We start from the raw sequence: 70782 nt of genomic DNA, 5'->3' as shown, positions 1-70782 counted from the left end.
GTATAATGGTCCCCAGTGCAATGCTCTATGAGCCCAATAATGAAAAGTATCTTCCATGATAAAAAAAATAAGAATATGAAGAAACATTTTTGAAAGATTAGGAAATGGTGTAGCAATAGACATTCCAAAATACTGAGTAAGTGGATGAAAAAGCCAAATTTGCGGAAGTTCAACAGTGAAATGTGAAATAAGAACCAACTTTGTACAACTCCACTGTTCTCTAAATGTTGGTACTTTTCCCTAGAAAAAATGTAAGATTGTATATTTTTCCAAAGCTTAAATTTACAGCTTGTAACTTCCATCGTCTGAAATAGGGAATAGCATCAATAATAACCCATGGAAGACATCGTCCAAAATATACGATTTCGTGAATCATAAATGACATAATACCTATTATAATAAGTATTTTTCTGCTATTTATATCACAAAATAGTCACTATTTACCTGTGGCAAGTGTATCATTTTGTATATAGGTATACCACGTTGACCATAGACGTTCTATCAAAGAAAGTTGAGGATATATGTTTCCAATATTATTCCAAGCATTAGAAAAAGATTCGAATAATGTTTTATTTTCAAAACTAGGCAGTTATATATTTGTATGTATAAATAGTATCCCTAAAACTTACACAATAGATGACATAGTATTAAGATGGTTTTTTACAATAAGCTAAGTTTTATTTTTTCTTTTCAGAAAAATTATTTTTATGTTTCCTTACGTTTCTTTTTTATTTTTTGTGAATTATTAATATTTTGTTTTAAATAAATTGACTTTTTTAATTTTTTTAATTGACATTGGATGTAGAGTTATTTGTACGATTTTCGGTTTTTATGGATTTTTTGGGTTGATAATATTTTTTGAAAAAAAAAAAAACTATAAATATCTTTTTCTTCTGTAATTTTTTAGTAATAGAACATAAAAATATTTAGAATAAATAAAAAAAATGAACTTATATATTTTTTTAGTTGATAGACATTATAAATGATTATAAGTAAAAGCTTTATTTAAAAAGATATTTATATTACACATTATATTGTTTTATGATTCTTCATTTACGTCATTAAATTAATAATTTTTTATTTATTTTATTTTATGATTTTTATATATTATACTTAGTCGAAGTTTTTTAGTTATCGACAAATCTATTTTTTACGGGTTTGGATAAGTTAACAAAAGTTTTAGCCTTAATGCTTGCTTTTCTATTTGGTAAAGCATATATTTGTTTCTAGAGGATGTAAGTACTACTGATTAGATATATTTAATTGATTTTATTAATTTGAAATTTTTTTAGTTGTATGATAATAGTGAGATAAAACTTACTGTTATTGAATACGGATAGATAATATGAACTCATTAGAGAGTCGCCAGGTGTTTAGTAAAGGTTTTTCTGAGTGTTTTTAGATTATATAGTTGATAGAAGTAGAGGAAAATCATGGGCAGAGAATGTGGGATCGTATAGTAAGTGCTACAGGTGCTATTTCTAAGGCAGTAGCGGATAAATATGTTGCAATTGTAAAAGAGGATGAGGACCACAATATAGATAATGAAGACCAGTCAAAAGTTTCTAGAGTATTAAGGGAATATTATATTCGTAAGACTGGATGTCTTCCTGATTGGTTGATGGACTCCAAGACACCTAAAGTTTCAAGTGTAAAAAGTTTTGAAAGCGCTTCAGGTCATCATTCTTCTTCAAATTTTAATGCTATAGAAAGTACAAAGTCTATGCCTGTGTCATTTCGTGACATTTATGATTCAACTCCAAAACATTTTGAATCTATAGTAAAATCAACTACTTTTAGTGTTGATGAAAGTCGACATCGAAATTTATCTGCTAGTGAACGTTTGCGTGAAAAATTATCAACAAGACGGAATACGGATTATAATTAAGGTTATAATAATGATGGTATAATGTTTAGTTTGAATTAGTTATTTGAGTTGTCATTTTTAAATATCATTCTATGACATATATTTATTTGAAATGACAAAAAAATTTAGCAATAATGGAAATATGTTTCTGTATTATATAACTTCTATATTAATTATAATTTTAAATGATACTAAATATGTATTTAATGTATGCAATATTGGCAATTAGGTAAATATGAATTGATTTTTTAAATAAATATAAATATTTAGTTTTATAATATTTTTATATAATTTTCCGATAGATACAAATTATGTTTTTTCATCTACTAATTGGTTTTCTTGCTCATATTCCAATTCAATATATGATTTGCCTACTATTAGTTTAATGATTTTTCATTTTATTATATTAAGCTTACTTTTTTTGGATTCTAATTTTTTATTTCCGTGTTTTCTTTTTTTTTGGAAAATATTTTCTATCTCTTGTTCGTTGATATCCCTTCTATCGATATCGCTTTCACTTTCGTGATTACTTGATACATCAGATTTGTTAATAATACTATTTTTTTTAAATTTATATTTTTCAGACCATTCTTCTAAGTCACTTTCTTCGCTGGTATCACTAAGAAATTCTATTTGTTCTTCACTATTTTCATATTCGGATTGACTTTCATTTTTTTTTTGGTTTTTATGTGATTCTGAGACTTTTTTCCAGACTTCGGGTTCAACATTGAGTGGCTTTTTTCCATATATCCCGTTTTTAAGTCTTTCTAATAGCTCTTTTTGTATAGATTTTTCTAGTTTTGCTATTTGTAATGCTTTTTTTTCACGGGTTGCTTCACGTTGGGTCTGTTTTGGTTTGATTCCAACAAGTTTTGTTTGTTTCTTAAGAGAAAGTCTTTTGCTTTTGATTAGATATTGCGTAAGTTTTGTTAATCGTGCTTTGTTTTTGTATATAAGAAAATTTGACCAGTATAAAAGTTTTTCGTCAATCTAAATTATTAATTAAAAAATATAGATAAATACTATGTGTTTATGCTTGTTTTAATGCTTTTATATAGTTTTTTGACAATTTCACTTTTTCCCATGTTTTTGATGGCATATGTGATCTTTCTATTGTCTTTATATATAAATAAAGAATGCCATTCTTTTCTTTAATAGTGGCATATTGTGAATTTGCAAGAGGACAGGATTGGCGATTACACATTCCAGTTACATTGTACTTTTGGATATTAGTCAAGTATTTTAAAAAAAAATAATTTTACTTCATTTCTACAAAAGTTTTGTGTGTTTGTTCTATTGATGGATTAGTTATTTGTTTTTATAAGAAAAAAATTTGAGAACTTTATTTTATAAGAGCAAAAATTTTGGTTAATTACTTGCCAAACAACATCATCCATTTTTTGTTTTTTTTTTTTTTTGAGTAGCTAGATTTAGTGTGCTATCGAGTTTTCGTCTAAAAATGTTATCTTTAAAGAATAATGTTTAAATTTGTTTAGATAGAATATAGAATATAATCTTATAAAGAGGTTTTTTGTTTTCTATGCATAGACAAGTACTTTATTGGTCTCTGAAAAATACTTTGTTTTATCGTGCTTTATACACATCTAAAACGATTTACGCTTTATCAACTCCTTTAGGTAAATCAGCTATTGCTGTAATAAGAATCTCAGGACCTGAATCATTTCGTGTAATTATATTTTGACTGTTGGATCTTGAATGTTTAAAATGTTTTTAGGTAGTTGAGGCCCTTTGTCCTTCAAGAAAGCTTCCAAAGTCAAGATATTTGAGTCTCCGAGAGATTAAACATCCAAAAACTGGTGAACTTTTAGATAGGGCATGTTTGCTTTTATTTGATGGTCCTTGTTCTTTTACAGGTGAAGATATGGCTGAGCTTCATGTTCATGGAGGAGCAGCGATCATTCGATCTATTTTAGATGCTATTGCTAATAGTCATTGTGATGTTGAATATGCAGAACCTGGGGAGTTTTCTAGAAGGTCTTTTGAGAATGGGAAATTAGATCTTACTCAAGCTGAAGGAATATATGATATGATTAATGCGGAAACTGAAGAACAAAGAAAGTTGGCCATTCGGCAAATTGACGTATGATTATTATGGTTAATTTGTAAAGCTGATTATTTGAGGGATCTTTAAAGCGTATTTATGAGAGATGGAAAGAAGAATTAGTTGACTATAGATGTCATCTTGAAGCTATTATAGATTTTGGCGAAGATGATGATATCAATGATGATATTTATTTTCAAAGTTTGTGAAAAAATCTAACTATATAATTATTTAGAAGTTTAGTATATAAAAAGGTTGAGGGCTTTGTAGTTAGACTTCAGGATCATTTAAAAATGTCTGTTTGTGGTGAATTATTAAGACATGGTATAAAAGTGTCCATTTTTGGGTTACCAAATGCTGGAAAATCTTCTCTTTTAAATGTAATTACTAGAAGATCTGCAAGTATTGTATCTTCAGAACCAGGGACAACACGTGATGTTATTGATGTTATTGTTGATATAGGAGGATTTCCTGTAATATTTAGTGATACTGCTGGTTTAAGGCAAGGAAACAATATTGATTTTATTGAAAAAGAAGGGATAAGAAGGGCTTATGAAAATATTGAAAAGGCATCTATACGTATATGTGTTTTAGATATCACTGATATTGAAGCTAATATATCTGCTCTTCGATATTTATTTATGCGTCAAAATATGATTAATTATCAGTTAACTATTTTGGTTTTAAATAAAATTGATTTAGTAAAGCCAGAAAAATATAAAGATTTAAAAAAAATTGAATTGTTGACAGGAGTTGCTTCTAATTTGATTTTTCCCGTTTCCTGTCAAACTAATATAGGTATTTATGATTTAATGCTTTCTCTTAATAATCAATTAAAAAAAATTGTTTGGTCTGAAAGTAATCAGGAAATTGTTGGAATAAATTCTAGGCATAAGGGACACATTGAAAAGTGTTTAGATTATCTGAATGTCTTTTTAGGTGGGTTTTTGAATGAGAAATATATAAGATTAATATTTAAAGAATGCGGTGACAAAGATATAGTTATTAGTGCTGAAAATTTAAGATATGCAAGTGATGAATTGGGTAAAATTTATGGGCACATTAATGCAGAAGAAGTCCTTGATGCTATTTTCTCAAAATTTTGTATTGGGAAATAAAATACATTATATTTTTGTTATAATTTTTAATATATATATATATATATTAGTATTGTTTGTATAAAATTTCTAATATTATTTTTTATATTTTTATTGAGCTGTTTCAGCTGTTTAAAGTTATTAAGAATACTCTGAAATGTTTATAATTATTAATATTTGTAAGAATTTTATGGTTGAGTTTTTGTTTTTTTATAAATGAGTGTTGAATTTTCGTCATTATCGCTATCATTAAATGCATAGTTAATGACATCTTCATCATTTAATCTTATTCTTTCATTGTGAGAAAATAGTCGAAGCGGTATTTTCATGCTATTGAAATTAGAAATAAAATTAAAAATAAAAGTTGGTCCATTCCCGTTTGGAATGAGTTTAATGGCCCGTTTATAACTAAGTATAAGTATAATAGCAGCAATAATTGTTAGAAAAATTGTAAAGAGAAATGAATAAAAAAATGGTACTTTTTCACTATATGTAGTTCCTGTTGACGTATTAATTTTTATGGATTGTTTATTATTTATTATATACTTTTATACAATAATAGATTTATCATTACATAAATATTAATAAAAAAGTTTTTCATTAAATTTGAATTTTTGATGACGTTAAATACTTTGAATTTTTAAAAAAATAAATTCAATATTAAATTAAATGTATATATAAAGGATATTTTTGATCTTTTTAAATTGTTTAAATATTAGTTGTAAATAATTGGTTTTTAGTTTTAAATGTGTGATATTTGAAAAAAATTTTATTAATTTTAGTTTTTTGACGTTTTAAGGCCTTGCTTTTGTTTATTCTCGAGTTTTTATGTACTTATATATGTAGAAAATTGTTTGAAATCTTATATAGGTATAAATACTAAAATAATGTTGTATTAGAATTATGTTTTATTTTTGATGAATACCTAGTTATATATTATTTTAACGGTTTATAAAAATTGAAGTATTTGCTTTAAAAAGTAAAATCATTAAATAATTTTAATATGTATAATTTTTTTTATAAATATAGAAATTATAAATTGTTACAAAAGTCTAAAATTATAAATTATAAAATAAAAAATAAATTTTTATGATATAGAATTTAAATCGATATGTTAGTTGGATATAAATATATTTTAAAATTAAATACATAGGTTTGTTTTTTTATTAAATTGCTTATAATTATAGTGGTAATTAAAATTATTAATTTTAAAATTATTTATATTTAATTTTTATATAATTATAATATGTTTTAAATATTTTTTTATTTTTTATTATTTGAAATGATTTACAGAATTGTACATTTTATTATAAAGATTTTATAAATTAAGGGGTCATGATGTTTAACATAAATTATAATATATTTAAGTTTTAAAAAATATAAAAATAAAATATAAAAATATTAAAAATTGTTTATGAAATATTCTTGCTGTAATTTTTATATTTATGATGTATTTTTATATTTAACGCGCTTATATAATAAATATTTAATAAAGTAATTGATTTTTAAATGTTAAATCTTTTTAAATAATAAATTTATTAAATAATAAATTTATTGATTTTGTAACAAAAATTATTATAAATTATATATTTCAAGAAATTTAGTTTATTTTTAAAAATCTATATTTTTAAAATATATTTATTTAAAACATTAATATATTTTTTTAATTTTAATTTAAAAATTAAAATATTGCTTACGATAAAATATTTAATGGACGAAAGTACAATGAAAAATATAATTATAGTTATATTTTTAGAAGTTTTTTAAAAGTAAAAAATAGAACTTTGAATTTGATAACAATTATTGATAATAAATATTTTTTTTAAATGACTAATAGTTTTTTAAATTTTTCGTATATTTATTTAAAATATTGTTTTTAGTTTTTTTTGAAAAATCAAAATAAATAAATTAATAAAATATAATAATTTTTTTGTTTTTTTTTTTGATGTAATTTTTTTTAATAGTATAAACTTGAAAACTTTTAGTTTATTGCTTATTTTTTTACGTTTCGAAAATCTTTACAATGCTGATTTAAAATTATAGTTATTAAGTTTAGTAAATTATTTTTAAATATTAAATATTATAAAAGAAAGAATCAATATTAGTAATATAAGATAGATGGTTGATATGAAATAGCAAAAATATATAAAGAATTGGATAAATGAGATATGCAAGAAAAGATACCAAGAAAGAAAACATCTGTAGAATCATCTCAACAACAGTGTTTTGGAAAACGCATTAGAGGGATTTTGAACAAGGATAGGAAGTGTGATGATAATCTATCTTCTGTTCCTTATGGTGAAACTATGGTATCTGGAATGCGTCCTATAATACTTGGACATACATCTTCGAAGAGTGCATTAGAAATTACTGATGGATGTAGCTTTGTTTCTTCCGAAAATTCTGGTGTTCTTCTCTTTTTGTTACTTGGAATATTGCTGATGTTATTTAAGTAGGCTCAATTAAAAGTTGTGGTTATCCTAGTATATCTGCTTCTAGTGGTTCGAAAACAGCTGTATTCCATCAAAATGCTCCATATAGAAAATCAAATGTCTCTATTGGTTCATCCAATGGGTTTGGAAGACGCAATTTTAGCGATGATCAACGTAGTGCTTCAAGTTCTCGTAGTTCATATTCTGAGGATATTCAGCGATTGGGGTTTTTTTCCTACAATGCGATAGGAACAAATGGTGAATTTTCTTTTGAAAAACCAAAAGACGATTCTGTTATTGAGCATATGTTTGTTGAGCTTCTTGTATGTTTTTTTAATTATGTAATAATAATTTATTTATTTATTTAGAATATGAAGAATGTTCCCCTTGATGCTCGTGGAAAAATGATGGGTTGGTCAGCTTTTAAGAAATGGCAGATGATATATCAAGATGCTCTTCAAGAATATCAAAACAAAGTGTGCTTTATATGGTCTTTATATTTTATTAATTTCTTTATAGAAAAAATGGATTACTTCTCATGGTTATGAGGGAGATAAAGGTTCTCCTCAATGGTTTGTTAGGAAAATTGTTGACAATTCTATTAAAATTAAACAATTATCAACGTTAAGTCTTTCTTTACGGACTCAACCTATTAGGTATAAACTATTTTTTATTTAATATGTTAATGGTATGATTAGTTGGGTAAAATCATTTATTAAGTGTCAAGGGCAAGTCGCTTTAACTAATGTTTTAAGTCATATAACTCAGCGTGTTAATAAGTATTATATTTTTATTTTTTTGTCTTGTTAATAATTCATTAGGCGTGATGATGATATACTTAAAGAGTTGGAGATTTTGAAATGTCTTAAGTCGCTTTTAAACAATACTGTTTGTTTTTATTTGCATATATATATATATATATTAATTAATTAATTAGTATGGAGCTGATGATGCTATTGAGCATCAGTCTTGCGTAAATTCAGTAGCGAGTTCTTTACTTTCACCGCATCTTCCCTCTCGGAAACTTGCTGCTGAGGTTTTAACTTTTATATGTCATTGGGATAAACCAAATGGGCATTCTGTTGTATTACTTGCTATGGAGCATTTGCGGTCTTATTTGGGCGAGCTTGGTCGTTTTGATGCATGGATGAGAGTTCTTGAGCTTACTGTGGATGGAAGAGGAAAAATGGGAAGTCTTGTTGGTGCCAGTGATGAAATACGTCGTGGTGGAATAGGTGTTGAAAATATTCTTATGGAATATGCTCTTGCAAATCTTTTTTTGATTAATTCTTTATGTAATGGTGCTGACGATGTTCGAGAGAGATTACATATTCGCAGTCAGTTTAAAACATGTGGTTATCAAAGAATGGCTTTAAAAATGCAGCAGTTTCATCATGATGTAATAGATCGTCAACTTGAAAAATTTGAAAATGATGAAGCACTTGATTATGAAGATTTGTTTGAAAAGGATGCTCGGGATGAGATTAGGAATTTAGATAATCCATTGGAGTTGATGGGTATAATATGGAAGCGAATTGAGGGTACTAGGGCTCAAGATTTTTTTCTTTCTACATTACAACATCTTTTATTGATACGTGATGACGGAGAGGATCGTTCTAAAGTTTTTCAGCTTATTGATGCTATTCTTACTTACGTTGTTATGGATCATCGTATGACTGGAATGGATCCTACTCATGCTCTGAATTTTTCTATACAAGGTGTTGTTAGTAAACTTCTTACTGATGAGGAAGCTCGAAAGGCCGTAGAGGAAGCTAAGGAAGCTCGTATGATTGCAGAAAGGGTTACTATAGAAAGAGATACTATGGCTGCTGAGATTGCTGCTGGTGCTGATGGTTTGGTTGGGAGATTAAAAAAAGAGTTAATGGAGCAAGCTGAAGCGCTTGAAACTCAAAGAAGACAAAATGCTGTTTTGAGAAGTGAAGTAGAGGAATTACAGAGAGTTCATATGTTGCAACTTCAGAAAAGTGAGATTGAAACAAGAGAACTTTATATGATAATACGTGACGCAAGTCCTGAAATTTGGAAAAATAGGAAAGGTGTTCTTGATAGGAAAGCATTAATGGATAAATTGGAGAAACAGCTTGAACGTAAAAAAACAGAATTTAAATTAGAAGGGAAGGCTTGGCAAAATGCTTCTTCAAGTAAGCGTTTAAAAGTATTATATTATTTTATTTAAAAAAATATATTTATAGTGTATAGGAACTTCATGATCATATGGAGAAGCTTCAATTAGATACAAATGATATTAATTCTCAGATTATTAATGATACAAATCAAGTATTACAAACTCAAGATGCACAAGAAAATTTGTCGTTTTTTGGTTCAACTAGAATTAAATCTAATAAATACTCACCACATACCATTACACATCATTCAAGATCAACTGTACGGTCTATTTCTGCGAATTATATTCATGATACAAAAAGTGTATGTGGTATTCAACAAATAGTACAATATAAAAAGGAACATGTGGAAGAAAATACTAACTACGTTTTTATGGATGAACTTTCTTCTAAAATAAGACATTTTAATGATAACGACAATATGGATGATATTATTGGGCATGTTATATTTTCTGAAAGTCAGACCGAAAGTACTGATTTTGATCATTTTGGATGGAATGATGAAAATTTATCAAGTCATCCTCAAACTCAAGGCTCCCAAGTTTCTTTTTCTGATGAAAATACTATTCATAGAGCTTATTCTGAAGCTAGTACTGAAGATATTTCTATTCCTTCTTCACTGCCTCCTCCTCCTCCCCCTCCCCCTCCTCCTCCTCCTCCTCCTCCTCCTCCTCCCCTCCTCCTCCTCCTCCTCCTCCTCCTCCCCTCCTCCTCCCCTCCTCCTCCTCCCCCTCCTCCTCCTCCTCCCCCTCCTCCTTCTTTTAATATGGTTGTTACCGAACTTGTAGTTCCTGAGGATCCATCGGATGCATCTTCTCTTTTTTCACCTCCACTTACTCATTTGACGAATAAAACATCAATAATTACATGCAGTGATGCTGGTGCTCCTACATCTAATACTATTTCTTTACAATCTCAGGTTTTTGTAGAAAAATCTGGTACAGCTGTTAAAGAAATTCCTTTACATAGTGGAGAGGTTGGCAGAACAGGGCTTCCATTTATTAACCCGGAAATTAAAACACATATTATGATGATGAGACCAAAGAAGAAACTTAAGCCAATGCATTGGGATAAACTCGATACTGATGTAGAATATACTCTTTGGTCTCAAATGAAATTAGATCCTAATGCTCTCGCTGGAGTTCTTTCTAAAAAAGGTATATTGGATGAAATTGAAAAAGCGTTTGCTATGAAAGAGACGAAAATTATCAATACTAGGACTTCAAAGAAAAAAGAGTTTTTATCACCTGATCTTCAGCAACGTTTTGGTATAAATTTTCATAAATTTTCGAATTTATCTGTGACTGAAATTATGACTAAAATTCTTCATTGTGATTCTGACACTATGGATCTTGTTGATTTTCTTAGTGATGATAAATTATTGAGTATTGAACATTTAAAAGCAGGTTTGGAGCCTTATAGAACAGATTGGGTTGCTGGTGGAACAAGAATAAATCCTGAGAAGAATATAGAAGAACTTAGTCGGTGGGATCAAGTATATTTACATTTATTTATTGATTTGGGGCATTATTGGCAAAGAAGGATGATGGCATTAAAAATGAAAATTAATTTGGAACGTTCTTATACAGATCTAATTAGAGATATTAAGTGTATAGAGACAGCTGCGTTAGCTATAAAAGGTTCTCAGAATTTTAGGGAATTATTGGATGTAATTTTGCATGTTGGAAATTATATGAATGATTCTGGGAAACAGGCTCATGGGTTTAAAATGACAACACTTCAGAGACTTCCTATGACAAAAGATGATAGAAATTGTTTAACATTCTTACATTTAGTAGAAAAAGTAATTCGTACTAATTTTCCACGGCTGGAGGAATTTTTGGATGATTTTAAAGAGGTTAGTGCTGCTGCAAAGATTAATCTTGATCATATTACTTCAGAATGTAAAACATTGGTTGATACTGTTTTTAGCATTGAAAGAGCGCTTAATACAGGAAGTCTTAGTGATGCTTCTGTATTTCATCCTGAAGATAAAATACTGAATATTGTACTTCCGTTTTTACCTGAAGCAAAAAAAAAAGTTGGGTATATACAAGATCATCTTAGTAGTATGGAAACAACATTTGAGAATGTTTTAAGGTATTTTGGTGAAGAACCTTCAGATTTGCAAGCTAAATCAACATTTTTTCGTAAATTTGAGATGTTTTCTAAAGATTATAAGGTATTGATGTTTAATTATGTAATTTATAGTTAATAGATTTTTAGAAAGCACAAAAAGAAAATTTAGAGTATGAAGAAGAATCCCATCGTCAACTTCTTAGAAGAAGGGCGTTAAATGCTGCATCAAAAAGTAATATTTTGGATGCAGCAATGGATGAAAATGCTAAATCTGATACTTTCATTATGGATAATTTACTTGAAAAGCTTAGGGTAGCGCCTGCTGAAAACAGAAAAGCAAGGAGAAGACTAGTTGCTAAAAATCTACAACTTAACGGTTCTCATTCAGAAATTTCTAATACTCCAAAGAATAGTTCTATATGTTCTTCATCTCCTGTAGATGAATTGTCTATTAAAATGAGGGAGGTAGAAACAGAATATAATTCGTCCATTTCAAAATTATCTGTAGTAGAATCATCTACTTCTGTGATTCCAGCTGTTTCTGTATCATCAAGAACAATGTCAAACAAAGATGTTGCTGCAAAAGCACAAAGTATGCTTGAAGGTTTAAGATGTGGAAAAATATCAAAAGCCTCTGTATTAAAACTAAGTGATAATTCGCCAATGAATGACTCAGATTGTTTAGGGAATAATGCTCAGGATAAAATAAACAATATAGATTAAAATTCTTATTAGAAATTAGGAAATACTTTTGAAATTTAGAAGTTATAAAAATTAATAAGGGAATATTGTTAAAACTATGCGATTTTCAAAAAGTGGAATAATATTAGGATTTTTAAAAAAATTATAGTATGTTTTTTATGAAATATATTTTTTAATGCACTTTATCGAATGAGTTGATAAAAATTTATGTCTAAAATGTAACTTTATTGTCGATATATGATGGGTACTATATATGCATTTGTTTTAAGGAAATTGGTGTTATTGTTATTTAACGATACTATTTTATTAAATAATTTATGTATATTTTAGCATTTTTTGTTTTATGAAATTGTGTTTTTTGTTTTTAATTTTATAAATTTTTTTGTTCAGTTCTAGTATTTTTTTAATATTTAGATTCTTTTCTATAATTGATATTAATTTTTTTATATTTAAAAATATTTATTTTATTTTTGAAATTAAATAAAAATATTATAGATGTTTTAGATTTTTTTTATAATATCAATGTAATATAGTTCTTTAATACATATATTAATATATATACATTTAAAATACATTATTTGAAATTAATATAATATTAAATAAATTTGTATTTAAAAATATATTTTTAATTTTATAAGGTATATTGAAAAAATATTATTAATATTTGAGTTTGATCTTATGAGTACATTATTATTTATATTTGAAAATAGTAATATTTGTATTATGTATTATTAAGTATATTTATTAATATAAAAATCTAATTGATATTTTGATAAAAATTATTTTAATTGTTTTAATAAAAGATTATAAGATTTTATTTTTAGTTTAAATAGTTAAATATTATAGAATTTTTATGTTAGTTTTTAAGATATTATAATGAAGAATTCTGTTTAATATTTATTCTTTCTGTTTAAAAAATATTGTAAATTAGAAAAAAATTATGAAAATAAAAAATTATCAAGTTTAAAAGTAAATTTTTAGAGTTTTTTCACTTAAGAAATAAGTTTTAAAATCGCAATTTTGAGTAATAATATAGATCTTATTATAAATTTATAAAACTTAGAGAATTTTGTTTTAAAGTGGGTATGTTGCTTATGGTAGAAGTTTGTAGTTGTATGAAGATAGAATGGATTTAGAAATTGTTTTGTTTTTCATTTTTTAATTTGTTGACCAAATTTAAGAAATATGTTAATTTTTTTGGGCAATTTTTTATATAATCTAAAATTATGATTTTTATACTTGAAAACATAGAATAGCGGAAAAATATATTGGTTAAATCTAAAAAATATTTTTTAGGGAAAATTTAAAGAAAAAATAAAAAAGAATACTGATAATATATAAAAAATAATGATATTTTAGGAATAGAAATGTTTTTTTGCTTCACTATATATACATTATTTATACTTGTAATTTAGCATAGTTTGGAGGTTTGATTTTTCTTCTTAAAGTTTTTACTATCCATGGTGGTATCAGTGAAACTGATATAATTACTATTGTTTTCCAGATGAAATCAGTAGTTTTTATATAATTTAGATCTATTTATGAAATAAGATGAAATAAATGAATTAGGATGTTTTTACCAAAATAATCACTAAGAAATGGTATAGATACAATATAGGCTGCTAAAGTAACTATTTCTGCTATAATCATGATTTTATGCCTAAACGTTATTAGTTAGGATTTAATATAAAGATTTTAAAAAACCATGTACACATTTCTATAATGACCATGATTAATTCGTTTAAAATTAATGCTGTAAATATTACTGTTACTATTGTTTTTATTTTATTTAATCCGATAAAAATACTAGATAATAACATAATAGAAATTCCTATTAAATTTAAATTTTGGAAAAAAAATATAATTTTAACCTTGGTATAAAGAAACAAAAACCCATATAAAAAAAGTTTTGTAATTGAGTGTTTTTCCTTTAGTAAGTTCTTTATATAGCTCTGGATATAGGAATGTTAGACATTCGTTAACGTCTCGATCAAGAACAAGGCTAAATACTGGAGCCATCGTATAAAGAGTTGCATATCCAACCATTAACCATCCCTATTAATAATTTAATTTTTTGGTATATATAAATATGTAATACTTTAAAAAGAACAATAGGAGTAAACCCTGATAGAATTGAATAATAAGCTTGACAGACACTAATTAGAAGACCACGGTGAATTACAAAACGAGTCAGTTTTGCTGAGCGTTTATAACTATTACGTCCATGCCAAACTAAGAAAAATATTAATATTTATAATAAAAATATTATATTGTAACCTAATAATTTAGTTAAATGATAGAATTGAGTAATTGAAAAATCTGCTGCTAAACTGGCTTGATGACCTTCTTTTCCTACAATTCCTATTCCTACATTTGCAGCTTGAATCATACTAACATCGTTTCCCCCATCACCTATACAACATACTCTACGATGTGTATAACTTTGAATAAGTTTAGCAATATCTGCTTTCTGTGTAGGTGTACATCGACAAGCTATTACTGATGGTAATTTTGTTGCTATAGATATAAACTCTATTTTATAAAAATCCATATATAGCTAAATTATATTAAATATGTAAAAAAAAATAAAAATGGTACTTGAAGAGATTCTCCATCTATAAGAAGGCATAAATCTTGTTTGTTTTTTAGGAACTCTAGTTGTTCTATAATATATTCTTTTGATTTAGCTAATACCTAATGAGTATTGATATACACTAATATTGGAATTACCTTTTATTATTGTGTGGATATATTGTCCTCTAGCTACAAATTTAGAATTGACTGCTACACATTTCGCGGTTTCTGCTTTATCTCCTGTAAGCATCCAAATTTTGATTCCTGCATTTCTTAAGAATTCTAATGAAGGTTTAACATCTTTCTGTAATCTATCTTCCACACCCGTTAAGCCCAAAAGCTCAAGATCACATTCCAAAGATTTTGAAATTACATCTGCAATAGCTTTGTCTCTATTATATAAGTCTAATATTGCTTGATTGTAGCTAAGTCTTTTAGAACTATGAAATTATAAAAATTAAGCAATTACTTTCTTACAAAAGCATCATATGATTCTTTGGTTAATTTTTTTCTTCCAATAACAAGTGTTCTTAGTCCTTCTCTAGCCATATTATTACACTCCTCATCCAACCAATCATTAGATGTAACAATTTTCTGCATAACTGTATCTGCACCTTTTTGAAAAAACCAAATATCTCCATTTTTATCTGAATTTTTTATTATTTGTACTATAATTCCCATTCTTTTAGATTTTGAAGTAAATGGAAAAATATGAAGAATTTTCATTTTTATAAGTTCATCAGTATGTTGATGACATAATTGAATAGTATGTCTGTCTCGTTGATGGAGAGTTAAACCCATACTGCTAGTCCACTCTACAATTGCTATTTCATCAGGAGACGATGACTGATATGAGACAGTATTCGTACTTAAGTCTGTAGTTGGTGTAACCTAAATGAATTTATATTTGCTAATTTTGTTTTTTTATATTTATTACATTATGGCATACAGATAATGCAAAAACTATGTCTCTAATTTTATTTCCTATTTCTTTTTTAACTTTTTGAGTTATATATTGCGTATTTGAATAGCTATTTTTATATTCTCCTCGAACATATGCTGCTACTTCTGACATTGCTTCGCTTGTATATCCTAATGTGCCAATATGAAGTTTTTTCATTTTCATGTCTAAGATTATTTAACTTTTCAGAAAATAGTTATTTAATGTAATAGCACCATTTTGGGTAAGAGTTCCTGTTTTGTCTGTTAAAAGATATTCTATTCGACCCAAGTCTTCAGGAATTGTACTAGTTCTTACAATAGTTCCTTTTAACTCGGAATCATGTTCTATTTGATAAGCATAAACTGATTTTCCCAAATCTAAGTTAACTCTTAAACTGATAAGATTTAATTACTTGTAGAAGTAAATTGTATTTATTTACCTAATTGGTATGATACTGGAAAAAAGAATAAGAAATTTAAATAACGATATATACCATTCTTCTTCAGAGTCATTAAGTAAAACTAAGATGAAACTTAGCATAAATGTTAAAGTACAAAGAATCTTTTGTGAATTAATTAGAATAAAAAAAGAAATAATATACTTTTGTAAGACTATTAATTTCTGATTCTAGTAAGCCTGTTTTAGTTCCTGCTCTTGATGTATTCATAGCTTGCCTCGTTTCTGGACCTGTATAAACTACTAAACCTATTATAGGACCATCCGATGCTAAGACTGTATTTGCCCATAACATGTTATCTACAGTTAATGGATAATTGTGTATATTTTTTGATAATTCTATTGATAATGTTCCAAAAAACATATGAATAGATTTTATAGGAGGGCCAGCATAAACAGTAGCATTCAAAGAAAATAAAGATTCGCTTGATGAAAAGGGTTGTGTAGCTGCTGGTGCAATTCTAATGCTTGTTAAATATGTTAAATATAAAAGGATTTTTTAGTAGGACCTTAATTTCCAATCCGTTTCACCATCTAATTGATCTGTTTTAATAAAACATTCACCATTTGGATTATTTGTGTGAAGTAATAAAATGTCTGAAGGAATACGTTTATTTTTTTGTATTATAATTAAATTTCCTACTTTTAAATCACGACTTTTCTTAGGAGAATCATTATCTAGAACTGTGTATGATTCTGAATTTGCTTCATTATCCCTTTTTCTCCTAGCTAAATCATCAAATAGTTCTTTCCCCATGGTTATAGAAATAACAAAAATTAATGGAGCAATATATGTAGATAAGTATCCTATACGTAATGGTATAATAAATTGAGAAAGTGCTACAAGAAGAAAATATAAATTTAAAAAATGTTTAAACTTGAAAATTAATAGGATATTGGTTATAAATTAGGGTACCTGTTCATATAAAAATACCGGAATAAATGTGAAAATATTGTATTTTGCATTAGAAATAACATTAGATGGGTAATTATGTGATGTTTTAGATGCATTTAAATCTGATTACAATTTAGTTTTTTTGAAAAAAAAAATAATAATAATTTATACTAGAAATAATGGGTATTCTTCTGCAAGGCTCATTAGTAAAATTTTGTTGTCCAGATTTTGTAAGATCAATAGAAAATGGTGTATGAGTTAAAACATCAAAAGACTGAATGTCCTAAAAAACATGAAATTAATAGAGAAACTAAATTAAAAATTATACTTTGTTTTCTATAAGAGGTATTTCATCATTGTTGTCTTCTGTTATTTCAAGCTGAGAATATATACTATAAGATTCACTATCTACTGAAGTTTGATTTTGTTCTGTTGTATTAATTTTCATTGATTGTAATGGGATAGAAAAGTTGTTTTTGGGTATATGTGTATGCATATATATTAAAATATTTTATTTTTATTATTTTTTTTTTTGATAATTTCATTAGAATTTTATAATTTTATAAAGTTTGTAAAAATTTTAAAATGAGTTTTGTAGATGAGAGAAAAATTAATGCGGAATAATAGAAAATTCTGCATAGATATTATTAAAGAAAATGCTTAGTATTTTGAAATTTTTTTTATTGTTTTTTCTTTTTTAAAGGGATAGTAAAAATTTTAGATTATAAAATTAGAGAAATATTATTTAATAAATTTCCAAAATATAGAATTTAATTTATTTTGATCCCTATTTACTGTGTTTATGTTAATATCGTGTGTATAAAAATTAAATATAATGACTTTGTTTTTTGACTGTTAACAAAGATGACAAGACATTTGATATACATGTATATTCACGGTAAGACTTTCAATGTTTGTTAATGTTAGACATAAATGCTTGAATTTGTATTTAACATGTATACAGCATTTATGGTGTTAGATTCATTATATTAACGTATTTATCTTTAGTATTCTTGGTTTTTGTTTTTCTACTAAATAACTTCCCTTGTGCATTCCCAATAGTCGAAGAATGTTTTGATGCCATTTCAAGTAAATCATCAAGTGTATTTCCATCTAATACTATTGGCTTATTTGTTGATTTAACTGAAAGTTGATTTTTTGTCGAATCGATTTGAGATATAGAAATAGAAGATAATTTATTAGGCATTTCTTCATAGTATTGTGATTCTTTAATCACTGGTTCTTTAGAATGAGATGATTCTGTTTTTTTTGGTGGAGGTGGCAATATATTTTGTTCGAAAGTTGATAGGTTATCCTATATCTTTTATTATCAAAAATATTAAGATTTTTATTTACTTTTTTGTTGATCCATTTTTTAAGTTTTACATCGTAAACAAATGAATTATCTTCTCCTAATTTTGCTTTATATACTTTTTTTTCTTTAGATTGCTCTTTCTTTCCCCACCATTTACTAAACCAACTAGAATTTATATTTTTGTTTTCTGTAATTTTAAATATATTTTTATAAATTAATAGTTTTTGTACCTTCATCTTTTTTTGAAGATTGTGATTCAACTTTAAGGCTATCTAAATTTTGTGGTTTATGATTAGATCTGGAGGAATCTTGTGACTCAAATTTAGTATCAAAAAAGTCTTGAGATACGGATTTAGCATTATAAGATTGATTAGTCAACGTATCCATAGATTCTATGTAATCAGAATTATCACCTTTTTGCTGTTTTAATTCGTTATTTTCTTTAATAATGCTTTGTCTTTCTAGAATAACTTCTGAATCGTTTTCTAGTGTAATGGCTTTTTTATAATATTGATCGCTATCGGAGCTATTGTCTTGAGAAGTTCTATCAAATGCTTGTATTGATTGATGATAAGTCAAATTATTGTAATTTTTATTTTTTAGTATGATATCATGATCTTGAGAATTAGTTGTAAATAAATTAGGAGAAATTTTATAGTTATTTTGGTCTGTTTTTATTAGTTTTTCTTGATGATTTTGTTGATGAATATTTTCATCTTGCATAAGAAAAGGAGTGGCTATATATGTATTTAGTACTTTAAAATTTGCTTGTGAGTGAATTCTAGAAAGTGATGCTTTTTCAGCAAGACGTACAAAAGGTTTTGAATCATTATTTGAATTTTTTTGAGATTCAATAGAACCTGTTTCACCTGCAACAAATTTACTTAATTTATTTTCAATTGATCCCCAAAAACTGTCTAATTTAGGTTTTGTCATTTTTTTTCCAAACCATGATGATAATGAATCAAGAGATTCACATGTTAAAAATCGAGATGAAAATTCTTGAAATTGCTGAATAAAAAATGGATGAAAGAATGCTGAGCTTTTAGAATATTTTTTTATAATATCATTAATTGATTCGCAATATCTATACAAATTAATAAAGCTATAAAAAAATATTATATTAACTTTTGTGCTTCTGATATATATCCGAAATCTGTTAATACAGCTGTATAATAAAATTTGTATGCTTGTAGATGAACATATCCATAAAAAGGTGATTGAGATCTAAGAGCTGTACAAAGTTCTAAAATTTCGTTTAAAATTATATTATCTAAATCACAATAAAAGGATGAATTTTTCATATGGTCTTCTCCAATCAAAATAAGATCTGAATTAGGTATATCTGAGATAAAAAATGCATTATCTTTTCTTGCTAGTAAAAAACTATTTTTATATTAAAAATGAAATATTTAATATATATTCTATACCATATGTGTCCGGCAATTATGTTATTGTTCTTTATAAGTGATTTACCTAGGTTATATATAATAGTAAAATCTTTATCATTTGGGTTAGAAAGAATTATAGCTAATTTTTCTTTCCAATCATTTAAGTGATCTTGACAAGATTTATCTATTTTATTGATTTGAGTATTAATAATTTTATCAAAAAAAATAGAATTTTCTAATTAAGTTTTAACTATTTTTAATTTCAATATAATTGTAAGACTAACCTGTCTCTGAGTCACTTTCATATAATGTTTCGTAAAAGAATTTAAGACTTTGTAAATTTTTATTGTTAATATCAATTTCAGAATATATAAACTTTTTTACTACATATTTCCATGCTTCTCTATTCATAGAGCTAGATATTAAAAGAGCATGAGACCAGAGTTTTTTATCTAAACAAAATTGGAGAGCATTATCCTTAGCACCTTTTAAAAGATAGAGCTTGATTTGCTCTAAAGACTCTTGAGTAACGATATATGATGATATTTCCCGAACATTTTCATTTATATTAGAACTGTGATTTGCAAAGTCTGCTGTAATTGTAAATTCGTGTTCTTTTTTGTTGAGAAGTTGTAATTCTGGATACAATAAGTTTAATATTAAATGAATAGTTTCCCTAAATTTTTTTTAGACGGAAATATGAAAACTTAATGCTTACATTTGATTTGGAGAATTACTATTGTCTAGCAATACATATATTATTTTCCATAAAAGTATTTTTTCATTTAAAAAACTTTGTTCGTAATTTTCAATATGTTCTAACAATTGAATTTTTTCTTTCATCCACTTAATAGCTTCTTTTTTATAGGTCTTATTAGTACTTTTGGAAGTTGAAAACAATGGCCCTGGTGGCATTAGTTGTAATAATTCAGACTTTTCGACATATGATCTAATATTTGAAATTTTTAATGTTCCAAAGGTATTTGATGAATTAAAATGCATATACTCTGTATTGTTAGAAACATTTATTTTGTTTGGAAATATTGTTATAATTTTCCCGCCAAATCCCCATACTAATATAGGATGATTAGTATTTTTGAAGTCATTTTTATGATAAGCAGTTTCAGATTTTTCTTGAAAATTATATATTTTAGAGTTTTCATTTCCATTTGATAAAGAATTGTTAATATAAATATCAGACGCTAGGTGAGATGGTAATCCAAATGATGAATATTCATTTGATATCATTAATGTATCATACTGTTTTTCTGACTGTGAATATGAATTATTTGTATCTGAAGAAAAATCTAAAGTGGGTGATAGATTCTGTTTTATAGATGGAGAATATGGTTCGTATTTAGAAGTAAATGGATAACTTTGCTGATGTTCTAGAGATTTTTTATTATTTGGATCCCATATATCTTCATTGTTGGATATATTTCTTTTTGAATTATATGGTACTGAAGAATATTGAGAATATAAATTAGTTCTGTTTATTACTTTGGTTTCTGGATCAATAATATCATTTGATTTAAGTGTATTTTTTTGAATACGTGATTTTTCATATATGTCCTGTGTTTTTTTACTATTTAATGAAAAATAATTTAAATTTATTTCCTGTATATTGGTTTCTGGATTATTGATACTAGGTGGCATATTTGACAATAAAAAGTTACTTTCTGGGATATTGGGAATGTTTTGATTGTTTTCAGAATAAGTTTGATCAATTTCTTTAAGGTTTTGCTGATTGATTGTGAAAAAATGTGTGTTCGGATATTCTGTTCTTGTATTTGAATTTTGAATATGTGCTATGTGCAAAGTTTTATGAATATTTTGTGCTTGGATTTTTGAATTTCCGGATAACTCTAAGGGAAAGTCTTGAAACATTTTGTTTTTTTCTTCTGTTTTTTCTTCATAAGTTTTAAATGTTTGTTGTATAGAAGGCATATTAATATTAAGAATAGGCGTATTGATTGGTGTATGTTCTTGAAATTTTTTTTGATTAATAGTACTTTTTGAAGCTGTATCATTATGAAACATTATAGGATTATCAGAAATATTTTTATTTATTGATATATTTTGCATAAGATTATAAAGTCTAGCATTTGGCTCCTATATCTGTAAGTCTAAATTTATCAGATATACTTTATAAGTATTTACATTGATATTTGTTTCCGGATGATTTAAAGAGTAATTATGCTTTTGTATTTCACTATATTTGTTAGAAATTGGATTTATTGGATGTTTAAATTTATGTATAATTTGCATAGGAAGGTCATAGGGAGATAAATATCCTCCTTTAGCCGAGATATAGGATTTTAGAGCTGTTTCATTTTGCTCTAGATTTGCTGTTGAAAAATAACTTTCGGTTGGTATCTGAGATGATAAAAATTGACTAGGTGCATCTTTTAATTTATTTATATCTAGAATATTTGTTTGAAGGCCTATATTATATGAACATGTCTAAGTATTGTTAGTATATATATGAAATTGATGGTTATGTGAAACATTATTAGGTTTCTCAAATGAGGTTTCATTTGATTTAGGATTATCTAAATAAAATGATGATGCGTTTGAGATTTGATTAAAACAATCTTCTGTATTATTTTTTAATAAAGAATTTATTTCCTTATTTGATATCGCTGTTTTTAGACCTGATCCATTTTTAATGTTATTTATGTATGAATTGGTATGATTTTTAATATGTGGAATTTCATCTGGTAAAAAATCTGTATCTTCACCAATTGTTTTCCAAATATCATTATAATTAGTTTGATTAGAAATGATATCATTTTCAATGATATTTCTGTGACTCTTCGAATTTTTATCTGGTATGATTGTATCAGAAATATCTTTGAAAAAAGAAGACTCATCGCTATCTGTAGTTTGAAAAAGAGTAGAAGCGTGATCAAATTTTGTATGTAAATCTAATATAATATTGTTTTCTTTTTTGTTCACGGGCATATCTTTTTCTGTATGATTATTTTTAGAGTTAGATAGCTATTCATTAGATTTTTTGTTTTTTTTTTTTAAAGATAATTTACCTCTTCTATAAAAACTGTTTTTGATGATACATAATCCTCTTCAAATATATTTTTAGACAAATTTTCTTCGTTTTTGTTAAAATTTTCAATTGTACTTTTTTTTGAGAAATTTTGGTTTAGATTTATAGAGTTTGATTCTAAGTTAATTATTGACTGACGACTAGGCTCATATGTTTCTGAAACTGATATAGCACTTTCAGGGGTTCCTTGTTTTTCAGCTAAATTCATAGAAATATTCTCATAAATATTTGAGTTGATTTTGTTTATGTTGTTAGAAATAAAATCGTCTGATGCTTGCATTTCTAAATGATTTTGTGTTTCTTTGTTATGTTCATTTGAAAAAAAAATCGGTTTTCTATGAAAGTTATTATTATTATTTATATTTTTGATATAATTGATATCAAATGGGTTTAATTTTTCGAAGTGCTCATTTTCAGTTACTTGTTGATGTGGCATAAACTGTGGTAAGATTTTAGATTTTTCATGAATTTTTTTTTTGCTAGATTGTAAAGATATATTGTCTTTATTAAACTCTTTAGTTGATATATCTGTAACTTCTGAATATTCGCTATTCCATTGTATAAATTTGGTGTCTATCTATTTCTTTTATTATTATAATTAATAATTATTAAATGAAACAACCTTTTGTTTTGTATCAGAATACTGAGACGTATATGGATCTATCTGTTCTAGTTTATTTTTTTCGTCTTTAATATCTTTTTCCATATTATTATTTTTGTTGTTTTTTTATAACTTTGGAGTTTTTAATTTTTTAAAAAAACTTTTATGAAAATATTTATAACTTTGATTTATATAATATAATTAGAATATTTTTGTATGATTCCTTTTGTTTAAAATTTTTGATTAAAATAAATCAAATATGAAAATATTGGGAATTTTTATGTATTTATTAGTTTTTATAAGAAATAAAAAATATATGATAATTTCAGTACTTGTTTTGGAAATTGAGATTTGTATACTTGTTTATATAGTTTTTTGATTTTGAACGTTTTTTTTTAACAAAAATGATATTTAGAAATATTAAAGTTTAAAATTGAAATTAAATACATTTAATTGTAAATTATATAATTCTTGTATTTTATAATATAAAAAATGTATTTAATATATTATTATATATTATGATAGAGTCTATAATTAATATTTTCAAGAGAAATTTAAGTTCTGATATTGATTAAGAATTAGACTATTGTAATATTTAACTTTTTGGATAGATATGAATATCAGTTTTGTTCTATATTTTAAAAATGCTTTTTTGGCTTTTTAAAATAGTTATTATATTTTATTGTAGTTTTTTTTAATTATATTTTTAAATATTTTGATTTATCTGATTATATTTAATAGAATTTTATGAAAAATGTATTATTTTTATATAAATATCAGATATTTTAACTGGGATTGCTATGTAATATGTGAAAATATGATTTTTATAGGAAACTTGAATAATAATATATATTATGAATGAATTTTTTAATATCAAAATAATTTTAAAATATTATAAAAAATATGAATTTCATTATTTTTTATCTGGAAAATATTATATAACAAATTAATTATTTTAATAAAATTTCCACCAATGTTAATTATATGTAATTTATTGCAAATTGATTTCATAATTGAGGATTTTGAAATTATTTTTCTGAATGCAATAAATAAAAAATAATTTAATTTTTCAATATATATATAATGTAAAACATGAATTCTTATATGTTATTCTTTATGTTATAAACTATATAGTTTACTTATGTTGAAAAAAATATTCATATTTAATTTTTTAGATTACCATTTACGTTTAATCTGTAATATATTAGTATTAAATAAAATTATTCTGATTAAACTATTTTTTCTAAGCAGTTTTTGAATTTTTGGAATTCTGATACACATATATCTTTTTCTATATTATTTACATTTTTTATAATACATTTTCCATACATAATACCCTATAAATATTTAGATTTTTAGATTACATGACTTTGTTTACCAGAAAATTGCAAAATTTAGATGTTCTCATGAAATCTTGAATTCTTTGATTATTTTTTTTCATGAAAATTTTGATATAAAACTTTATAATACTTTTTGCATGAGATTAATTCAAAATGCGGTAAAAAAATAACGTTAAATTAAATGCATTAAAATTTGAAGAAATATATTTGAAAAATTTGCAACATAAAATTTACTAGTAATAACAATTCTAAAGTTACGACAAAATATATTATACATGTTAACGTTTTGTGCATTATAATATTAGGACAAGATGTATTTTTTGTTTTATGATTTTAAATAATTTGATAAATATTCTCTGTGTAATAATAAAGAAAACGTTATACACCATATAAATCAAACGCTTTCATTCTAACTTCAAATAAGGTACCCATATCTTGACCACGACGCTGTACTCGAATACTTTTCCATGCATTACCATTAGGTCTTTCTGAATGTGCTGTACGTCCGTCTATATCGAGAATCTGCGTTTCTAGCATTGTTGGTGTAGTAATATTACTAATAGAAATTCCTGGATCTCCTTCCATAAAATATATATTGGTAGAACTTGGACATAAAAATGTTAATGAATGAGTAGATTCATCAATACCCGTTAGCTGTAAAAACATTATACAAAAATATAAAAATTTGAGATTTAGATACTACCTGTAAATCTTTTCTAATTTCGATCTTGTCTCGACCTTTTCCTCTTTGTTTAAAACCAAGAGTTCTACTATATTTCCACATGTCGCCTAACTCAAATAGACCCATTTCTGCCATTTGCGGTAGTTTCAATGTTGTTGCTTCTCCAGCTCTTAATTCTGCTGAAACCTTTTGTTGTCTTTGGTTAGAATGCTGTTCATATTGACTATCCTAATTATAGGTTATTTGTTATAAATAATGTTATTAAACAATACTCTATAACCATCTACTTTATTATCTGAACGATATTTTCGAAATTCAAATGCATTTTTTCCTATACGTTCATCATAACGTCCATTGAAATTGTTCTATTAGATATTAACTAGGTTAAAATAGGAAAGAAAAAAAGAAAAACCTGAAATTCTCTAATAAAATCTTGAAGAAAAAGATTGTTTTCAAAAAAACCATTAGTCATTGCATGTTCTATTTCTTCTTCTGTTTTCATTATTTTGTCAATAGTTGGTAATATTGAAAGATATTCGGTTTGTTTTGGTTTGTCTAATATGTTTAAATTTTCTGATAAAATAATAGTTTATGTATTTTCTACTTACAATTTGTATCATATGAGTCAAAAATATCTAAATTTGCTGGTATTGTTTTGTTTTTAGGATATTCTAATAGTTGTTCTGTATCCCATAGATCTATTTTTCTACGTTTTAGAGTATCAGTAGATGACCTAATTATTTCTACTGTAGAGTCATTTTCTGTTTCATTCGTGATATTTAATTTTCTTTTTTGCTCGATTACGTTGTTTTTAGTTTTCTCTACTTCTTTATCTTTTTGTAAATCTGTACTATTATTGACTGTTTTAGTGCTAATATTTATATGACTTGGTTCTTTGAGCTTTTCTAATGAATTATTCTCCAATTTTATCATATTTTCGTTTTTAGCTGATGATTTTTGAATTATATTATGTTTTATTTAGGTGTAAATAAAATTTTCTTTTTATAAAATTTTTATTATAATCAAGTTATAATATACTAGTTATTTTTTTTGTACCAAGATGCTAAAATTTTTTATGAATAACTCGTTTACTTTCTTTTTTTTTGTATTTAATTTATATCCGTTACGTTTTTTTTGTAATTTTTATCGCATCCAAAATTTAATGATTGAAAAACTTCAATGCAAAAAGTTATTAAAAATAATAAAATATAAGTAAATAAATAGCTCAAATAGTAGGATTTTATTCTGTGAATTATATGGTGAAATCTACAATAATTGCAAGAATTGCTGATGGACTACCATTATGTGCATCCGTTGATGATAAACATTCCGAAATAGAGTTACAACAACAAAAGCAGCAAAGTAAAATTATATTTCGAAAATTAACTGTGAATTCTGAAATAAGAGCATCAATTGAGTCAGGGCAATATTTTTTGCAGTAAGATATTAACTTGGGATATTCATTTTTTTTAATTAAATAGTTATTTTATTGATAATAACATTTGTTATCTTTGCATATGTGATAAGTCGTATCCAAGGAAGCTTGCTTTTTCTTATTTAGATGAAATATCAAAAGAATTTTGGAAGACTTATGGTAATGACGTTATGAAATTATCTTTACGGCCCTATGCTTTTGTACAATTTGGTTTATATTAATATTTATAGTAGTAATAGTTTTTTGACATTAAAGTAGATATATCAATACAAAGAATTATGCGTTTATATCTTGCACCACGTGCTTCCTCTAATCTTGATAAACTTAATAATGAGCTTCAAGATGTGACACGTGCTATGACAAAAAATATTGAGGATTTAATATATAGAGGTACATTTCTAAATTTATAGCCATGTAGTAAATATAGTTTCTTCTTAGGGCATAGTTTAGATAGAATGTCGAATTTATCTTCTGATCTCCGTTCTGAGTCGATCAAATATAAAAAAGCTGCTAAGCGTATAAATTTTGATGCACTTATACGTCAGTATGGGGTTATATGCATCATTGTTTTTGTTGTTATATTAGTTATTTGGTGGAAATTATTTTGATGATTAATAAATATAAAAAATGCATGTAGTGTTTTATTACTTTAAATATTATATTATATTTATAATAGTAAATCACTATCCGGATCTTCTTCGTCTATGTCATCTTCCGGGTCTGGACTATAATATATTGAACTTTTTTGATTAATAGCTATTAGAAATAAGTGTTATGTTATGTAAATACTTTCTAATATACTTTGTGATTTAAAATATGGAAGTATTAATTTTTCTTTTTGTTTTTTTTGTTTATCTGTGAGTGTTAATGTGAAATTAGCATTTAAATTTTCATTTATTTCATCTCTAATAATGTAGTTTGTTTTTTTGAATTCTTCGACATCTGTAATAGATAGTAAAGTGCCTGATCTTATAATTAAAACTGATTTTTCATGTATACCTCTCCCACTTTTACGGCGATGCTCAATACTAATAACTATCTTTGACTCATCGTTTGAGTCTAAAGGAACAATTGTGCCTTCAATAAAAGAGTCATCTTCAATTGGTGTTGTTAATGCTTTATCTTTTGCATTTCTAGTAGCTAATTCATGAGATAATGAATGAACTGAAATAATTGTTGTTGAAATATATGATAATAATTCTAGTGGTGATGGAATATATGTAGGGTATGATTTTGGAAGATTTATTGATGAGTGATATATTTGAATTAGAGTTTTTGAAACTATATATGTATTAAAAATGCTGAGAAATTCTGAAAAGTAGTACTATGCAGTGAGAGAATTGATGTTATTATTTCTGAAATATTTAGTGATATATTATATACATTAATAGAATCTATAAGTATGACAAATTTTTGACATGATTCTAATAGAATTTAGATGTTGGTGAATTAATATAATAATTTACCGTATTTTGAACATATTTCTTGAATATTGTCTATTATTGTTATAATGTCTTTTTTTTTAATTTTTTTATTTTCTATATAAAATAATGATATGCTATGGTCACTAATTGTTTGATCTACGATGCTAATTTCTGTTTTTATGTGTATTGATATAATATTTCTGAATTTTTTAGTAAATATATAATTTTTTTTACTTACTTGTATTTTGCTTTTTTTAAAAATTGAAAAATAAGTGGCCATGATGATTGTAAAATTGTATCGGAAATAGTTATAAGAGGTGAAAATTCTTTAAACGCTAATAAACGTTCAATAATTAATGATGTTTTTTTCTCTATCATTTTTAAAAATAATTTTTTAATTGCCTAAATTTCGTATATTTTATAGATATCTTATATAATTTGCAATTATATAATAATATATATTAAATAATCTAAATTAGTGTAATTGTGTTTCTATTTTTTTTATTATTAAGAACGTACACTTTGAATTATTATATATTATATTATAATTTTTATTTATAAATATATTTTAAATATATTGTACTATTCTATCATACATTGTTAATTGAAATGTATTAGTAAAAATATTTAAAATATTATGTTATATCTAAAAAGTAATATTCAAGAATAATTATTGAATCGATTAAACAATTTTTATAGTATCAATGAAATATGATTAAGTTAATAATTACCTTTTTATATGTATAATAATAAAAAATATTATGGTTTTAATAATATTTAATATTAAAATATATTAAAAATTTCAGACGAAAAATAGTTAAATTATTTTAAAATAATTATATATGGAAACAATTATAGATTGTATATTTTTTATATTAAGTTTATATTGTTTATATCATAATTAAATAAGTATATATATACATGACACATTTAGATTTATATAAATTTATATATATAATACACAAAAATAATATAGTTTATATATAGTTTATATTAAAATCATATTTTAACAATAGTTTGATATAAATTTACAAATAACACTTATTTAATAATGGTCTTTATATTAATTTTATATTATGCATATTTATCTACGTTATTATAAATTTAGTTTAAATAATAATAGATAATTAAAAAAATATACATTTTTTAAAATTAATTAGAATAATATTAATACAAATTATTATATACATAAAAATTATTATAATTAATTATTCACATGAAATAAAATATTTAATATAATTTAACAGTTAATGTTAGATAATATATATTTTATGTTCTATAGATATAAAATTTATGCTTAAATATTACGTATATATTTATTAAAAGAATAAATATAATTTTATAATTAAATGTAAATTAATATCACAGTTTTTAAATATATTATTTAATACATTTTCACATTATTTCATTTCATTATTTTATAATATTTATAATATTGCTTTTATCGATTTTATATTATGTACATTTTTATAATTTTATAAAGTAAAAAAAAATCGCTATCGATAAGTACTGTTTCATTTTAGTTTCATTTTAATATAAGATTATTTCAATTTTTAATTATTATATAACTATTTTATTCAAATAACTAACTTTAAACAAACTAATGCAAAAAACACCATTTTCATCAAATTATAAAGTTAATGCATTTTGCCAGGTATTATATTATATTTATATATTTCTATATAAAACTCATAAAATAGAAATGCCTTAAACATGGACATTGGACTTATGAATGCAAAAATTCTATTATCTATAAATCTCGTCCAACTAGAACACAAGAACTTAAAAATGCTATGTTACAAAAAAATTTAAAAAAATAAATTAAATCTAATTAAACTCTATAAAATTATATACTCTTAATATATTAATCAAAATAAAAAAATACTAACACATCTATTTCAACTATTCTAATACAATTTATATCATTAAACATTTTTTTTAAAATAAAAAATGAAATAATCTATGATATTTGCATAACTATTATTTGTATAATTACCTATATAACTAGATCTATTAATTAAAAAACTAAGATATATAATAAATATATGTTTTTAAATATTATAAAATCAATTAAAACACTACTAACATAAAAATAACATAAAAATGACATTAATTATATTCTAAAATCGATTATATTTTGTTTTATACTAAAATATTTAACAATATAAAAAATTCTAATATTTATTTACAATCATGTTCAGTTACGTTACTTTTCATTAAAAGTCGCTCACGAATCAACTTAGAAATTGCAATTTCAGTTCTTCCCTTTAGATTATCTATTTTCATTTGCATCAATCTTTTTAAATCACTGTTCACTTCTTTAGGCGTTAGTCCAGAAATATCGAGTTCATTATAACCAAATTCAATATTTTTTAAATCATAATCAACATTTTCTTCTAATTTTTGAGCTTCATGTTCAACTGTTTCATTTCTTTCTAGAATAGAATTCTCAAAACCTATACGAGGTCTACGTAGTTCAGGATCATAATTACGAAACGAAAGAGGTAATCTATTTAATAGAATCATCAATTCTATTAATCTAAATTATTAAGTAAATTACTTAGACAAACATGATTTTCTATCATCAAAATCAGGATACTCATTATTATTCGATACGTCTTTTACACCATTAGTCTTTAAATCAGATGATATCTTTATTTTTTTTAATTCATTTAATCGTTCTTTTCTTTTAATAGAAATTTCATCTAAAGACATTTTTTTACGATTAAAAAAAATAAAAATTATATAAAATATAATATCATTAATAATTGAATAATTCAAATAGTAACAAAAAAATACATTTTGCATCCAATCAAACACTATACATGTGAGTATTTAAATATAATTATTTACATGAAAACATTGATTATTGTAATTACGTTATATTTCATTAACTTATCTACAAAAAAAAAAAACATAAACTAAATTATGGCAGATACATATACTTTTCAGTAACCATTATACAAATAATCCAATTTATTAGATAAAACATGACGGTAAATACTATGTATTTCATTTAATAATTATTCTTATAATAAGTAATGTATACTTAAAATATCACCATTAAAACAAAATACGTATAATATATATTTATGTTATATTGCAACTATCTGTTAAAATTTACAGAATCTTAATAACACAATTTTTCTAATAAAAATCAGTCTTTTATATCCGAAACACATAAACAATAATTTAATAGAATCATAAATGAAATTATAATATGAATATTCATAAAATAATTTACATTTAACAAGAAATCAGAATATATAATAGCAATTCTAAAAATATTTTTTAATTAGTAAAATAAAAAATAACAAAACAGAAAAACAGTTATGCAAAGATAAATGTTACAAAATTTTTATTTTTTTAAAAAAAAAATATATTTAAAATTAAACATATAAAATTTATTATAATTTTATTAATAAGAAGTGTTTCAGATTCTAGAATAGAGGCCCGGCTAGCTCAATCGGCAGAGCGTGAGACTCTTATCGTTGAAATCTCAAGGCTGTGGGTTCGACCCCCACGTTGGGCGTTTTCAAGAATTATGTTTATTTAAAATTCTAAAATTTAGAATCAAAAATTGTTTAATCTCTTATTAAATAATTATTTATGGTGATCTTGTTAATTTTACTTTTAAAAAGTAATTACATCTTTAGAGTAATCAATTATCTTGAAAAAAATAAAGTATAAAGCATCATTTATTAATGAATACCGAGTTTTTCATATGTCCAGAGTCAGATTTTAAGAAATAAATATATTTGCAACAACTAAATTCTATATAAACATATACACTATTTAATATGGACATAAATTTTACTAAAACTGAATTAACCTATAATCAAATTTAAATTATAACATTTTAAATTCTATTCATAAAAACAAAACATATGAAAAAAATACCAATATTTTTATTTATTTGAACAAATTTAATACATTAATTTAAACATTAACAACATCAATAATATATTCATAACTATAAAATCAACCAAAATAATAACATTAAAACTTTTTTAAACACCATATACAAAACACCATATACAATAAAAACATTATAAAGAATTATTTAAACGAATAAAAAAAAACAAAACCAATGAAAAATAAACTCAAAAACACAATATTAATACAAGTAACGATAATAACAAGACTTTTACTACAAATATTATAGAAAAAATCTATAATTCAATATTAGATACCTTGAGACTCAACCATACATTAATTGTTTGAAAACGCAACCTTTTTACCATTTTTCCTAAAAAAAGATTCGTAGATAACATCATTTTCAGAGGAATATAAATTATTATTTAACTCGTAATACATATTATGCTTTTGAGTTGCCTTTTTGCGACGTAACTTTGTAACATCAATAGAATCAGTAACACGAAAAGCAGGAAAGCATGACCTTTTAGTTGTAAATATCATAAATGTAGGTCCATGACGAAACATATTAATACGACGCCAAAAAGATGTTGTACTGCCATGTTTACATTTTTTTTTCTTCTTTAAAGATATAACCCTATCAAAAAAATTAGTTATTGATGAAAACCGAGCTCTAGATCTGAAATGATATGATTCACTCATTATCATTGCCTACTATGCTTTAACAGTATAAAAATCTTTATCATACAGCACAATAATTATAAATCTCACTGTTATGTAATTATTTAAAATTTAAAAAAAAAAAAAAAATAGAACTTTTATCATCTTTTTAAGCAAACTTTTTTAATATTATTTTTTAAATCAAAAAATCAAGCTTAAATATCGAAATCAAAATAAGATACATTTAAATAACTAAATATATAAATTACTAATTATTAAAATACACTTTATTGTCTAAAAACTAAACATTAAAGAACAATAAGATTATTTCTAATCTAAAATCATATCTAAATCTTAAATTATACCATCGAATACTATTTTTTTTACATTATATCCCAATTTTAAATTAATAAATACACTAATTTTTTTTAATACTATTTCAATTAAAAACGAATTTTAAAACCAAAACTTCTATAAATATATAAATAAAATTTAATTTTATAAGATATAAGAAATACATATTAATACATATCAACTAATTTAAAAATATATACTTTTATATATTTATATTCACAATCAAACACTTCCCAATTTATATCAAAATACTAATATATTTTATTTTTCATATATAAAATTAATTATAATTCTTATAATTCATTAAACCTACTATTTCTATATTAAAACATAAAAATATTATAAAAACAAATTTCAAACGTTATACGTTGTTTTTTTTACATAACAAATATATTTTATATTTTTTAATAACAAAAACAATACAAATATAATCATATTATAATAACTTTATAGATTTTAGGTAATTTTGTTTTTTTTATAAAAAAAAATAGTCTAAAAATATCAATAATTATTTTTTCAATATTACTATTTATTTAATTATTTCAACTCAAAAACAATATTCAATGACAATAACCCTATAAACAAATAATAATTTCTTTCAATATATAAAAAAATTAGATAACAAAATCAATTTTTTACAATAAACTTATCTATATATTTTTTAAAAAAATAATAGTGTTACAACTATATATCATTTTTATTTATTTTAAAAATAATACAATCAAAATTATAAATAACTGGTTTATTTTTTTTTGTTAAATATAAACCTCTCAATAATAAAACCAAACCCAATTTTACTGACAAAATTAGAACTTATGTTGTCATAGCAATACCTGTTTATTAACATCATCGAATTTTAAAATAAATTGTTCTTAAAAAAGACTAAATAGAAAATTTCCTTAATAAAAGATCTAAAATTTTTAAAAATGATTTTTTAAAATCTATGGATTTTAGTTTTTTACATAACTCTAATTATATTCCGACATGTCTTAAAGATTATTGCTTATTACAACAACTTGGACGTGGTGCTTTTGGGGATGTTTTCAGAGCAGTTCCATTAAAGGGAGAACTAAAAAATACAAATTTAGCTTTAAAAATAGTAATTCCATAGAAACAATTTTCAATATAAACTTTTAAAAATTAATCTATTATAGATAAACAAAACAAAACTAACATCACAAACTCGGCGTCAGCGAATTATAAATGAAATTTCTATACATTCTTCATTAAAAAGACATAAAAATATTTTAAATTTTTATGCTTCTTTTGAAGATCACCAAAATGTATATATTGTTACACAACTTTGCTCTCAAGGGTCTCTTTATTCATTTATACAGACACAATCGTCTCTTCCATTACAAGAAGATATTGTCAAAGGAATAATGAAGGAAATAGTATCAGGCTTAGTATTTTTACATTCTCATAAAATTGTTCATCGTGACCTAAAATTATCAAATATTCTTCTTGATGAAAATAATGTAGCAAAAATAGCAGATTTTGGTCTTTCTATAGTTCTTCAAAACTTTTCAGACGAAGAAACGATGACATTATGTGGAACTCCAAATTATATTTCACCGTAAAACTATAATTTTTACTTAAATCATAATAATTATTTTGTAGAGAAATTATCGCACATAAGCCCAGTGGATTAGCTTCTGATATTTGGTCTCTTGGATGTATTTTTTTTTGTCTTCTTGATAAATCACCTCCATTTCAGGTATAAAAATTCAACTATATTCAAAATTAACATCTTTAGTTAGAAAATACTTCAAAGACATTAGTTCAAGTCATAAACGAGAACTTAAGACAATTACCTCCTTGTGTAAGTTACGAAGCTAGGAACTTAATAGATAAAATGCTTCAAAAGGTCTAATTTATACAGTATTTTTTTTTTAATTGACAACTTCAGAATCCATCAGATCGCATCAAAACACATCAAATTTTAAAACATCCATTTTTTACATCGTCAGATCCAAAAAAAAAATGCGATTTAAATCAAAATTACGAATCAACAGGAAATTATACATTTTCATCAAACTTTGAAAAATTAAGAACTACTAAGGATATATCAAAATACATTAAACATGTATCTGATTTAACTATATCCGAAGCTAATAAAGATTTCAAAGAGATTAAAAAAAAAAATGCAAAAATGTCACTAACAGAAAGATTATCAGATATTATGGATACTCCAATAATTACAACTCCTGAAAAGAAAATTCTTCAAAGAATTGAAAATATTCTAAATGAAAATAAAAATATTATTTATGATAAAAAAAAAAAAATATATTCTCCTATAAAAAATTATTTATCAAAATATAGCTTATCATCGAATTTCAACAATTTTAACAATAATAATATAGGTTATAAAGAGAAACCTTCTACAACCTACTATACACAAAATAATATGAATATCTACAAAAATGATGAAAAATTTAATAGTGTGTTGAATACAATAAACAATAATTCAAACAATATATTAAAAGATTGGAATATCAATAAAGAAAAAAATGAAAAAAAATGTATATTTCATACCAATTTTTATAAAGAATATATTAACCCAAAAAATGAATATTTTAAAACTCAATCGATTTCATATACCACTGATTCTCAAAAGCTTACAAACTATTATGCTAAAGATAATGGCAAATCTCAATCAAAAGCACATTTTTTATCAAATACTAATCATAAAAAAATCCCTATAAAACTCAATTCAAATGATTTTAAAAACATTTTTTCAGAAAAAGAAACCACAATGGAACATAATTTGTATAAAATAAATCAAAATTTCAACATAATTCATAAAAATCATTTCGTTGAACCTATATCAGATTTCGCAAAAAAATATCACTTTAATACAATAGGATTAAATGTAATTAAGCAAAAAACAAAACACGCAGACCTAGAAATTACTAAAAAAGGTTATTTACGTCTCTTTTTTCACAATATGGACTGGCAATGCTTAATAAACTCAGACGGTATTAAGGTATTATATGATTTTATCATTTTATTTATTTTTAAAAAAATTAAGATAAAAATAATTCATAACAACAAACTACCACAAATATATGAACTTGATGATTTACCTGCAAAATATCTCAAAGCGTATCAATATGCTTCCAAATTTATTTCTATTTTAAAATCAAAAATGCCAAAAATTATTCTTGATACTCCATATACAAAATGTCGTCTATACCTTAATTCAGTATTTGAAATTCGTTACATTAATAATCAGTCAATGGTTGTCCAACTTGATTCTAAAAAACAAATAATTAAAATAGTTACCCAAAATAATCAAACAAATGAAGATATATTGTTATATGAAGGAAATATCGAATCAGCATGTAAAAAATTCCCAAAAATAATCTCAGACGTAATAAATCGTTATAAAAAGTGTCTAAGTTTAGAAAAAAATACAGAAGATGATATTATTGGTACTTATGCTAAATTTATATCTGGAAAAGGGTGGTGGCAAATTAATAAGGAAATAGGAATAATGATGTTTTTAGATGGATCGCAATTACAAATATATTTTAAGCCTGATAACAGCTTAGGCACACAATCAATCTCTTATATTAAATTTATCAATAATAATACTCATGAAATTTATGAACTTAATAGTAATAAAACAATTCCTGAAATTGTGAAAAAAAAATTACTTATCTTAAAAAACTATGGATTATTATAAACCTTTAACTAAAATAACAAAATTTATGATTTTATATTATAAATTTAGTTTTCTAACATTTAATGTATTCTATAAAAATTGTAAAATATTACATTAAATTATAAAAACAAAGCAAATATAACAACCTGTTAAAAATCAATTCATTTTGATTTCATTTTTTTAGATTTTGGCCCGTCCTCCTCACCCGAATCTTTACTCGACTCAACATTTTCATCATATTCTTCAGCAACATCACTATCACTCTCCGCTTCAAAATCATCATCTGGACTTTCACCATCATCACTTATTGGTATACTATGATCGTCATCTGACAATTCATCATCCAAAGCAGTAAGTATAGCTTGAGACTAAAATAATATTAATCTTTTTTTTTTTTTTTTTTTTAAATGATAAATTTACATCATCATTAAGATCATTTTTTATTTTAATATTCTTTGACTTTATAAAATCTTCAAGAAGTTTTTGCTCTTCTCTAAATAAATTAAGTTAAAATCATTTTTTTTTAAAAAAATACCTATTTATATTAGAAAATTGATAATAAACACCCCCTTTAAGCGAAAAAGTAAGGTCAAAAGTACGAGATGCAGATAGAGAAGTGTTAATACTATAAATATATATCAATATTTACAAATATTAAAGACTATATACCGAGAAAGTGTAACGTGAGAAATCTCAGACATAGGAATCCATATTGAGGGCTTAGGAATAAACAAAAAACTCCTATCAAGACAAAAAAGATTCCCTTCGCTTGCTTTCATAGAACATTTAACAGCTGCATGGTCACGATAACTAATTTTATATTAATTATATACTTTAAATCAAAATATTACCTTCTAAAAGTAGAAGGAGTTATAATTTTTCTACTAGTTAATCCATAAAATATCTGACTTACAACTTCATATGCAAGCTGATCATATTTCTTCTTTAATTTTTCAGAATATTTTTCCTGAAATTCAGAACTAAAAGCGATAAATTACCAACTTCAAATCAGCTTTGATATTTACTCTTCAAGATTTAATTCTACTTCCATTTCTTCTTCACGCATAAATTGAATAACCAAAAATGGATATTCAGTTTGACCTTGGCGAAGAGGTGGATCTAATCCCATAACAAAAACTACATGCATGTCATCGGGTTTTGGAAGAAGAAATAATTTAACAAATGAAGAATAGTATATTTTATAGTCATAAGTCTTACCACGTAGTCGAAGAAATAACGAATACATATCAACATCATATCTACCACTAAGTAGATAAGCAAATCTTTAAAAAATAAAATATTTTACCGAGGTGTAAGAAATAAAACATCAGAAAAAGAAACAATACTTTCCCCAGAAACTTGGCCTATGTCGGCCTTATCCTTTAGAGTCTCATAAAATACCTAAAATTAATCAAATTTTAAACAAAAATTATATATTATTACAGATGCACTATTAACACTTTCACTATTTTCTTCACTTCCTGTAGTTGTCATACCAGGGATATAAAATCTCATTTCAACAAGCTGATCTTGTATTGTTGCATCTTTTACTACTTGATTTTCTAATTTTCCCATATCACTCTCATTTCCAAACAACGAAAATTCAAGACTAACTTCATTCTTTCCGGAAAGATTAGTATTAGATATACTTGATAAAGGTATTTCGAATGCAGGTTTGTTTGATACATTAAACAAAAGTTCAGAGCCAGAAAACTCTGTTTTTCCCCAATTCCATCCTTTTAAAGAATGTTCTCGTTGCTCCAAAATAACATCAAAATACTTTTTAATAGTTTTACGCAAAGTATCAAGATCATCATCTTCAAATCCATCCAATTGGACAAACCCACCATTACGGAGAGTTAACTTTAATTCAAAACCTCGTGCTGCTCGAGACCATTGAGCTTTACGTATATCACTTGCAGATACTATATATGGCTCCTCTGAATTTGATTCTTTCCATCCAAGTCCACTAGACGCTAATCTAAGTCGTCCAGCAATCTCACCCTGATTCAAATGAATATCATCGTACTGAATAACCTCAGACATTTTAATAAATTTTACTAAAAAAAATTATTGAAATTAAAAATATTAAATATTAAATTCTAAAAATAATATATCTTAATTATTGATTTAAAATTTTAAGTAACTTAATTTACCAAAGCACTAAAAAAACCGTCAAAAACGTAGTATTATGATACTAGTTTAAAAACAATAAAATTATTAATACTATAAAATATAATTTTAAACGTAAAAATATACATTTTAAATCATTATGTAAAACAAATTTTAATTATATCAAATATTACTATTTTTAAATACACTAAATAAAATATTTATATACTCTTAAGAAAATAGCTCAAAACATTTTTTTAATTAAAAATCATCAATCTATTTTTTAAAATAATTCATACATATTCAAATAATTACTATACTCATATTTAATAATTTAAAAGAAAAATTAAACTAAATATTCAACAAAATATTTAACTTAGTATAACTAAATTAACTTCGAATATATAACATTACCATAAATAGGATTTCTAAATGTTTATATAAAAAACCATTGAATATAATAAATATATTATAAATTTTAAATTACTAATCGGAATTTCTAAATTTTAAATATTAAAATAATTAATCTAAATATAATTAAAATATACAATTAATTCAAATAAATAACACATTTTTAATTGAAGTTTTAATATAAAATAACCTAAACTTTTAAACATAAAACAACAAAAAAATAAAACAATGATATTATTTTGCTTATTTTTAATTTTCAATTATTAAATCATAATCAAATATATATATTTTATATAATGATATATTACCTAAAAATACTAAAAATAAATTCAAACTAAGCTAAATAAATTACAAAATAATAAAATATTTTTTCAAATTATATTTGAAACTAAACGATAATATTATATAATTTATACTATCGAATTAAAAATTTGAATATAATTTATCTTTAAACTTTAGGATATATTTTAAAATTACTTTAACTTAAACAAATTATTTCAGAAGATTATTTTATTATTCTAATGGCTACTCTTTATTCATTTCAAACAAGAGACAAATTAAAAATTGCACTTTATCAATATATAAAAAAAACATATGATGAAAGTATCATGAAACATAACAAATTTTATATAGCTATTAGTGGTGGATCATTACCGAAAATTCTGGGTGAAAATATTACAAATCTAATTGATATTAATTGGGAAAAATGGTACATATATATAGTGTTTTAATTAAAATACTATTATCTATTAGGGAAATATTTTTTGCAGACGAACGAGTTGTGCCATTGTCCCATCAAGATTCAAATTACAAGCTTTGCTATGACGAAATTTTTGTCAAATTGCCTATTCCAAAAGAAAATATTCATTGTATTGATACATCTTTATTAAGTAATCCACAGAAACTATCTGAAGCATATGAGTCAACACTAATAAAAAATTTTCATATTAAAAATACAAATAAATTACCAGAATTTGACCTTTTATTATTAGGTTGCGGTCAAGATGGACATACTTGTTCATTGTTTCCTAATCATAAAAGTTTACAAGAAAACACTCCTTGGGTACTTCCTATTATCGATTCACCAAAACTTCCTTCTACACGGATTACTCTTTCTCTTCCTGTCATAACCAACGCACGAAAAATTGCATTTGTTGTTTTAGGAACAGAAAAACAAGAAATTATGAAAGAAATCTGGAATAATACTAAAGAGTTACCATGTTCATTAATTAATATGAAAGCAGGCCCAAAAGTATCATGGTTTTCTGATGTTATTACTACAAAATTAGTAGATAAAAAGCTAATAAAGCAATTTAAATTATAAATTAAATTCTACAAATTACAACAATCCTATATCTAATTTTAATATTTCATAGTACAAAATTTATATAAATCCCAAAATGCTAAAGATAAAAAATTACTTACATGTCTACTATTTATAAAGAATTATTATATTTCTATTTGTACGTTCTAATTTTAACACTTTAAAATCTTAATTTCAAAAATCAAAACAATTTATAAAAGCTTTTTTAAATAGCTTTTTCTCTCAAATTTCACCAAACCTTTCTATTCTTTTTTTTATCTTTTCATTTTCTATTGGATCATCCAAAATCCTTAATTTTACAGTTTTTGAGCCCTTTTCTGGAAATCGATTCAAAGATAAATGTTTATAATTACTAAACCCTATACTATTTATTATTCCAAAACGAGCGCATCTCTCAAGCTTTTTATTATTTTCATTTTCAGGAATCCCAAACCGTAATGCTCTAGCTTTACGTTTAATAATTTCATTTTTAATTAGTATATTATTGTCTTCAAAAATTGAATCATTGTTTCTTTTTTTACTAGAAGAAATATTTTTCAACGTTATTTTTTTTTCAGTAGAAACTTTATTTATAGAATCAAATGATATAGAAAACGCAGATGCAACAGAAGAAAATTTAAAACTAGAGTCTCCTTTTTGTATTTTTTGAAAATTATTTTGGTCAAAATTCTTTTTTGAATTAGCAAGCTTATCAGAAATAGATGTAGTCACTACTTTTTCAAACAAAGTAGTTTTTATTGCTGTATCAGTAGTATCATCACCCCAATCAATTTCATCTTCTGGAGGAGCAAGGTCACCAAGATCATCTTTAGAAGCTCTAGGTAATTGAATGGTACTAAACTTAATATTATCGACTTTGTCAGCTTCTAGTAGACGCATAATCATATCTTCCTTTTTGCCAGATACTACTAAAGATCTTTTCTGTAAAAGCTCCTTAAGTGCAGGAATTTTAAGAGACCTATAATACGATTCAAAAGTCATTCCTATTTAAAGGAAAATATTATAAAAAATTCTCAAAAGTAAATTTCGAGTCGAAATTAATTTACAAATATAAAATTAAAAAAATACAAATTTACATTTATAATTTTAATAAATAAAATTTCTTTAATCAATCTATATAACTTTTTTTATATGAAATTAAAATGTATTTTTACTAAGAATTAAATATTAAATATATAATATTATATCTAAGTAATTATCTAATATCTCGTAAAAAATATTTAATCATTTTAAATTATTCAAATTATTACTTTTTTTGACATTAAGATAATTCTATAAAATTTAACATTTATATAATTATAGAAGTAAAATATAATAAATAATAATCTTTAAAATTTTTAAAGAAATGATCGAAAACAACTTTTAGAAATAATTCAAATTTTTATTAATAAAATTAAAAATATTATCTTTAATTATAAACTTTAATTATAAAAAACATTATCTACAAGTCTTAATTGCTAAACCATGGCATCAAACTACCAGCAATTAGAAAAACTCGGAGAAGGGACATATGCTACAGTCCATAAAGGTAATTGAAAATAAATTATAAATAACTTAAAATTTATACTCTAGGGCGAAATCGTACAACAGGAGAAATTGTTGCTTTAAAAGAAATATTTGTAGATGCAGATGAAGGTACACCATCAACGGTACAAATATACATGAAACGTTATAAATATATATTAATGATATGAATTTAGGCTATCCGTGAAATATCACTTATGAAGGAACTTAAACATGAGAATATTGTTGGCTTATGGGATGTTATTCATACAGAAAACAAACTCATGCTAGTATTTGAATATATGGATAAAGATTTGAAAAAATATATGGATTCACATGGGAATGGAGGAGCTTTAGACCCTAATATTACCAAAAGTTTTATGTATCAATTACTTAAAGGAATTGCATTTTGTCATGATAATCGTGTTCTTCATCGAGACCTCAAACCACAAAATCTTCTTATTAATAAACAAGGCCAACTAAAGCTTGCCGATTTTGGACTTGCAAGAGCATTTGGCATACCTGTAAATACATTTTCAAATGAAGTTGTAACACTGTGGTACAGAGCACCTGACGTTCTTCTTGGATCTCGCACGTACTCAACTAGCATTGATATATGGTCTGCTGGATGTATTATGGCTGAAATGTATACAGGCAGACCTTTATTCCCAGGAAGTAATAACGATGATCAATTATTAAAAATATTTCGTCTTATGGGTACACCTAATGAACATACATGGCCTGGGATTAGTCAATACCCAGAATACCGGGCCAATTATCCAATATATGATGTACAAGATCTTAGTCAGATTCTTCCACAAATGGATCCTCTTGGAATAGATTTATTAAATAAGATGCTACAATTACAACCTAATATGTAGGTAATATATGAATCTATTTATAATTATTTATAATTTCAGGCGAATTTCCGCATCAAATGCACTCAAACATGCATGGTTTACAAATGTACCGTATCCATCATATAATATTTAAATATTATGTTTAAAAATAATTTTATATAGAAGAAATATTTTTATAAAATTTAATATTCATATATTTTATTAATATTTATTATATAAAATAATTGAATATATATATGTATATATACATTTAAAAATACATTAATTTATTATACAAATATTAAGAGTAAATATTTATAATAATATTATATTCAAAAAAGTTTACTTTGCAGGTATAGTATTATACAATATACAACAAAACAATATAAAACTATTAAATCTTAAAAAAAATTTAATAAAAACAAACATATACGTAATGTTATTTTTCAAAATAAGCATTGAAATATGTACGTATTCAATACTATTTTTACGTAATTACATAATTAACTTTTTTTATATATACTAAAATAATAATTTATCAATTTTCTATTATAAATAATTTTTTTCTTCTAATTTAATATATTTAATATAACTTACAAAAGTATCGGATCTATATTTAACATAAAAATATAATAAAAATATAATAAATACAAATATTAAGTTTATAAGTTTATATCTAAAATTTATAATAATTTCATCTATAGATTCATTTATTTAAAACTTAACTTTTAGAAAAATAAAAAATAATTAACAAAAAATTTATAAAAACTAAAAATATTTAAAATATTTTAAAATAAAAACAATTTCTTTAATCTAAAAATTAAAATATTTTTTAAAGGATTACCTTAATATTAAAATATAAAAACTTTATATTTAAACAAAATAAAACTACTGAAATTCATAAATAATTATAATAATAATATACATATAACTATCATATAGTTTTCAATTTTAAAACAATATCTTTAAATATTATAAATTAATATTACAACTATCTTAAAAATTATTTAAAAATCACTTATAATTTCAAACAAAATACGTTCTTAAATAATTAATTATAAATACTCTAAAACAAAATAAAAGAATTAAAATTCATAAACATTTTTTTAAAAATCTTAAAAACCTAAAAAACATTAGAAACCCTAAATCTATTAAAAATTCAAAAAACAGTATCGAGCTTTCAAATATTAAAAATTATCAATAAAAAATATAGCAAATAACTTGAAAGAAAATGCCAACAAGGCTTCATAATACACGTAAGCATAGGGGACATGTATCAGCAGGTTACGGAAGAGTTGGTAAACATCGAAAACATCCTGGTGGTCGAGGTCTTGCAGGTGGCATGCATCATCATCGTATCAATTTAGATAAATACCATCCAGGATATTTTGGCAAAGTAAGTTCAGGAATTAAATAATGCTTTCTAAAATTTTCTATTTTTCTAAATAATACTGATTATTGTAGGTAGGAATGAGGTATTTTCATAAGTATGTTACTCCAATTTAAAATAAGAATATAACTAATTGGGTTTCTTAATAAATAGAACAAATAATCAAGTAAGAGTTAAGTTGTATAATTTATTTTTTTATTTACTTTGGAAGTTTTGGAGACCAGCGGTAAATATTGAAAAATTATGGACCCTTGTTTCAGAAGAAGAAAGAGAAAAATTTTTAAATAAAAAAACAGATACATCTCTTGTTATTGATACTCTTTCTTATGTAATATTGTTTTATAAATTATTCTTCAATTACTAATACTTTATTTAGGGATATGGAAAAGTTCTTGGAAAAGGTCGTCTACCTAACACACCAATTGTTGTTCGTACTCGATGCATTTCAAAAACTGCTGAAAAAAAGATCAAAGAAGTTGGTGGTGTTGTTGAGCTAATTGCATAAGTATTCAATAAATATTATATTTTTCTTTATACTTTGCCACTACCATTACAAATTTTTGTAATTACATTTTTCTACTTAATTATATATACTTATAATTTATACTTTTAACTATAAAATATTTTATAACTTATATAAATAAAAAAGACTTGATATAACTTATTAATTAACAATATTTACATTAAAAATTATTACAAATATATTATCAAATTAAATTAATTTTTTTAAAACTATAAAATAGAAATTGCCAATAAAATTCAATACATTATTATATTTTTTATTAATATAATTTAAAATTAAAAAAAATAACTTAAACTATATTCAAATTATCAGGAAATAATTTATAATCAACTAAAAAAATTTTTCGATATTTTAACAGTTTTTTATATTAAGCATTTTATAAAAATAAACAAATTAAAATAAGCAGGCTTTCATAGAATTAAAATTAGCATAAAATTTAAAATTTCAAATGAAAATTAAATATCCTTAGATAAAATTTACTTTTTAATATAACTATTAACAAAAACATTATTTAATAATTTTACTTTAAATTTTAAAAATGAAACAATAATATATTTAAACTAAATTAGATTTATATAATAAATAGAAAACTAGATTAAAATTCAGAAAAAAAAATTCATAAATTTTAAATATATTAATATTTCAATATAAAATTACTAAAAATAAATAATAAATCCATAATTTTTATAATTTTTTATACTCTAAAAATTTAACTTTCCTATAAAAAATAAATAAAAAGTAACTTCAAATAAAAATTAATAGACATTTAAAATATAATTATAAAAATTAACTAAAATTTAATAATTCTATTATTTTTATTATATTTTTAATAAAAAATTATCAAAAATATAAAAAATATAAGATTTAATATAATTTAATTACTTTATATTATTTTATCTATAAATATTTTAACTTAATTTATATTCTAAAAGTTATATTATATTTCCATAAACAATTATTTTTTTCATAAACATTCAATTTACTATTTTTTATATTTTTTAAAACTAAAAAATAATTTATAAATTATTTTTACCATACTATTTAAAATTTAATATTATAATAAATTATAATACCTTGCATTTTTTTTAAAACCTTCACTCATTTTTACAATCTTTATGAAAATAAAAAATTTATAGTAATTACATAATAAAAATAATTAATAAGATTATTATTATGCTAACAAAACTACTAATTTAATCAAAAATAACAATAAAAAATAAAAATATTAAAAAAAATAATAAACACACAAATCTATAAAAAGATTTTTTCATATATAAATCCATATAAACTTTCAGGAAATCATTTAAAATTAAAATCAATATTTTATTAAATAACTATAAAAACCAGCTTTATAAACATTTATATTAACATAATATTCAATTTATCTCTAAATTCCAATATCCAATAATAATTTAATAAATATTATACAAATAACCCTTTAACTTTTATATTAATTATATATATATATAATTCCAAAAATATCACAAAACAAACAGGATAAGCATATCCTCTCACTCAAAAACAATAAAGAGTATTAATTTATATGACATTAAATGACATTCAACTAAAGTTCATGATAAAACCCATATAAATATGCACTTATTTATGAACCAAAATCAATATTATTCTTTTCTATTGTTGCATATTTTTCAAATGGACAATTTTTTTCTAAATCAGAAACAAAGTTATATACTTTTTTCTCATGATACCTAAAGTAAATTCTTTTTGTCCATTTCCACAATTCTGAACCTATAATAAAAAGTAATAAACCAGAAAACGCAAGAAACCATTCCCAGGTGATTGGGGAATGCTTAAAAACATCCTTATTAACCACTGGAATATAAATAACAGGAAAAACACTCACAAAACCCAAAACTACAGACCATAACAAAAATTTATTTCCTTTAAGATGATAATATAATTGGGTATACTTGTGAGGTGATTCTGGATTAAAAAAAAACATAGAACGTCGAAAATCAATCATCTCCCATGCAAGAATTAATATCATCCAAGTAAGTTCTACAAATGTAGTAGATCTACCTCTATACACTTGTTCACACGATGGATTATAATAATCATTACAAAAAACACCAAGATTACCATTTCCATATCCCCAGACAACAATAACATACTAAAACAATTAAATTAAATATATAAGAATTACTATAATCCTACAGATGCTAAACAAATTATTGCCTGAATAAAACCATATACAAAAGTATCAATAACAACTTCCCATGTAAACACACCAACTTTAACCTATTTCCCTATCATTACAGATTAATAAAAATAGAAAATACATACATTATGGGGAGGCCGCTTCATAATATCTGAACTTGCAACTTCCATACCAAGCCCCATAGCGGGAAAAGCACTCGTTACCATAATAATCCAAAGAATCTCAACAGGAGTCAATGCGAATACAGAAAAACCACTTTGATCTTGAAATACAAGACCAATTAACAAATAAAGAGCCTGAGCAACATTTGCTGCTAAAAGATGAAGAACAAACTATAATTAATAAATACTGAAACTTCTAGCAAAATATTCGAAAACAAACCTTTTTAATATTATCAAACATCCTACGACCTTCTTCTATCGCATTTATAATGGATGCAAAATTATCATCAGTAAGAACAATATCACTAGCATTTTTCGTTACATCTGATCCAGACATTCCCATAGCAATGCCTACATCAGCACGCTTTAAACTTGGTGAATCATTAACTCCATCACCTGTCATAGCACAAAATGCCTTTCGTCGATGCAATGCTTCTATCATTCGAACTTTAGTTTGTGGTGCACATCTAGCAATAACCAAGGGCAAATGAGGAAGAGAATCAATCTCAGAATTACTCATTCTATCAAACTGAGAAGCAGTCATAATCATATAAGATTCACAGTTCAAAAATTTGCTCATATTTCGAGGAAGGATACCAATTTCCATTGCTATAGCTTTAGCAGTACTCAAATGATCTCCTGTAAGCATGTGTACATTTATACCAGCTTGATGACATTCTATAGAACAATTAATATAGCTTAAAAAAAATCCAGCAATACCTTTAACAGAAGCAGCAGATTCTGGTCTAGGAGGATCATTTATACCGACAAAACCAATTAAACTTAAATCTGATTCAACATCATCTCGAGAAACTTTTTCCCAATTATCAACATCTTTAATCCATTGTTTTTGAGCTAATGCCAAAACTCGTAAACCCTGATTAGAAAAGACATCAGCATTTCTAAGTACTTCTTCTTTATCTTCTTGGTTTAACTTTTCTCTATTTATTCCTATAGTAGTGCATACAGAAAGAACCCTTTCAATAGCGCCCTTCATAAATACCATAACTAGTCTTTCTTCCATATTTCTCTGGAAAACAACAGACATTCTTTTAATATCACTATCAAAAGGAAACTCAGCTAATTGAGTCCATAAAGAATCATCTTTTAATAATTTATTCCTTCCTCGATTAAAGCGACATGCAAATACTTGCAATGCAATATCAGTAGGTTCCCCAGTTGCTTTCCACTGCTTTTCATTATCTTGATGAACAACTGCCAAATTTGCTAATGATGCGATATTCAGAAATACATCTAATTCCTGACTTATATTATATTTTTCTGTATCAATTTTCTCAACATCATCAAAATCACCATTACTATAATCCAAAGGACTAGCTTTAGTAAAAACTAAAGTCCCCATTGTAGGATTTAATGGTTCATTACTCTCTGATACCAAAAACATACCAAGCCCATAAACCCAAATCTGACGAACAGTCATCTTACCTAAAATACATTTTAGAAACTAGCAAAAAAATGCTTCATACCAACCTTGTGTTAACGTTCCGGTTTTATCAGAACATATATCAGTGATAGCACCAAGAGCTTCTAAAGAATCAAGTTTACGAACAATCACATGACGCTTAACCATCCTTTTTGTACCAACAGCCATAGTAATAGTAAGAACAACAACCAAGCTTGATGGAATCATCTAAAACACTAAGCCAAAATACCCTTGAAGAAATAAAAACATACAGAAAGACCAGTAGCAATTGCATAAAGAATAACTTCATCTTTAGCTACAAAACGATTTGCCGCAAATACAATCAACGCAAAAAGTAAAGCAATACCAAAAAGACCAATAGCAAGCGCAGACAACTTTTTCTGCAACGGTGTCCCAATATTAACACCTAAAAAGCGACCAATACTATCCAAAACAGTCATACCACATACAATAATATATGCATGAGGTGCAACTTTCCCTTCATTCTTCTTCAAAACTCTTTTTTTATTCTTACTTTTATTAAAAGACTTAGCAATAGCTCCCACTTCAGTAGCCATTCCCGTAAATACAACAATTCCTTTTGCACGACCCTTAGTAACAGTAGTGACACTCCATACCATAGTAACACGGTCACCAATTGGAATATCCTCATTGTCAAAATTCGCGTTAACAGATTTACTCACAGGTAAAGATTCTCCAGTAAACAAAGACTCATCAGTTTCAAAATTCATAGCTTCAAAAAGTCGTATATCGGCAGGAACAGTATCTCCTGTTTTTAATTCCACAATATCACCAGGAACAATTTGTGAAGAAGGAATTGCAAAATTAGAACCCTCACGAATAACGTGAGCTGTTGGAGAAGACAAAGAACGCAAAGAATCTACCGTCTTTTCGGCATTATATTCTTGAAAGAAACCCACAACAATATTAACTTCCAATAGTCAAAAATGCATCTCAAGCAAGCTGCATATATATACTTAATATAACAGCGGTTATTACACCTCCTTCGATCCAATCTTTAATTCCCAAAGATACAATCATTGCAGCAACAAGGACCTATAACAAATATATAACTAGAAAACACAATAATCCATATCCTTACAAGTGTCATAGCATTAGCAGCTTGACGCACAAGAACAGCAATTATAGATACACCATCATTATTATCTATAGAATTATTTCCGTATTTCAAAAGCCGCTCCTCTACATCCTTCATTTGAAGCCCATTCTCCATACTTGTGGAAAGCTCTTTCTCAAGTTGCTCAGGGGAAAGCAAAAATGGAGGTTTTGAATACTCAAACACCTCAACGCATTTATTTAATTTCTTATAACCCATAACTTTTTGATAAAAATAACCTTAGAAATAAAGAAAATCAAACCTTATAAAGAAATCTTAAATAATGCTTTTACACTATACAAAACTAAACTGTTTGGAATTATTATTCAAGTTAAAAATTCTTTTTAATACTTAAATATTCTAACATCATGATTCTTAATTCGACGATAGTTCCTAAGATCATATTTACTAAAAAAAGGGTAGGGTTATATCAACACGGAAGATTTTTTTGCAAATAAGGTTTAGGGTTAAAAACTAATCTATTGCCATATTAAATCTAAATTCACCGGTTTAAAACAAAAATTAAAATTAAAAACTATAAGACTAATAAGCAAATTAATATAAAAAATAAGAAATAAAAGCATTTAGAAAACTTATACTATCTAAAAGTGACATTGTTTTAAAAATACACTTTTTATATAAAAATCTACATAGTTTTACAAAAAAGAATTTAAAGATATTAAAAATAACAAATTAATAATAGTATTAAACAAAGTCTGTTTTATTATCTACTATATATTCCTCAGTTTTAAAATAATTGCCAATTCTTAAAATTTAGTAACAAAATACTTTATTTTAAGAATATTTCTGTTCACTTTTATTATTAGACTTTTATTATTAGCTATTTTTTCCTCTTAAAAAATAAATATATTCAACTATTTATAACTCTTTAAAATCTTAAAAGTCAAAATTGTTAAAAACTAAAAAAAATTAAAAATCATTAACAATCAAAAAATAACACAAAATAAAAATAAAAGAAAATAAAAAATTTTAAAAATCTAATAATAAATGAAATCATATCCAAAAACAAAAAAAATAAGAAAAACAACTAAAAATAACATAAAAACGTACAAAACTACAAAAAAAACTATAAAACAATACACTTAAATATACTAAAATTAACATTTTAATCATATAAAAATAATAGTTACAATAAACGACATTTTAAAAACATTTATGAAACGATATTTTTGTAGAATTTTTTTAAAATACTAAATAAAAATATTATTTACTGTTATTTAAATTACAATATCAGTGAAAAAACAATAATTAGAAATAAAAATTACACCTTAATAAAAAAATATCAATTTATATAGTAAAGACACAAATAATACATATATCAATCATAATATTAACTAACAATGAAAAAATTTAAACCATCATAAATTTATAACAGAAAATATAAAAACCAAGTAAATTTTACGAAATTAAAAGAAAAAAGATAAAAATATATAACATAAACTCTTAAGGATATAATTATTTTATACTAATCTCAAGAAAGTGAAAAAAAAGATAACTAAGATAAAAACAAGTAAATAAAAAATAAATGAAAAATAAAGATATATTAAATAGTATCTAAGAAAAAAGAAACAAAATAGAAAAAATAAAAAAAAATAAAAAAATTAATATGAATTTATTATCAATTAGTTCATCTTTATTTACAATTCTATCATAAATTAATTCCATATTTACTCTTGATCATCCCTGAATTATTTTTTATTTATTTTAAATGTCTTTAATTCGCTTTAATTTACTTTCAATTCACTTTAAATTTACTTCATATTACTCCATAATCAACAAGAACAAAACAAAATTGGAAGGAAAAGATACATAAGCTAATTATTAACTTTTTATTAATACAATTATTATTATAACTAATACATATATTTTTATTTGAACAATACGCTCAATCTTTTTATATAATATTCTACATTTTATTTGACATTGAAAAACATTTTAAGTATTTTAAAAATATTTTTTAAAATAAATTTAAATATATTTCATTAAAAAAAATTAAAACATAATTACTAACATTGTTTAAATAATTATATCTAAAAAAATATTCAATAAAAATATACAAAAAAATACCAATTAATTTTAAAAATATTACCAACATTTTATTCACAAAAATTAATATACCTTCAACTAATTCTAAATAAAAAAACTATATTTCTAAAAAATAATTTATACAAAAATTAGAATATTCAAAATAAAAATCCTAAAAAATTAAAAAAGAGATTTTAATTAAGAAAAATTCAAAATAATAATAATGATAATATCATATACAAAACTTCTATTTTAATCTCAAAAAATTCAAAAAAACACTAGAAACAATCATTAAAAAAAAAATTTAAATAACATCAATTCTAAAAAACTAAAAATAACACAATAACTAAATTAAAAATCTTTAATTTACCTTTATATATATTTAACTAAATACTACTTAAACGATTACTAATAATATTAATTCTGAATTTAATAGAGTAATAATACAAATAAAGACCAAAAATACAATTAATAAAGCAAAGCAATAAACTGTTATCTAATTTTTAAGGATTATATTTTAAAATTTATATTAAATTATAGAAATCCTTTAAAAATAACAAAAAAAACAAGAGAAAAGTATACTAAATTGAAAAATAAGATCTATTAAAAATATATTAATTTTAAAATAAGACTAAAAATGCATTAATAAACTAATTTTATGATTTCAAAAAAAGATAACAATAGCTATTTTTAAAAGACACATTTCCAGAACAACCTTATATTAACAACTAATAAATGTTATCAGATCATGATAATATCATAAAAACTTTTTTGAAAACGCTTAAAAAAATTTTTAAAAAAAAATATAAAAAGCTTTAAAAAGTTTGCATATAATTTAATAAAAAAGCAACGAATTAATATAAAAATGCCTTAATCAAAAAAACATCTGCCAATCACTACAAAAAGTAGCAAAAAGTAAATGCATTTCATTGAAAACAATTACAAAATTAATATTAATATATAAAAACATTGTTAATAAAACATCTAACTATTTAAAAAATGTTTCGTAAGAATTATAGAAATTAAGCTGCCATAAGTTTGAAAATAAATGTTAAAAGACATCGATATATACTATCAGATTCACTATTCTTTACAAGAGACACAACAAAAAATTCTTTTTTAAAAACTATTTCCACTAGAGGCAACTACTCACTAACATTATTAATTCAAAATTTAATATAGTATTAAAGAAAAATGTAATAATTTTATCAAAAATAAATACAAAGATTTAAAAAAGAATACAATATTTTAAAAAATTTATGCGAAATAAGTAAAAATAAAAAATCTCAAAAACTAAAAAAAATATTGAAAACATTTGCAGAATTTTCACATCAAAAATCTTCAATAATTATCTCTTTAACCTAATACAAAGTACCCAAATTATTATGTAAGAAGAATTCCAACATTTTAAAGACAAAAATTGTGTAAATCCAAAATTATAGTCTTTTTTAAAAATAATTCAAATAATAAAAAAGTATACAAAAATATTAAAACAGCATGTTTCAAAAGAAAAATTAATCAGCAAACTATTATAAAAAAGAATACAGAAAAAGTTGTCTGAATTAAATAAAACATTAAAATATTTCAGCAAAAACTAAAAATATAAAAATTTAAAACACTAAAGAAATTATTTCTGTTTACATATGCAACAAAAACAACTCTAGTTTTTCATAATCTTCAAACGAAAGTAATCTTTACAGAAAAACTTCAACAGCAAATGGAATTTTCCGACAAAAGATAGCTGCAAAAAGCTACAAGAATTATACAATATTAAAAAATTTAAAAAAAAAAACTAAATATTTATTTCATGCTCCAAACATACATTATAAGTACTTAAAAAGTGCAGAACACTTAAAAATTGTTTAGAGAAAAGATCAAAAGTTTAGATAGTTTTAATTCATGTATGAAAGAGTAAATAAATTGTATGATCATTAAGTTAGAAAAAGTAACATACTTTTTATTCTTATATATACAATGGGAAACACTAACGAAATTATCACAAAAAACATTAAATCTAAATCTAACATATCAAAAGAGCAAATGAAAATTGATACTATTATCAATAAAATAAAAATACAAACTGGAATAGAATCAACCTACATATTTTAGAAACCGTATTGTAACGTATTCATATCTAACTATTAAAAATCTAACAAATACCAAAAGGAATAATGGATGCAAGAAATGTAAAAAGATACAAACAATACTATGAAACATATAGCCTAAAAATAAAAGTTATCCACGAGTTTAAAAGCAATCTTAGGGCAAGAATGACTATAAATTAGCTCTTAACCAATACTATATGCAATAAACTAAAACAAAAACAGAACATTAGTTAATCTATAATAAAAATACTGTTACTAAAAATAACATTATTAAAAATAAATTACATCAAAAACTAGTAAAATAAATAAAAAAATATACAAAATTATGTACAAAATTAGACACACTAGTAAAAAATAGAAACAAAAATAAAATAAATCGAAAACTTAAATAAAACAATAAAACAAATATCAAAAAAATAAAACTCATCAACTTTAAAAAAAAATAAAATACTAAAAATCATTCTAATAATACACTAGTGAGCTCAAAGAAGAATATAAATATCGAAACCAATAAGATAACAACTGAAACAACAACCAAACAACATATATATATGTTGCATATATATCAGGATATACATAAGTACATCTATACAAATCTTCTCAATTATATCTATAATGATGCTAACATCGACAAATATTCTAAACCAATATATTGCATAACAAATAAAGAAGAAACAAGGGATATGGTGCTAACTATAAAGGCTTGAAAATGAATAAAATATTATAAAAGCTTTAATAATAACAACGGTTATTTACTTATGATTTAAAAAACGAATAAACATGATTTGAAACAAAAAAAAAAAACATATTTAATAAATTAATAAAAAGGCGGAAAAGCAAAATAGAACATGAAAAAATAAAAAATAGACTAAAATAAGTATTCTTTTTTACATCAACTTAAAAAATATTTTAAAAAAATCGTCCCATTTATCATTTATCACATATTCTTTATATGACCTGATTCGCTACCCATACTTTTTATTACTAATTTATCAATTTACTTTTATGTTTACCTCTCATTTACTTCTACTACACTATAGGCATATTTAAAGATCTACCAATCAAAATAAAAATAATAAAGTACTCTTTCAAAATTTCAATATTATGCAATCATTATTACATATTTTATCTCTTTTTTTATATTAAAATTATATACGTTTTAATTATAAAAGATACTTTAAAACATTTATCAACATCTAAATAATCACTCATTTTTAAAAAAAAAAAATTAAAAAAGATATTTAAAACAGTGATTTCTAAAATAAGATACTCCATACTATAGCGATACCCTAAATTTTAACTATATAAAAAACCAAAGATATCAAATATAAAATAATTTATAAAAAAATCCAAAAAAATTCAAATTAAAATTTGTTAATCATTAAAATAAATGTTATCTGATAAATATTTATAAATATATAAAATTATAAGTAATATTTTTCAAACAAAATCAACAAAATATAAAAATAAAACTTATCATTAGATATGAAAAAACTATACAAAAAACTAGATAAATAAAAGACAAAATAACTTGAAAATAAATTAATTTAAAAGCAAAAAAAAAAAGAAATAATAAAACTTTCGAATAAAAGATATCTAAGAAATAAAAATAACTATTTTCTAAAAAATATGTTTAATATATTATGAAAGACAAATAAGTTAACCAAGTATTATGAAAAAATACAAAATTCTTTAAAAATATTCAAAAAAATCGTGAAAGAGAAGAAAATCTAAAAAATTAAAATAAGAATGTTTTTATATATAAAAATATAATGAAAAAATAATAAAAAACATTAAAATACACAATAGAATAAAAATATATCTAATAAAAACAATATTTATTTATCTACTTATTTATTGTTTATTATATATTCATTATAATTTATTATCGTTTATCAATTCTTTTATCAATTACAAATTTATTTAAAAATTGTTTTCTCGATATTTTTATATTAAATATGAAACATTTTTTATAATTATTTATTCAATATTCTCATTATAAATGAATTTTCATTATAAATGAAAGTGTTTATTTTAACATTTTTTCTTGGAATAGTACATGCATCATCAAAAAACATTGGTATTTTGTCTTTTCTATTTCTTATTTTAATTTTTTAGAATTTATTCATAAAAAATCTACATTAGATCAGTTATTAGATAGGTCATTATATTCAATAACGTATAAAAACCTTTAAATAATCTCAAAATATATAAAATTAACGAATTTTTTATACAGTAAAGAAAGGATTTTTGCTTTAATTCTAAAAGAAAATGCAATTAATAATCATTGTCATGAAAAGCTAAAAGAATATTGTGAAGATTTGGAAAAAATAGGTCTAAATTTAAACAATTATCATTTTAAATTGAACGAGTTATGTGAAAAATCGAAGATGAGTGAAAAATGTATTAATTTAGGAGAAAATATTAAGAAAAGTTGTGATATACTTAAACATGCTTTAACAGATGCTATAAAAAAACCATCAGCAACAAATGAAGATTGTGAAATGGAAACTGAATGTATGTTTTGGGAGGGAGTATCTCCAGAAGAACTTACAGAAAAATGCAATAATTTAAGAATAATTTGTAGAAAAAGAAAAAGACATAATTTAACAAAAAAATTTCTTTTAAGAGTATTTAATGAAAATATAAAAACAGTAGAAACGTGTAAACAAGTTATTAATGAGAAATGTCATGTATTCATGAAAGAAAGCGATGAATTAATGCAGTTTTGCTTAAGTCCTTTAAATAGATGCAGGGACCTTATACATTTTATGAAAGATGAATACACCGAATTAAAAATAAATATAGAACAGTTTTTTAAAAATCCTAAAATATCAGAAGAAAAATGTAATTTTTTGCTTGATGAGTGTTACTTTTATGGATCAAATTATAATAATAATCTTCAAGATATATGCAAAGAACTAGAAAAAAAATGTAAAAAAAAAGTGAAATACATACCACCAAGTTCAACCTTTAATCCAATAGGAAAAGATTTTACATTGATGGAAAAAGTAAAAAAAAAGAAATTATTTAGAGATGAAATTGGAAAGCCGAGAATGAAAGATATGATCGACCTTTTAGTATTAATGGTAAACAATGATCTAGAAGACTGCAAAACTTATGTTGAAAGATGTTATGAATTTTGTAGCTCTCTACCTCAACTAAAAAATTTATATGACAACACTAAAAAAAAAATAAGTGAAAATAAGGAAGAAATATGTACTAACCTAAAAGACACTCTAAAACCTAGATGCAAAGCTTTAAAATTAGAATTGTACAGCTTATCATTATCAGACACAACCGACGATAATAAAGAAACCACACTACTGAAATGGACTGAACAATTTACAGAATTTGATGAAGAGCTTTGTACAGAGTTAGAATCAAAATGTTTTTATTATAGGAGACCTTGTAATTTAGAAAATATTAAGCTTAACAATGCATGTGGTAATGTGAATTCAGCATGCTTAAAAACACGACTTCTTAAAAGAGAATATCAACTACTTCAAAATAAATTAACAGGGAAACTTCATAATTTAATGATAAATGATGCTCTCAAAACATGTGTAAATGAACTGTTAAATCTATGTAAGGAAAATGTTGACATTAAAGAACCACTTTTAGCAGATTTATGCTTGCATCCAAAAAATACATGCCAGATGCTTGCAAAAGATATTGAAAAACAAAGTCAAGAATTAAATAAAAATCTAAATAAGAAAAAAGATTCTATAAATGAAGAAGATTGCATGGAACTGGAAGAAAAATGCAAGATACTAGGACAAGATTCAAGAATAAATGAATTTTTATGTCTTGAACTAAACAAGAAGTGTGATCATTTAAAAAATACAAAAGAATTAGAGGAAATTTTGATAAAAGAAAAAACAGAGAAATTGTATGATTTACATACATGCATAAAAAAAATGACAGAAAGATGTAATAACTGGCCTAAAAAAACGAAAACATTATTTACTATTTCGTGTATACAAGTGAACATTACTTGCAGAATAATTATTGAAGACGTTAAATTTAAATGCAATACATTAAGAAAAAATATGAATATTATGAAAATTTCAGAAAAAATAAAAACCAAAGATATAAATATAAAAAAACAAATATGCGACTTTTGGGAACCATATTGTGATAAGTTTATGTTAAGTTGTAAAGGACTTATACAAAATGATAGCAAAGATGGAAAATGTGAAGAACTAAAAGAGAATTGTAAATCATATCAGGAACCAAGTGAAGGTTTAAGAATGAATGGCTGGAGTATTATAAAAGAAACTATACTAGGAGTAATAATTTCACTTGTAATATAAAAAAGAGACTAGTAAATTCTAAAATAAAGTATATATCTTTAAAAAAGATATACAAACAGGATAAAATTAATGAAAAATGATCTTTTGGATAGTTTTGTCGTGTATTTTAAACATATGTGCATATATTCTTCATTTAGTTGTTCTTTATTCTTAACTTAATCATTCTGGTTATTATTTATACTTTTTTATAACCTATATATCATCTATTCATTTTTACATTTATCTTTTATTCCATTAAATATCAGATATTCACAAGTCAAAACGATAACAAACTATCCCCAAAAATTCAATGTTAAAAATCATTGTTACATATTTTATCTTTTATTTTTCTTACATTAAGATAAATTCACTTTAATTACAAAAAACGTCTTGAAACATACTTATTAATATCTATATAATCAACATTTTTAAAAAAATATTTAAAAAATATTCAAAATAAGTTTATAAAATACGTTACACTACAATAATATTCTAAATTTTAAGTGTATAGAAACTCAAAAATATAAAATAATTTATGAAAAATAGAAAAAAATTCTAAAAATTATTGATCATTAAACGTTACCTAAAAATATTTACAAATCTACAAACTTGTAAATAACAATTTTAAATAAAATTAAAAATATATACATTTTTGAGAAAAATCCATTGTTATATAATAAAAGGCTAAGAAAAATTAACAATTCTGCAAAAAAAAAAATATGAACCTAAAACTTTTTCAAGAGCTCAAAAAAATTCTAAAAGACAGAAATATAAAACAAAAATTAAAGAATTTCTTAAAGCTAATCAAAATAATGTAAAGTTTATCGATATTTAAAACATACAAAAAACTTTATGAACCTAAAAAATCTTAAAATTAAAAGTTAACAAAACATTTAAAAACATTAATAAATTTTGAAAGAAATACAGAAAATTGTGGTATATATAACTTAAAATTTACATTTTGAGCGGATAAAATCGAATACAAAAAAATAAATAAAAATAGATGAATTCAAGAAATAGTTTTAAATAAAAATCAACATTAAAAATTTAATTAAACCATATTTTCAAGTGAAGCTTTATAAACAATACTTTAACTTAAATTTAAGAAATGAGATTAAAAAAATCTAAATAATAATAAATATAAAAATACAATAAAAGATAGAAAAAAATGATAAAAAAGACAAGAAAACAAACTTTATAAAGAATATTACTAATACAATTATATTATTTAAAACTTTTACTACATTTTAAGAATAGTTTTTTATAAAAATTTACACATGTAAAAATATAAAACTAATAAAAATTAAAACATTTAAGTTCAATACAAAATAATATTTATTTATCTATTTATTAAATATTAATTTTATCATTTATCAATTTTTCATAAAAATCATTCTGTCTTGTATCATGTAAAACATTTTTTATAAAAAGTATTGCTTACTATAATTACAAATAAAAACACCAGCACTAACAAGCTTCCTTTTAATAACATGTTTTCTCAAAAAATATCAATATTTTTTTTTATTTTTAATTTTTTTAAAATTTATTTATGAAAAACTTAATTAAATCCATCATTAAATTTACCACTCCAATAAATAAAAAATTTAGGTAACGTTGAAAAATATTAAATTAACAACTTTTTTGTACATAAAAAATTGCTTTAATTCTAAAAGAAAATATAATAAATTAATATCAAATAAAACCAAAAAGATACTACAAAAATTTAAAAAACATAGATTAAATACTAAAGATTTTTTCACAAAATTCAAGTTCTATAAAAAAACTAATTTGAATTAAAAACGTAATACATTAGAAGAAAATAATATAAAATAATCTATTATAATCAAACATAATTCACGTGATATCAAAAATAGACCATCAGCAAGTAAGAGACTATCAAATACAAAGTGAATATATGTTTCAAGAAAAAACATATCTAAGTAGACTTAAAGAGAAATACAATGATTTAAAAACATTAGAAGAAAAAAAATAAAATGATCTGAAAACGGATTTTCTTTTAAAAATCTTAACAATTTAGAAATTAAAAAAAATATTTGAATAAGTAATTAATAAAAAATATCTTATATTCATAAAAGAAAACAATGAATTAATAAAATTTTATTTAACACTTTTTAATAAATATAACAACCTTGTAAAATTAATGAAAATTAACTGTTTTTGTTTAGAAAATAATATGAAAAAATCCATTAAAAATACCAAAATGTCAAAAAAAAAAGTAATTTGTTACAAAGAGAATATTGCTTTCATAAATCAAATTACAATGATACTCTTCAAAATTTAAAAAGCTAAAAAATATGAAAAAAATAGAATACTTTTTGATCTAACATTTAATCTAATAAGAAAAGATTATACTAATGGAAAAAAATAAAAAAAATTGAAAATAAGATTAGAAAACCTAGAATAAAGAATACGATTTATCTTTTACTATTATTAAAAAATAATTATCCAGATAATTGCAAAATTTATCTTGAGAAATCATCTAAGTTTTATAATTCTATCTCAATTAGAAAATTTGTATAATAGCACTAAGAAGAAAAAATGAAAATAAAAAAGAATATGTAATAAGCTAAAAGATAAAGTAAAACCTAAGTGGAAGCCTTTAAAATTAAATGAGTGTTACTATCAAATGCTATTAAAGATAAAAATACCATACTTCCAAAATGAGGCAAACAATTTATGGTACTTGATGAAAAACTTTTATAGATTTTAAATCGAAACAATTTTATTTGCAGAAACCTTGTAATAACACATACTAAGATAACCAATGCATGCATTAATGAAAAATCAGCATGTTTAAAAACACAACTTTATAGAACAGATTATCAACTATTTCAATAAATATTCAGGAAAAACTAGATAATTTAACAAGCAATTTGCTTAAAACATACATAAATGAATTATTGAATTTATGTAAAAAAAAGATTAATAACAGTAATACCATATCAATAAATTTCTACCTACAACCACTGAATACTCATCAGGCACTTACAAAAAGATATAATAAATAGTCTAAAAAAAGAACAAGGCTTACTCTTTATATAATTAAAGACTACATGCCAAATAATTGTTAAAAATATTAAATTTAAATATACTGTATTAGAAAAAAACATAAGTATCAAAAACATTTCGGATCAAAGAATAATGTAAATACAAAAGTACATGCATGTAATTTGTAAAAGTCACATTGCAATAAACTTATACTACTTTAAAAAACTTATAGAAAATAATAAAAAGAATGGAAAATACAAAAAAACTAAAAAAAGCAGCAAATCATATCACAAGCTATAAGATTAAGAAAGGAAGCTTTTATATGAATTAAAAGGAAGCTTTGAAGACAAAAATAAATATAAATCAGCTTTTGATAAATATCGCTTATCTTGAAATAGAATAAAAATGATACATTCAAGAATTTCTATAATAATAACATTAACACTAAAAATGATATAGCTAGAAATAAACAGTCTGAAAAATTACTAAAACATTAAAAAAAATCTACAAAATTATTTACAAAATTAGATTATATAGCAATAAAAATAAAAAAATGTAAAAATTGTTAAAGAATTAAACAAAGCTATAGAAAACATTAGAAAATACAAAGGTTATTTTAATTTCAAATAAATAAAAAGATCTTAACATAAATAACATAGCATTAATTTTAGCTTATAACGCAAATACTAGCATGAAAACAAATCTAAAAACATATATAATTTAGAAGAGTCAATCAAAACATTTGCAACAAAAGGGAACCGAAGTAAACATTATAGAAAAAAAAACTAAAGCATTTAATACTGTAATTGAAGCATTAAAAATATATACAAAAATAAAAATAGAGTGCAAAAATCTACTGTTAAAATGTAGATTTAAAAAATATTGTTCTGAATACAAAGACATGTAAAAAAATTAAAGAAACATATAAAAAATTGAAATCACTGGAAATCAAGTCATTAGAAACGATTAATCATACTAGTACAGAAACAGCAATTATTCCAAAAACAAATTCAGATTTAATACAAAAAGTACTAGAAGTAGAAAAAAAACAGGTAATGTAAAACCAAGTAAAAAATTAAAAATAAATGGGTCGAATGTAATAGAATCTAATACTAGCAATGATTATTTCATCTGTAATTTAAAATAAATAAATAAATAAGCTTTAATATATATATATATATTTGAAATGAATAGCGTTTAAAAAACATATATTTTTGGAATGAATTGTGTTCAAAAAAAGACATATTTTTTAGGCCAATAAGATTTAGAAAATATATATTTCTAAAATAAGGTTTGAAATAAGGAATGCATATTCAATAAAAATGGTTAAAAAAATAAAATTAATAAAGACAATAACAATTTCATCTACATTAATTTACAGTATATTTTTGAAAGTTTAATCCTTATTTTTCATTTAATTATTTCATTTACGTAATACGTTTTTATTATTCATGTTTCTTATTGTATTTTCTACACTTATATTTATATTATTCTATAAATATTCAAACACCTACGAATAAAAATGAGATCTACAAAACTTTAATGTTGAGTAATTATTATTATTTACTTCTAATCTTGCTTACACTAAAGTGTATGCATTTTAATTTTATAAGACATTTTGAAATATATTTATTAATACAATCATACTCACTTTCAAAAAAAACGTTTAACAAAGATATTTAAAATAAAAATTTATAAAATAAAATAATTCATCTTATAATAATATTCTAATTTCAACAATATAAAAAACCAAACTTAAAAATTGCTAATAATTAAAATAAACACTATCTAAAAATATTTATAAATCCACAAAATCACTAATATTTCTAAACAAAACTAATAAAATAAATGAAGCCAATGTAATTTTTCATGATCATTAGTATTTGTTTTTTACATATTCAAAACATTAAATAATAAAAATAGGGTTATTTATTAGTCACCTTAAATATTTAAAAATCAAAACTAAAAATTTAATGCGGTTAAAAAAAAAAACCCCAAAAAAAGACTTTAAAAAATATATTCAAAAATTAAATAATATATAAAAATTTTAGAAAAAAAAAACATGCAAATCTAATAACTAACTAGTAACTACCTAATAATTAAATAATTAAAAATTTACAAATTCAAGAAAATATTATATAGTTAGTAAACTTATCGTACTTGAAGATCCTTGGAAGATCAAACGGGTTTTAAACTTAATATATAAAAAAAATTTAGGTAAAGAGATATTGAAAAAAAGTAAAATATTTTTATTATGTATATTACTTTAAATAAAATAAATCTTAAAAATTTTGCAACTAATCTTTAAAAATAAACTTAAAATCAACATTTTATAGCAAATTCACAAAAATAAATACATTAAAAGTTATTAAAATAAATGAATAAATTACAAAAATGCCATTATTTGTTACATGTACTATCTGTCTATTTCTGAGAACCTTCTCGATATTATTTTTATCTATTTTTAAATCGACAATATAATTGAAACAAAGCTTTTCTATCCTTTTTGTTTATGTTACTATTTGCAAAAGCATGCATTCTTCTAAATTTAATTGGCATAAAAACAGTTTTTTCAAAAAATGAAGAATTTTTAGGTAATATTTGTTTTTTTTTTTTTTTTAATTTCAGCTTTAATCTTTCAGATCTTATTGATTATTCTCCGCTACATGAAGATGATTCATTATTTCCCCTTACACATAGAAGTTCACTTTATCATGTTCGTTTAACATATCAATTGCAGAAACTAGAACTTGAAAATCTATGGTACAATTACAAACATGATTATTATTATATTGCAGCTATGTTGGCTCCAGGTCAATTACCTTATTGTCAAAATGACATAAATAAAATATGTACTAATATTAACAATATGAATGAAAGAGTTCAAAGAATTTGTACATCTAAAACAATATGTAATCATGCATACAATGAAATAATGACAGGGATAAAAAAAACAGCTCAAGAACTTTCAGACAAAAAAATAAGTGAGCATGATAAGTGTAACAAACTACAAATGAGGTGTTTTCTTTTCGAACACCATGGTATGTGGTATCTTAATGAAAAATGTAAAGAACTTAAAGAACATTGTTATAATAGAGTCCGTATGGAAACAGCAAGAACACTTCTCTATGATATTTTAAGAGGAACTTCAAATGATTCAAAGTCTTGCCTAGCAAGATTAAAAAATATATGCCAATTACTTAATCAACAGAGCCCTGAATTATTTACTTTATGTATAGATTGTACCAGCGTTTGCAATGAATTTATTTCATATTCTCAAGAAGAGTGTAAAAAATTTGGGATTCAATTTTTATCAAAACATAAAACAATAACACAAGAAAATTGTGTAAAATGGTTAGGAATATGTTATTATGCTATTCCAGATTGCCAAAGTCTCCACAGTCTATGTCGTTTATTCCGAATGGAGTGTTCTGAAAAAGGCTTTTTCTATAATCTAAACAACCATAATTCTGATCTTTTTAAAAATCCATCTACCGATCTAGATGAAACTGGTGTTCAGCATATCTATGAAAAGTTGCGTGATTTAGGTATCCATGTTACTGGATTAGAAAAATATTCGGAATTGCATGTGACTAACTTTTTGGTTCAAGAATATTTAACTCAAGAATACTATCCAGGGTATCCGCAATGTAAAAAAATATTTGATCAAAAATGTTCATCGATACAATATTTAAAATTAATCAAAGACATATGCACTAAGAATTCACGAAATACATATAGTGCTTGTTATAATATATACCCTGGAACCAAAGACTATTGCTACTCTCTCAAAATTGAATTTAAGAGTAATATCTGGTTTTGGTCATATCCGGATCGCCCTCTTTCAAAAGAAAAATGCAAAGAGTATTTATTAGTATGTTATTTTATGCATAAAGCTATCACTTATTGGCTAAGTTATGACTTTTGCAAAGATATACGACTTGTTTGTTACCAGGCAGGTTTGGAAAGTGCAGCTAATATGGCTCTAATAAAAAAATTAAATGGAAAATTGGCATTAGAAAATGATGCAGAATCTTCAAGCAATCAAAATAAATGCGAAAAAGCTCTTTTAAAGGAATGCAATCAATTTATGTACCATAGTTACCATGTACTATATAGATGTTTACACCCGAAAGAGACATGCAAAAATTTGACAGTTTTTGTTGATAAAGAGAACAAAAATTTGAATATGGCTCTAATAGATGCTGTTGCAGTTCCTGACTATGATAAGTGTAAAAAATATAAAAAAGAATGTCATAAATTGGGGTTTTATTTTCAATCTACTAAAAATTTATGCGAAAAACTTAATACTACTTGTAAAAATATAGATAAAATGATACTATTAGGAATAGAAATACTTAAAAAAGGTTTAAATTTTTATAATCAATCTATTTGTTTTAAACATCTTACTGATCATTGCACACAAAATAGTTCATATTCACATACAATCTGTCATGATAAAACGAAAACGTGCAATCACATACTCAAGCATGTTTCAGCATATTGTACACAGCTCTCGCGATATTTGTCACATTATAAGGTTTTCAATAACCATATAACTCATATCAGTCATAGTCGTTGTGTTAGTTTCAAATATCACTGTAAATTGCTTAAAGGCAGTTGTCCTGGATCTTTAAACAACATATGTACTGAAATTGAGGAAAAGTGTAATAGTACTTCAACTCAAACTAACGAACTTAATAATTTAATTAAGGATTTTGGCGAAGAAATATCTAGTTATGACAAATGTTATAAAAAATTAACTCAAAAATGTAAAAATTTTACTATGGAAAAAACAATGAATATATCATGTGCTAACGTCAATAATACATGCAATCATTTAGTGAATCATTTAAGGGAAATCTGCGATCATCTTGCATTAAAATTTTTTAAACTTTTATCTATTAATTTTAATTCTACTACAGAATGTCAAAAAATAATATCTTCATGTTCATCTATAGGATCTTCTTGTAATGGAATTAACGACAAAATTGCTCATATATGTGATAACATTGTGACTAAATGTAATTTACCACCACAACCACCAATCCCACCAGTACCGCCACCACCAATACCTCCACCACCAGTACCACAACCACAGCCACCAAAACCACCACAACCACCGCCACCAAGACCACCACAACCACATCCACAGCCACCATCGCCACCACCACCACATCCACAGCCACCATCGCCACCACCACCACATCCACAGCCACCACCACCACCAAAGCCATCAAAACCAAAACCAAAACCGACAAATTCAACTACAAGCTTAACTACAAGTTTACCGACTACAGATTCATCACCTGCAGCTCCGCCAACTACATCAAGCTCACCGACTACACATATACCAACTACAGACACATCGGATATATACACGTCAATTACAGGCACATTGGAGACAAGTACATTAGATACAGACACATTAATTACAGATACATCTACAGACACATCTACAGACACATTTACAGAGACATCTACAGACACATCTATAGACACATCTACACATGCATCTACACGTACATCTACAGACACATCTACACGTACATCTGCACGCACATCTACACGCACATCTAAAGATACATCGATTACACGTTCATCAACATCCACACATTCAAGACATAAACCAACAATATCACCAAGTGACCATGGAGAAGGCTATGGACTCAAAGCACAGGGATTACAAATGATAAAATTGATTTTGGAAATTGTAGGAATAATATTGGGACTATGGATAATTATTTAAAATTAAAACAATATATATTTACTAATATTTTTGTGGGGCATTTTTGACGATAATTATGTAAAACTAATGATTATTCATAAGATTTATTTAAATATTTTTGGAAAATAAATATAAAAATTACTATTTTGTAGATATCAGGCTACTTAATGAATCGTAATTTTTGGGAAATTGATATTTAATGGTTAATCATAGTTTAAAAGACGATTTTTTTATTTTGCAATTCATCTCTGGTAAAGCTATGGGAAATATAAATACAACTAAGTATATTGGATATATTTATTTATTTATTCTCTAAAAGTATTATCTCTTTTAAAAAACATCCTTTTTGTAAATTAACCTAACTTTTTGATAATCAAAATTTAGATTTTAAGGATCAACATTTTCTTATACTAAAAAACTATTTTGTATAATAGAACAAAATACCTTTAACAGTCTTAAAAACATAATATCAATATAGAAAGAAAAATTAAAAAATACCATAAATTTAATAATATAAAATTCAAAGTATATAAAAAATTAAAAAGTTTAATAAATATCTAAATTTCCAAAATAAAACAATTTAAGAATACACAAATTTAGAAATAAAACTATAAGCCGTAAATTTAAATTGAAAATGAATTTCTTAAAACTAGTCAAATTGTATAAAATTTGTTAGTGTAAAAAATATGCAAAAAACATGTATAAATAATTAAAAAAACAGTCTTAAAATTAAAAACTAATAAAATACTTGAAAACATCAATATTTTTTTAAAAAATAATTATCATTAATTGAAAAGTATTTTTATAATTTAAATTCTAAAAACAAAAAGTATGAAAAAATATAAGAACTGTATAGTTTTGAATTTAGATTTTGACATGATAAAACTAAGTACAAAAAATAAGTAAAAAATAAAGATATGTAAAATAGTTTTAGACAAAAAATAAAATTGGAATAAAAAAATCTAAAATAACGATATTTTTTATACATAAAAATATTTACATAAAAATATTGAATCAAGAAAAACGAAAAATACGATAATCTTAAAAATGAGATTATAGCTAGCTTTAATAGAACTAAAAAATCTATTAATAATATTAACACATGTATATTGAATGAAGAATTTTATTTAAAAAAAAAACCATTATAACTGTCATGTTCGATATATACTCTACAGAAAATTTTCTGATTTTTCTAATATTTATGATGATATAAACAAACAATGTTATAAAGAATTCCTACATAGTTTTCTCATATTTTTTTAATTGCCTTGATTTCTCGTTTATATCCTTTTATATTCTACTTTTTATCTATTCAGGTTTTACGATTACCTCACATTTACCCCGCATTTACCCCACACAAATTTAAATACGTGTAGTAAAGCATGTATCACAATAATTATATGGACACACTAAAGATATACTTCAGCACACACTATACCTGTTTCATCACAGAATTTACTTGAAAACTCTATAATTAATTAGAAATAATTTAATATTCAAATTTGAAGACATGGCTTTAACACCTAACATGCAACCGAAACACGTTAATGGAAACTCAAACTCAGCCACACACCACAGCGCAGCCCACCCCCGTCAGGCACGGCTTGGCGCGGGCGGTGGCGCGGGCGGTTAAGCGGCAGGCAGCAGGGGCACAGAATAGTTTTGATGAGGAGCATGTTTTAGCTTTAATTCTGAATAAAGACTTGGAAAAAACAAAATGTATAGAAAAATTGAAAAAATATTGCCAAGAATTAAATGAAGTAAATCTAAAAATAGAACAAGTACACGAAAAATTAAAAGATTTTTGTGATAATGGAAAAGCAGATACAAAATGTCAAAGTCTACAAACCAAAGTTATGGGAAAATGTACAGATTTTAAAACAAAAAAGTTAGAACCAGCATTAAAGGATCCATCAGATGATAATTGCAAAGAGAATGAACGACAATGCCTATTTTTGGAAGGAGCGTGTCCAAATGAACTTAAAGAGAAATGTAGCGAACTAAGAAATAAATGTTACCAGAGAAAACGTGACGGAGTAGCAGAAGAAGTCCTTTTGAGGGCACTTCATGGGGATTTAGAAAACACAACTGAATGCGAAAAGAAAATCAAAAATGTTTGCCCAAAAATAGGCCAAGAAAGTGATGAGTTGACAATGTTATGTCTTGATCAACAAGCAACATGCGTAAGTCTTGTAGCAAAAGGAAAAAGTAAGTGTAGTGTTTTGAAACAAAAAGTCGAAGAAGCACTTAAGGAGAAAAATGAACTACGAGGAAAATGTCTACCATTACTTGAGCAATGTTACTTTCACAGAGGGAACTGCAAAAAAGATGCATCACAATGCAAACCTCAAAATAAAGACTGCGAGGACTATCTACCAAAATGTGATGAATTAGCAAAAGAATGTGGAAAAAAGGGCGTCATTTATATACATCCAGGGCCCGATTTCGATCCAACTAAGCCAGAGCCTACAGTAGCAGAGGACATAGGGCTAGAAGAGCTTTATAAGAGGGCAGAGGAGGATGGAGTTTTTATTGGAAGACAACAAGTAAGAGATGCGACAGCTTTGTTGGCGTTGTTGGTTAAAAAAGATAATACCGGAAATAATGATATCGGAAAAAAATGTAATGAGATTCTCGAAAATAAATGCAAAAACTCTCATGAACATGAGGCCTTGGAAAAACTATGTGCAAAAAATGCTGCAAATAACATTGGAAAGGAAAAGTGCAAAGAATTGGAGGAAGATATTAAAAAAACATGTAATATTTTCGCGTCAAAGCTTATAAATAATCATCTTTTTGATCCAAAAAAAGGAAATAATGGAATTATTGGATGGGGAGGATTGCCAACATTCCTTAGCAACGAAGATTGTACAAAATTAGAGTCCTATTGTTTCTATTTTGAAAAAAAATGTCAAGATGGCGAAAAATCATGTGCGAATGTAAGGGCAGCGTGTTATAAGAGAGGGCTTGATGCACGGGCAAATAAAGTGCTGCAAGAAAATATGCGAGGAATGTTACATGGTTCAAACAAAAGCTGGCTTGAAAAGTTTCAACAAGAATTAGTAAAAGTATGCAAGGAACTAAAAGAAAATAAAGAAAATTTCCCAAACGATGAACTATTTGCTCTGTGTGTACAGCCAGCAAAAGCAGCCCGGTTGCTTACACATGATCTTCGAATGAAAACTATCTTTTTACGACAACAGTTGGATAAAAGGCGAGATTTTCCGACAGACAAGGACTGCAAAGAATTAGGGAGAAAATGTCAAGATTTAGGAGAGGATTCAAAAGAAATTACGTGGCCATGTCATACATTGGAGCAGCAATGTAATCGTTTAGGAACTACAGAAATTTTAAAACAGGTTTTACTAGATGAACACAAGGATACTTTGAAAGATCAAGAAAGTTGTGTAAAATATCTAAAAGAAAAGTGTAATAAATGGTCTAGAAGAGGCGATGACCGTTTCTCTTTTATATGTGTCTTCCAAAACGCTACATGTAAATCGATGGTAGATGATGTACAAGATAGGTGCAAAGTA

The 70782-nt window shown here is 24.0% G+C and overlaps 25 protein-coding genes and 1 non-coding gene across 26 annotated transcripts in view; 13 read left to right on the top strand and 13 right to left on the bottom strand.

The window, feature by feature from the left end:
* Positions 1 to 643, bottom strand: part of T551_03426 (methylsterol monooxygenase) — a gene marked incomplete at both ends in the record, with an annotated part of 1107 nt that extends 464 nt beyond the window's left edge. The window contains 4 exons of the mRNA XM_018375689.1: positions 1 to 240; positions 287 to 390; positions 445 to 581; positions 630 to 643. The exon at positions 1 to 240 is cut by the window's left edge and continues 282 nt beyond it. Coding sequence (XP_018228038.1) covers positions 1 to 240; positions 287 to 390; positions 445 to 581; positions 630 to 643 — 495 coding nt within the window. The remainder of the gene's footprint in view (positions 241 to 286; positions 391 to 444; positions 582 to 629) is intronic.
* A 702-nt stretch (positions 644 to 1345) lies between these two features.
* On the top strand, positions 1346 to 1888 carry T551_03425 (uncharacterized protein; the record flags this gene model as incomplete). Its single annotated transcript, XM_018375688.1, has 2 exons — positions 1346 to 1369; positions 1412 to 1888. 2 exons carry the CDS (start codon positions 1346 to 1348, stop codon positions 1886 to 1888), a joined length of 501 nt encoding a protein of 166 aa, XP_018228037.1.
* A 288-nt stretch (positions 1889 to 2176) lies between these two features.
* On the bottom strand, positions 2177 to 3264 carry T551_03424 (ribosome biosynthesis protein MAK16; the record flags this gene model as incomplete). The annotated part of the gene is made up of 6 exons (XM_018375687.1): positions 2177 to 2238; positions 2284 to 2857; positions 2891 to 2902; positions 2943 to 3086; positions 3130 to 3160; positions 3209 to 3264. 6 exons carry the CDS (start codon positions 3262 to 3264, stop codon positions 2177 to 2179), a joined length of 879 nt encoding a protein of 292 aa, XP_018228036.1.
* Positions 3265 to 3407: 143 nt separating this feature from the next.
* T551_03423 (tRNA modification GTPase TrmE) lies at positions 3408 to 5047 on the top strand (the record flags this gene model as incomplete). Its single annotated transcript, XM_018375686.1, has 4 exons — positions 3408 to 3554; positions 3603 to 3968; positions 4010 to 4130; positions 4173 to 5047. The coding sequence occupies 4 exons, from the start codon at positions 3408 to 3410 to the stop codon at positions 5045 to 5047; spliced, it is 1509 nt and encodes a 502-aa protein (XP_018228035.1).
* A 167-nt stretch (positions 5048 to 5214) lies between these two features.
* T551_03422 (uncharacterized protein) lies at positions 5215 to 5597 on the bottom strand (the record flags this gene model as incomplete). The annotated part of the gene is made up of 2 exons (XM_018375685.1): positions 5215 to 5525; positions 5573 to 5597. The coding sequence occupies 2 exons, from the start codon at positions 5595 to 5597 to the stop codon at positions 5215 to 5217; spliced, it is 336 nt and encodes a 111-aa protein (XP_018228034.1).
* A 1597-nt stretch (positions 5598 to 7194) lies between these two features.
* Positions 7195 to 12404, top strand: T551_03421 (uncharacterized protein; the record flags this gene model as incomplete). The annotated part of the gene is made up of 9 exons (XM_018375684.1): positions 7195 to 7432; positions 7480 to 7781; positions 7827 to 7934; positions 7978 to 8114; positions 8157 to 8237; positions 8280 to 8346; positions 8396 to 9634; positions 9679 to 11784; positions 11829 to 12404. 9 exons carry the CDS (start codon positions 7195 to 7197, stop codon positions 12402 to 12404), a joined length of 4854 nt encoding a protein of 1617 aa, XP_018228033.1.
* A 1377-nt stretch (positions 12405 to 13781) lies between these two features.
* On the bottom strand, positions 13782 to 17699 carry T551_03420 (uncharacterized protein; the record flags this gene model as incomplete). The annotated part of the gene is made up of 17 exons (XM_018375683.1): positions 13782 to 13918; positions 13964 to 14043; positions 14088 to 14214; positions 14255 to 14438; positions 14482 to 14615; positions 14661 to 14940; positions 14982 to 15070; positions 15114 to 15382; positions 15427 to 15848; positions 15895 to 16085; positions 16134 to 16294; positions 16340 to 16461; positions 16502 to 16817; positions 16866 to 17233; positions 17273 to 17373; positions 17423 to 17534; positions 17580 to 17699. The coding sequence occupies 17 exons, from the start codon at positions 17697 to 17699 to the stop codon at positions 13782 to 13784; spliced, it is 3213 nt and encodes a 1070-aa protein (XP_018228032.1).
* A 519-nt stretch (positions 17700 to 18218) lies between these two features.
* T551_03419 (uncharacterized protein) lies at positions 18219 to 23727 on the bottom strand (the record flags this gene model as incomplete). Its single annotated transcript, XM_018375682.1, has 11 exons — positions 18219 to 18566; positions 18608 to 18753; positions 18797 to 19653; positions 19695 to 19952; positions 19997 to 20192; positions 20242 to 20633; positions 20676 to 22069; positions 22118 to 22420; positions 22466 to 22957; positions 23002 to 23598; positions 23644 to 23727. 11 exons carry the CDS (start codon positions 23725 to 23727, stop codon positions 18219 to 18221), a joined length of 5067 nt encoding a protein of 1688 aa, XP_018228031.1.
* A 1090-nt stretch (positions 23728 to 24817) lies between these two features.
* T551_03418 (uncharacterized protein) lies at positions 24818 to 25063 on the bottom strand (the record flags this gene model as incomplete). Its single annotated transcript, XM_018375681.1, has 2 exons — positions 24818 to 24959; positions 25001 to 25063. 2 exons carry the CDS (start codon positions 25061 to 25063, stop codon positions 24852 to 24854), a joined length of 171 nt encoding a protein of 56 aa, XP_018228030.1. The 3' UTR covers positions 24818 to 24851.
* A 277-nt stretch (positions 25064 to 25340) lies between these two features.
* On the bottom strand, positions 25341 to 26577 carry T551_03417 (uncharacterized protein; the record flags this gene model as incomplete). The annotated part of the gene is made up of 5 exons (XM_018375680.1): positions 25341 to 25616; positions 25666 to 25872; positions 25917 to 26009; positions 26057 to 26199; positions 26253 to 26577. 5 exons carry the CDS (start codon positions 26575 to 26577, stop codon positions 25341 to 25343), a joined length of 1044 nt encoding a protein of 347 aa, XP_018228029.1.
* Positions 26578 to 26900: 323 nt separating this feature from the next.
* On the top strand, positions 26901 to 27687 carry T551_03416 (SNAP receptor SEC22; the record flags this gene model as incomplete). Its single annotated transcript, XM_018375679.1, has 4 exons — positions 26901 to 27082; positions 27126 to 27289; positions 27335 to 27469; positions 27518 to 27687. The coding sequence occupies 4 exons, from the start codon at positions 26901 to 26903 to the stop codon at positions 27685 to 27687; spliced, it is 651 nt and encodes a 216-aa protein (XP_018228028.1).
* Positions 27688 to 27746: 59 nt separating this feature from the next.
* On the bottom strand, positions 27747 to 28881 carry T551_03415 (Elongator subunit IKI1; the record flags this gene model as incomplete). Its single annotated transcript, XM_018375678.1, has 5 exons — positions 27747 to 27835; positions 27881 to 28360; positions 28405 to 28503; positions 28546 to 28703; positions 28742 to 28881. 5 exons carry the CDS (start codon positions 28879 to 28881, stop codon positions 27747 to 27749), a joined length of 966 nt encoding a protein of 321 aa, XP_018228027.1.
* A 1225-nt stretch (positions 28882 to 30106) lies between these two features.
* On the top strand, positions 30107 to 30323 carry T551_03414 (uncharacterized protein; the record flags this gene model as incomplete). The annotated part of the gene is made up of 2 exons (XM_018375677.1): positions 30107 to 30157; positions 30204 to 30323. The coding sequence occupies 2 exons, from the start codon at positions 30107 to 30109 to the stop codon at positions 30321 to 30323; spliced, it is 171 nt and encodes a 56-aa protein (XP_018228026.1).
* A 361-nt stretch (positions 30324 to 30684) lies between these two features.
* Positions 30685 to 31218, bottom strand: T551_03413 (uncharacterized protein; the record flags this gene model as incomplete). The annotated part of the gene is made up of 2 exons (XM_018375676.1): positions 30685 to 31012; positions 31064 to 31218. The coding sequence occupies 2 exons, from the start codon at positions 31216 to 31218 to the stop codon at positions 30685 to 30687; spliced, it is 483 nt and encodes a 160-aa protein (XP_018228025.1).
* Positions 31219 to 31954: 736 nt separating this feature from the next.
* T551_05046 lies at positions 31955 to 32035 on the top strand. Its single transcript has one exon. It is a non-coding gene; the product is annotated as a tRNA-Lys (tRNA).
* Positions 32036 to 32715: 680 nt separating this feature from the next.
* T551_03412 (uncharacterized protein) lies at positions 32716 to 33087 on the bottom strand (the record flags this gene model as incomplete). Its single annotated transcript, XM_018375675.1, has 1 exon — positions 32716 to 33087. The coding sequence occupies one exon, from the start codon at positions 33085 to 33087 to the stop codon at positions 32716 to 32718; it is 372 nt and encodes a 123-aa protein (XP_018228024.1).
* A 1249-nt stretch (positions 33088 to 34336) lies between these two features.
* T551_03411 (uncharacterized protein) lies at positions 34337 to 37081 on the top strand (the record flags this gene model as incomplete). The annotated part of the gene is made up of 6 exons (XM_018375674.1): positions 34337 to 34492; positions 34548 to 34969; positions 35014 to 35110; positions 35150 to 35260; positions 35303 to 36379; positions 36425 to 37081. 6 exons carry the CDS (start codon positions 34337 to 34339, stop codon positions 37079 to 37081), a joined length of 2520 nt encoding a protein of 839 aa, XP_018228023.1.
* Positions 37082 to 37221: 140 nt separating this feature from the next.
* On the bottom strand, positions 37222 to 39106 carry T551_03410 (FACT complex subunit POB3; the record flags this gene model as incomplete). Its single annotated transcript, XM_018375673.1, has 8 exons — positions 37222 to 37428; positions 37481 to 37553; positions 37596 to 37685; positions 37730 to 37870; positions 37912 to 38040; positions 38086 to 38325; positions 38367 to 38461; positions 38504 to 39106. 8 exons carry the CDS (start codon positions 39104 to 39106, stop codon positions 37222 to 37224), a joined length of 1578 nt encoding a protein of 525 aa, XP_018228022.1.
* A 998-nt stretch (positions 39107 to 40104) lies between these two features.
* On the top strand, positions 40105 to 40907 carry T551_03409 (6-phosphogluconolactonase; the record flags this gene model as incomplete). Its single annotated transcript, XM_018375672.1, has 2 exons — positions 40105 to 40292; positions 40337 to 40907. 2 exons carry the CDS (start codon positions 40105 to 40107, stop codon positions 40905 to 40907), a joined length of 759 nt encoding a protein of 252 aa, XP_018228021.1.
* Positions 40908 to 41129: 222 nt separating this feature from the next.
* On the bottom strand, positions 41130 to 41888 carry T551_03408 (uncharacterized protein; the record flags this gene model as incomplete). Its single annotated transcript, XM_018375671.1, has 1 exon — positions 41130 to 41888. The coding sequence occupies one exon, from the start codon at positions 41886 to 41888 to the stop codon at positions 41130 to 41132; it is 759 nt and encodes a 252-aa protein (XP_018228020.1).
* Positions 41889 to 42371: 483 nt separating this feature from the next.
* On the top strand, positions 42372 to 43403 carry T551_03407 (serine/threonine-protein kinase pef1; the record flags this gene model as incomplete). Its single annotated transcript, XM_018375670.1, has 4 exons — positions 42372 to 42435; positions 42480 to 42556; positions 42608 to 43287; positions 43331 to 43403. The coding sequence occupies 4 exons, from the start codon at positions 42372 to 42374 to the stop codon at positions 43401 to 43403; spliced, it is 894 nt and encodes a 297-aa protein (XP_018228019.1).
* A 1077-nt stretch (positions 43404 to 44480) lies between these two features.
* T551_03406 (60S ribosomal protein L28) lies at positions 44481 to 45144 on the top strand (the record flags this gene model as incomplete). The annotated part of the gene is made up of 5 exons (XM_018375669.1): positions 44481 to 44645; positions 44714 to 44736; positions 44793 to 44805; positions 44851 to 44967; positions 45016 to 45144. The coding sequence occupies 5 exons, from the start codon at positions 44481 to 44483 to the stop codon at positions 45142 to 45144; spliced, it is 447 nt and encodes a 148-aa protein (XP_018228018.1).
* Positions 45145 to 46765: 1621 nt separating this feature from the next.
* On the bottom strand, positions 46766 to 50282 carry T551_03405 (potassium/sodium efflux P-type ATPase, fungal-type; the record flags this gene model as incomplete). Its single annotated transcript, XM_018375668.1, has 8 exons — positions 46766 to 47293; positions 47338 to 47421; positions 47467 to 47673; positions 47723 to 48948; positions 48994 to 49153; positions 49198 to 49877; positions 49924 to 50002; positions 50049 to 50282. The coding sequence occupies 8 exons, from the start codon at positions 50280 to 50282 to the stop codon at positions 46766 to 46768; spliced, it is 3198 nt and encodes a 1065-aa protein (XP_018228017.1).
* Positions 50283 to 56233: 5951 nt separating this feature from the next.
* On the top strand, positions 56234 to 58530 carry T551_03404 (uncharacterized protein; the record flags this gene model as incomplete). The annotated part of the gene is made up of 3 exons (XM_018375667.1): positions 56234 to 56294; positions 56333 to 56393; positions 56451 to 58530. The coding sequence occupies 3 exons, from the start codon at positions 56234 to 56236 to the stop codon at positions 58528 to 58530; spliced, it is 2202 nt and encodes a 733-aa protein (XP_018228016.1).
* A 5500-nt stretch (positions 58531 to 64030) lies between these two features.
* T551_03403 (uncharacterized protein) lies at positions 64031 to 67267 on the top strand (the record flags this gene model as incomplete). The annotated part of the gene is made up of 2 exons (XM_018375666.1): positions 64031 to 64112; positions 64161 to 67267. 2 exons carry the CDS (start codon positions 64031 to 64033, stop codon positions 67265 to 67267), a joined length of 3189 nt encoding a protein of 1062 aa, XP_018228015.1.
* Positions 67268 to 68793: 1526 nt separating this feature from the next.
* Positions 68794 to 70773, top strand: T551_03402 (uncharacterized protein; the record flags this gene model as incomplete). Its single annotated transcript, XM_018375665.1, has 1 exon — positions 68794 to 70773. A coding segment is annotated over one exon (1980 nt), but the record flags the coding sequence as incomplete, so codon positions are not given.
* Between the last annotated feature and the right edge of the window lie 9 nt (positions 70774 to 70782).

The sequence above is a fragment of the Pneumocystis jirovecii genome (assembly GCF_001477535.1).
Source record: "Pneumocystis jirovecii RU7 chromosome Unknown supercont1.17, whole genome shotgun sequence".
In the NCBI taxonomy this organism is placed as follows: domain Eukaryota; kingdom Fungi; phylum Ascomycota; class Pneumocystomycetes; order Pneumocystales; family Pneumocystaceae; genus Pneumocystis; species Pneumocystis jirovecii.
Note: the sequence above shows the minus strand (reverse complement) of the source record. Positions and strands in the feature narration are given on the sequence as shown.